This window comes from Otolemur garnettii, unplaced genomic scaffold (assembly GCF_000181295.1).
Source record: "Otolemur garnettii isolate 467f Iridium unplaced genomic scaffold, OtoGar3 scaffold00006, whole genome shotgun sequence".
Lineage (NCBI taxonomy): Eukaryota > Metazoa > Chordata > Mammalia > Primates > Galagidae > Otolemur > Otolemur garnettii.
In genome coordinates, this window is record NW_003852401.1 from 15,334,976 (window position 1) to 15,407,064 (window position 72,089).

The following is a 72,089-nucleotide window of genomic DNA, read 5'->3' on the forward strand; positions in this document are numbered from 1 at the left end:
AGAAACGCATTCTCCTTCTTTTCAGTTAAAATCTTTCTTTCTCTCTACATTCAAACTAGAATTTTTCATTGCCACTAAGATCATAGCTGTCTATTTTGTCTTTCATAGATTACTTCATGGCAGAATTCACTCAGAGAAAATCTCATTATGGAAAAATAATGTTTATAATTTTCCTCTAATTTGCTGATCATATTTGCTTAAAAGATCACACTTGTCTACTGTTATTAATAAGAACCAAGCTTTAATAGTCATAGATCAGATTGCTTGTAATTATATTACTTGGAAATCTTGCCAAGTCTGTGTGAAAAGATGGTTTTCATATCTAGCTAATCACATACATTTTACTTTAGCCAAAGGTTACAAGTCCTATTAATTCCATCCAATATGCCAGGAATTCTCTAAAGACTATACATAAGCTGCTACAATTTATTTTTTGCAGATAAGTATATATCTGTTATAGGTATATAGCAGATTTTAGTATGTAAATGAGCTATTACATATTTAATTCACTAATAAACATAACTTAAATTTGTATTAAAAGCAATGGGTTTATATGCTGAGTTTATATTATAGAAAATTGCAAATATCATACTAATCTCTTATTGGTTAATATGTAATTGTCAACCTTGTACTGTCAATTAGATTAGCCATGAAAATAGTCAAATACCTATATATTTAAGATCTAAAGTAGTGAACTAATTTAAAAGAAATGATGGGCAATATTAAGGACAATGACCAGTGTACCTGGAAGAAATGTACCGTATTATCTCACATAAATGTACTGCTTCATTTGGCTTTTTTGGTCTAAAAATACTTTTTGGATGTAATTATAGAAAATGGTAGAAAGAAGTACCACTCTTCACTGAGAAACGTCTCTACTATTTTTCTTATGAATAATCTAGTTTTTAAAGTCATAATTAAAGTCATGGGAGTACGATCGAGCATCTTAAAAATTATCATTTCACTGAAACATTTAAGTGTGATGTATTACTGCAGGCACATGTGGGAGTACTTAAGGGAAGAGTCATATCTGGATGTGCTTGCATTGTTGGCAATAATGATTTAATAAGCTTAAAACCAGTATCCAATTATTAGTTGTAAATAGGCTAGGAATTGCATTAAGAAAACAATTGCAGATGATGGGCAAAAGGAAACAGAAACAGGAGAGAAATGGATCAGAGGAACCCTGAGCCTGGTGCAAATGCAGTGTGGAAGACCTTGCCCCTTTAGAACTTAAGAAACTGTCTTGCTCAAACTTATTCCTCCTCCAGCAGCGAGACTCCACTGCAGAGGTCACTGAGAAGGCAATGCTCACAAGGGTGGGGCTGCCCTTTTAGGGAAAATGAGTCTTTTGGGGAGTTAGGGAACACAGACTTTTTTTTTTTTTTTTTTTTTTTTGAGACAGTCTCAAGCTTTCACCCTGGGTAGAATGCTGTGGTGTTGTAGCTCACGGTAACCTCCAACTCAAGCTCAAGCAATCCTCCTGCCTCAGTTTTTCTATTTTAGTAGAGACAGGGTCTCTCTTTTTGCTGAGGCTGGTCTTGAACTTGTAAGCTCAAATCCTCCCACCTCCGCCTCCCAGAGCAGTAGGATTATAGGCATAAACCACCGCACCTGGCCAGAATGCAGAATGTTTAAACATCATTAAAGACAGCAAGAGTTGCTCTCGACTAGATAAGGAAAACCTTTCCTTTCTTCTATCACCTTGATATGTCAGGAGCAGCAGTCGGTCTGAGCACAAGGCCTTTTGAGTGTTAAGTATCACCCCTATGATTTGTGTGCGTAGCCTACTGGGGTCTTCTCTCACATCCTGGTCCTGAACCGGTTTCTTGTCCCATGTTCTGTTTGTATTAAGATTATAAATACTTCAGAGCAATAAAAGTAAAAAGTAAACCAATTTAATTAATGTAACTAGCTTAAAACATAGTTTAATTGGGAAATGCAAGCATAGCAAGAACTGTGACATAAAATTTTGGCCTTCTCCCACTACATGTATGAAATAAACACACAGAGCCCAGACTCTTGGTCTTTGCTGAAGCCTCACAATAAGGAGCAAAGATACCTCAGCCCGCGGGATTCTTAAAACTTCAAATCTGTGTCTGGCTTTTCAGTTTCCTTCATTCTCCCTTCTCCGTCAAGCACTGGGAAGGACCTCATGGCATAGTTTGGGGCTGGTTCCCCAACATATTATGTCCTATACTCAAGAGACAGATTATACTATCATTTTCCTGTTTTAAATTTTTCTTTTAAAAAGAAAATGAAGTGTTCACAAATGATATATATGTATATATGTATACATTTTAATATTTATACACACTTTCATAAAGGTATTTGATAGAAATACTGAAGATAATCAGGGAAACAAAATATGGAATAAAATTCTGCTGCCATTGATCTATCTATGTCGCCACCTTTGGTACTTTGTACTCTGTTGGGGTTTCCAGGCACTTTTGGCTCAAGTTCTCAGCCACAGCTCAGATAAATGGGTGTTTGTTGTACACCTACATATCTTTCATTTTTCTTCTGCTGATGAATCTATGAAAGCAATTTTGACTATCAAGCAAGATTTATTCCTTTTATTCTCACCTAATTCTTTTTTTAATTGAGTCATAACAGAGGAAATACAGCAAGGGCTGCTGTGAGAACAGAAGTCTCAGAGGATCATCCGTACCCTGGTCACAGTAGGAAAATATTACCATAGATGATTTGAAGCATGAAGTTCAAATGGGAAGGATAGAAATTTCTCTTGAGTGACAGCAGAGAAACCAGCAAAGATCCAGAAATATCCCTGGGGGTTTCTTTTCTGAGTAGAAAGTGGTGAATAACACAGAAGAGGTTATCAAGGATGGTCAAAAAGGAAAGAAATATGACTGGGAGTGACATGTATGTAAATTAATAACCCTTGAAGTGGAGTACAGTACATGTTTCAACAATGGCCACAGCTGCTTAGATCGGATGCTATAGGCTGAGTACTTGCTGTTTTCCTTGAATATATTAGTAATCTGAGTGATTTTTTCTTCAAGTTTACGTAAGTGGGAGATAGGAAATCGTTAAGATACATAAAGAAATAGATCAATCCCATAATGTTCTGGGGTACCAATGATAATAAATAGTATACTCTGAAGTGGGGAATATGACTAATTCAACCAAAACTCAGGTTTTTGAATTTTACCTCATTTTTCTTAAAAGTTTGCTTTTTGTCTCATTTGTGGTCATGTTCCTCAATCACATATGAAATATTGAAACATTTCAAGGTACCGTTCTAGGCCTTCTCTTCTTCCCAATTTATATTCTCTTTCAAAGACACCTCATGCAGAGCTTCAATTATTATCCATGTGAAATTCTTAATACACTCCAGGCTTATTTTTGCATTACAGAAATTTGTTCTGAAGCATAGACCCATCTGTCCACTTCTCTATTTTAAAAGGGAAGATGTTTGAAAAATGTGTGATAGTTAAATATACCTGTAAATGTACTAAATTGTGAAAGTGTACACTTATAAAAGGGAGAGTTATAAGGTATGTGGATTATATTCAATAAAACTATTTATAAAATAGTAGCTCCCCATAATTTTTTTTACAATACTATTCTTACAGAGAAATATCAAATACATATTTTGTTGGGCTTTTTTGATCAGATTTTGTTAAACTTTTTATCTCTATGTTTTATTGGTCTATTAAGTTTATAAAAGTTTTGATCAAATATTTCTGCCACACTCCTTTTTACCCTGAGATTCCAGCTGTGCACTTTAAACAATTTAATGTTGTGACCGTGTTCACTGAGACTTTGCTAACTTTTTATTTAAAAAGTTAAATATATACATACATATTTAGATAGCTTATTTGGTGGTTGCTATCTCTATTTAGTATGCTCACTGATACTTCCTTTTGAAGTGTCCACATTTCTATTAGGCCTGGCTAGTTACATTTTAAAATCAGATATTTGGGGTTTTAATTTATTTTTTTTTCCTTTTATTAAGTCATATACATATAAAATCATGAATACATTTATGCATTCATGGGGTGCAATGTGTTTTTTTTTATACAATCAAGAACGGTTACATCAAACTAATTAATATAGCTTTTACCTCATTTACTTAATTACTGTGTTAAGACATTTATGTTCTATACTTGGTAGGTTTGACTTGTACCCTTACAATATGCTCCATAGGTTTGGGCCCATTGTTTACCCTCCCTCTATGCAACCTGTACCCTCCCCTCTCTTCCCCCTCTACTTCTCTCCTTCATTGTGGGCTATAGTCATGATTTATCTTTCATAAGAAAGTGTGAGTGATTATAAATTGGTTTCATAAAAGTATTGAGTACATTGGAAACTTTTTCTTCCATTCTTGAGATACTTTACTAAGAAGAATATTTTCTAGCTCCATCCATGTAAACATAAAAGATATAAAGTCTCTATCTTTTTTTAGGGATGCATAGTATTCTATGACATACATTTACCACAATTTATTAATCCATTCATGGGTTGATGGGCACTTGGGCTTCTTTCATGACTTAGTGATTATGAATTGAGCTACAATGAACAATCTGGTGCAGATATCTTTCTTGCAAAGTGATTTTTGGTCTTTTGGATATATACCTAGTAGATGTATTGCATGATCAAATGGCAGGTCTACTTTTAGATCTCTGAGTGTTCTCCAAACTTCTTTCCAAAAGGAATGTATTAGCTTGCATTCCCACCAGCAGTGCAGAAGTGTTTCCTTTTCACTACATCCACACCAACATCTGTAGTTTGGGGATTTTGTGATGTGGGCCACTCTTACTGGAGTTAGATCATATCGCAAAGTGGTTTTGATTTGCATTTCTCTGATGATTAAAGATGATGAGCATTTTTTCATGTGTCTGTAGATCGTGGGCCATGCACAGAGATTGAAGGGGGTGTGTGTTTGAAGCAGATAGTGAATGCACACATATCCACCTCATCACATTAACCCCTCCCGTCAGCAGTGATTTTGTGCCACACTGATATTATTTTCACATCATGGTCTGAGAACCCTTTCATCAGCCTCTACCCAAAGGAGAAGGAAATGGTTTTGCATAGGAAGTGGAGGAGAAATGATACAGCAAAACTTAAACCATATCATGTAATTCATCCTTACTCTGCCAGTTCTGGTTGTCCAGCATGCCATTCCACAGCCAACTTCCTCACTTTCACCTGCATTTCATGACTAACACATCCAAGTAATTTCTTGTCACCTTTAAGTTTCTACTTGTCCTTTGTGTAGGTTATTAAATTTGTTTGTGGATGTTGCCGTGTATTTCTTTGCTCTATGATTCCTGATCAATTCTGAAATTTCTACAAGGTGAACTTCAAGGAGTATGTTTTACTAGTAACCTTTTCAACCAGAACATGAAGCTATTTTTTCATTCTTTTTTAGAAACAAATTGTTTAGGTAGGAGTCATTGGAAATTAATAATTTCATTTTTCTTGGCTAATTATGATTGATTTAAAAGCAACAGGAATTAGGGGCCAATTGAAACAGTTTTCAGGTAAGTTTTAATGATAATTCATATTTAATACAGTTGTTTTCTGGTATGTAAAATATTTTTGTCTATAAATTTGAAAAGCAATTTGTTTTTCCAGTAGGGGCTCTTTTGGAGAGTCAAAACCAAAAATGTGGCCCACAGACTGAAGATGGCAATGTATGCAGCAATCCTGGTGTAAGAGCTAGAAAATAGCACCACATAATCTGAACTCTAGGAAATACAGAGTTTTATGTGCATATTTTAGTTTAATAATTAATATTATTATTTTAGGACTGAGTCTCACTTTGTCACCCTTGGAAGAGTAATATGGCATCATAGATCACAGCAGCCTCACACTCCTAGGCTTAAGTAATTCTCTTGCCTCAGCTTCCCAAATAGCTGGGACTACAGGCACCCACCACAATGCCTGGCTATTTTTAGAAACACGGTCTCACTCTGACTTGGAACTTGTGAACTCAGGCAATCTATCCACCTTGGCCTTCCAAGTGCTGGGATTATAGGCGTGAGCCACCACACCTGGCCAACATGCATATTTTATAAGCAGCTATAAGACACTTAGAAATTTGCATCTGCCTGCATTTTAGAATAATAAGATAAAATACACCACAAATAAAATATTTAAAGAATCAAATATATATTTACATAAATTATCAGAGTCTTGGTCAGGAGACATATTGAAAACTATTCAATGATAAATCCAATCATAACAACATTCTTTTTACATAATTACTCTTATTTGGTGGGAAGTTCTGATGTATTAAATATTTCAGAAGCAATAGACATTTACTTCAGAAATAATTACCACATGAGGTCTATATTCAAAATAATTTTTGTGATACAAAATTAATACATGATTATTGCAAGAAATTTGACAATCAATTTATTTTAAAAGAAGCTGACCATTTCCCTCTCCCTCTGTAATCCATATCCTCCATCTGTGAAGTAATGGATGTGAACATTAAGGGAGTATTTTTTCTCCTTTCTTTATGCATACACAATCGACAGGTATTGATGAGCAAATTATAGAGTGGGAAGTTCGGCTTTTTATTTTTACATAATCATGTTATTTACTATTATATAAATGATTCACATTTCATTTAAATTAAACATGTTCCTAGTCTAAAGCCAGAGAACTATCTATTTTTACTTGATACACACCCACAAACATATTTGCATAAATGAGATTATCTCACGCATCACATATTGGGGTATTTTTAAGACTAATACTCTTTCTCCTCTTTCATTCCTTTCTTACCCTCTTTTCTCTCCTTCTCTGAATCTTTATCATATCAATTCTTTTTTCCCCTTTTACAATAATCCTACAACTTAGGAAACCCAATTATTCTCTCTACAACTTACTTTTTTCACTTAGAAATACCTAACAGAATTCCTCTAATTCAACTAGTATAACCTTATATACTATAAAGTATTTCATGGGGGTGATAGAACATCAATCAGTGGAAAGTCACTGTATCCAGGCTTTCATAATTTTAAACATTGTCTTGAATATATATTCTTAATTACTGGTATTTTTTTTCTATGAAATAATCTATTTCTATGAAGTAGTGCCTCAGGTGTAGGATTGCTTGATCAAGAAGTAAAAATGGTTTAATTTTGATAGGTATTCCAAAATAAAATTCCAAAAGACTGTAAGTACTTATGTTTTTACTTATGTTTTCATAAACAATACAGTGATAATATTCTGTTTCAATTTTGAAAATCTGATAGATTTAAAATAATACTTTGTTATTATTAATTAACATTTCCCTATCTACTAGTTAGATAATTTCCTCTACATTTAGGGCCATTTGTATTTTCTTGTCTATAAATTTTTTTTATTTTTTACACAGGTAATTTACTTAATACATATTATGAAGAATATAAATGAAAAATGGTTGGCTTGGCGCCTGTGGCTCAAGCAGCTAAGGCACCAGCCATATACACCTTAGCTGTCAGATTTGAATCCAGCCTGGACCTGCCAAACAACGATGATGGCTGCAACCAAAAAATAGCCGGGCATTGTTGTGGGTGCCTGTGGTCCCAGCTACTTGGGAGGCAGAAGCAGGAGACTTGCTTGAGCCCAGGAGATGGAGGTTGCTGTGAGCTATGATGCCACAGCACTCTACCCAGGGTGACAGCTTGAGGCTCTGTCTCAAAAAAAAAAAAAAAAAGAAAGAAAGAAAGAAAATAAAAATGGTGATTGTGTTATTCAAAATTATTCTGTATCTCATATCTCAGTTGCATTGCCTAATCCACTAATAGGACAATTTTCAATTTCAAAGCAAAAAATATGTGAAATTTCTTGCTAAAAATACAACATACCTTTAGTCTTCAAAGATTCTAACATTTAATCAATCTGGGGTAAGGTTATTCTTTAAAGATTCTAACTTTGAATCAATCTGGGGTAAGGACATCATACGATTCCAAAGAAGGTATGCTATAGAACACACTTATAAGAAGTGACATAATTTTTAAAATGTTCTAATTAGACATTTTATCTCCAAAGTATTTTACTATTGATTCTGGAGAGGTACATACTTGCTCTGTTGTGACCAAATAGAATAACAGTCCTGCTTTAATATAGCCACAAAGTTCTACTTCATCAATTAGTTGTCATAGAAAAAATATTTGTTAAACTTTGAAATATTTTCAGATGATTTTGTAATTCTCAAACTATATACTTAGTAAAATATTTTTGCTAAAATTATTTATTATAATTTTAAAATATGTAATTTGAGAATTATTGAATCCCTTATATTTTTTGCTTGTAGTCAGTTCTAATAAAGTGTATCCAAATGTATCCAGTTTTGCATGTCCAGTTTTGCATAATTAAGCTCAAATTCCAAGAGATGTTGCCTATCTTTATTCTTGAAGTTAAATATTTAAAAATATACTTTCTACTGTTTAATAAATGTAATGGCAAAGCAATGATTTTGAACCATGGATTTACATAAACTTATAGAATTTATTTGTCTTTATATAGGTAAATAAAACTTTGAATTGAAGGCACTCTGCTTTACTTAATCCTCTGTATTCTTATGACTTTCATTAATAATATTTGACTTTTGGAGAGGACTTTCCAATATTATCATAAATATGATTTAAGTTTATTGTTAAAACTGTCCTGAGAAAAAACCATTTTAAATTGATAGCTAGAGCACTGCTTTGCTCAAATCCAGAGAGCAAAGCTAGGTGATAGAGCTAAGGCTCAAATTCAGGCTTTCTGATAATATATGTAGTACCTTTTATACCAAAATGCTAGAAGTAACATTTTAAAACTTGAATACAAGCAAGGGTAGGTTCTGGAGCTAATAAGAGGAATTACATAAACAAACAACATATAAAAGGAGAGGAGTATTAATGACCAGTGAATTTATAATTTGAGGGTTTAAATTTATATTTCACTGATTTCTTTGAAGAACAATTTTCTAGCATCTTGAAAAAATATTATAAATGAAAAAAACATATGTATACAGAATTCAATAAACTTGTTTGACCAGAGGCCCTGACATCTTATTAACATTACAGGATATACAGGTTCCATGGTACTCAGTTTTTTAAATAATGGTTTAGTGAAAAAACTTATACTCCTCAAGCATGAAATATGTGTATTTGCACAAGATCATCAATATACAAATCCAATAGTCCAAGTTAATTTCCTGCTGTATATTGTGCTGACCTTTTTTCTCTATAAAATAATCAACATGAGGAGTTAAGGACTCCTATAAATCTCAAAAAAGGGCAAACACAAATGTATGATACAGATATTGAAAGAGGTATTCAAAAGAGGGATAGTAAGTTTTCTTAACCAGAAAAACCTAGCTTGTGCCCACTAGGCTGATGAAGAACTTTTTGAAGTTTATAGTAGTCCTCATTTTTATATGGAGTCCCTGGCTTTCTATTAACAGCTAAAACCTAGGGAACAAAAGGGAATCTTGATGAAACAATTCCATTTCCTATACAATTCAACTGAATTCCAATTCCAATTCAACCGATAGGGATGTCAGTTTGTTTTACTTAATTTATTGATGATTCCATTCATAACATTTGCTCATAATTATTCATATATTAACAAATGTTAATTGCATTATTCTTTCCGGTTAGTGTGCTCCAAGTTGATGAAAGCTCACTCATGTGCCATGTTTCCCAAGATGAAGGGATGAACTGAACCACCTTTTTACATGAGTGATCACCTTTATTATACAAAGAATAATTAATAATTTTACTCATAAAGGAAGAGAAAAGAACTTCATTCAAGGCCACAAGCCAGGGGTCCGAGTTCTACGTGTGATGTGCAAGGGCAATGTATAAACCTTTCTATGCTTCACTGGTTTCCTCATTGGTGAAATAATGAAAATAATGTCTGACCTGAAACACCAAAAGTTTGTTTTGTGAAGTAAGTACATGTACAAGATACAGTACAAAGAACTATAACTTCCAGAATGCCATCAAATATGCTTTTAATTTAAATTTTTTTTCCTAATATCATAATTGAAAAGTCTTGAGCTGTTACCTCGAGTAAATAAAACATGCTCCTACTCTGTTATATGACTTGCCTTCACTCCTATAAGTTATATAACATTAAAGTTCATAAAAAGGAAAATAAAACTTGAATAGACTATACCTTTTGAAATAGTTGTAATATATTATCTACTAATTCTTTAGCATAAACATGGATTGCTTTGTTTTAGTATTTCATTTTCTTTTATTCTGCCAAATAGTATTTGAATCATTTGAAAAATCTGATAGCAAAGCTTTGGCTTTCTTGACAGAACAACTATTCATCTAAAAAAATATTTTTTTACTGTCATATAATCCTGAATCACACAGCAGTAAGCTCTAAGTCATAAACATCTCATGTAGAGTAAGTCTTTTTCTAGGTATTAGGATTTTCTTTCAAAATATCATGTTCATGATAAATTCAAAATACAATATACAGGACAAACATCCACTTCCAACAAAGCAAGGCATTTGTATATCCATGCATTATTTTTACACTGAGTTAGAAATAATAACTTTTTCTTTTTTGAGTCAGAGCCTCAAGCTGTCACCCTGGGTAGAGTGCCATGGCTTCACTGCTCACAGCAACCTCCAACTCCTGGGCTCAAGCGAGTCTCCTGCCTCAGCCTCCCAAGTAGATGGGACCACAGGCGCCTGCCACAATGCCCTGCTATTTTTTTTTTTTTTTGGTTGCAGCCATTATTGTTGTTTGACAGGTCCGGGCTGGATTTGAACCCACCACCTTAGGTGTATGTGGCTGGTGCCTTAGCCGCTTGAGGCACAGGCACCGAGCCTAGAAATAATAACTTGCAGTATCATCCCTTCAATCAACATTTCCTTAGCTAAGTAACGTGTATGTGAAAATACATTGACTTTTCCTATTAGGTAGGTGTGTGTATGTGTGTGTGTGTGTGAGTGTGTGTGTAAAATCAAAAAGTGGCATTTCATATGTATGTTGATATTTAATATAAAGATAAACAGGAGGGAATCAAGCATAACACTACAAAAAAATTATCAAATCACAAAGGACGACAGCAAGAGAGGAAGAAGGAAACACAGGATTACCAAACATCTAGCAGAAGTCAAGAACATGGCAATACAAAGTCCCTCCTTATCAATAATTACTCTGATGGATAAGGATATGCCTTCCAATCCAAAGGCATAATGTGGCAGAATGGATTTTTTAAAAAGATGAAAAAAGAATGAAACAAATAGCAACTACATGCTGCCTATGAGACACTCACTTCAGGTTAAAGAACACACACAGGCTAAAAGTAAAGGGATGGAAAAAAGATAATACATTCAAATGTTAACCAAAGGAGAGTACTAGAAGCTATACATATATCAGACAAAATAGACATGAAGTCCAAAACCGTCACTAGAGATAAAGAACCTCATTATATAATGAAAAAGGAGGAAATTCACCAAGAAGGCATAACAATTGAGATATATATATATATATGCTCTAATTTTGCATTTACATATATATATATAGAGAGAGAGAGAGAGAGAGAGAGAGATTCAAAATTAGAGCACCATAAAACGTTAATATTAACAGATCTGAAGGGAGAAATTGTCAACAATACAAAAATAGCAGAGGACTTCAATAGCAGCAGAATGTACATTGTTCTCCAGGGTACAGGAAAGATGTGCAAGATAGACCATATGATATGGCAAAATTTATTTTTACAAATTCAAGAAGATTGAAAGAACATCAAGCATCTTTCTGACCACAGAGTGTAAAACTAGATATCACTAACAGCCAGAAAACTTTAAAATTTACATATATGTGGCAATTCAGCACTATATTTCTGAACAACTGTAGATCGAAGAAGAATCTAAAAAGAACAAAAACACAGAAAACTTAAGAGAAGTAAAAATGAAAGCAAAACGTATCAAATTTTATGGGATTCAGCAGAAGCACCTCTAAGAGAGAAGTTCACTGTAATAAATATCTACATGAAAAAAGAAAAATGTTACAGTGTGAACCTAACTCTATATGTCAGGAAATTAGAAAAAAGATCATATTAAGCCCAAACTTATAAGTGGAAAAAAAAATCAAATATCACAGCAGAAATAAGCAAAATATTGTTTTTCAAAATAGAAATTATCAATGAAACTAAGGGCTATTTTGTGAAAAGTTAAAACCAAATTGACGAGCTTTAGTTAGACTACAATAAAAGCAGAGAAGACCCCAATAAAAAAAATCAGAAATGAAAAAGATCTTAAAACTGATTCTACAGAAATACAAAGGACCCTAATAGACTATCATGAATATTACATGTCAAAATGTGCATAAAGAGTAAACCAGTGAATTCCTAAACACATATCACCTACCAACTAAAACATGAGGAAATCAAAACTTTGAATTTACCAGAGATTGATCAGTAACCAAAAATCCTTCAAGGAAAAGCCAGTGGCTTCACTGGTGAGTTCTACAACACATTTAAAGAAGAACTGATATCAGTCTTTCTCAAACTTCCAAGAGTTGAAGAAGAGTGAACCTCTTCCAACTCATTTTATAAAGTTGCCATTATCCTGATGCCAAAGCCAGATGAGGACATTACTAGAAAGGAAAATTATCGGCCTATAAACCTGATGAACACAGATGCAAACTTCTCAAAAAAAAATTAGTAAACTCCTTTCAACCGCATATTCAAAGGATTATGTTTTGATTCAGTGGGATATATCACTGGTATAGCAGGATGGTCTAACCTACACAAATCAATCAATGCACTATGCCACATAACAGAACGAAGACAAAATGTCCGATTATCTGATCATCTCTTTTTAATGAGACCTCAGAGAGCGAGGCTGACTCCCTCCCTCCTTCCCGTGCCATGATGCAGGGAGGAGTGGCCGTTTTATGAACTGGGAAGTGAGCCCACAGGAGAACTGAATCTGCTCATGCCTTGGACTGGACTTTCCAGTCTCCAGAACTGTGAGAAATAAATCTCTATTGTTTAAAATCTACTTGATTTATGGTATTTTGGTCTAACAGCCCAAATGGACAAAGGGATTGATGTTGTCTTGCATATCATTTTGCATTTTTCTAAAATTTAAAGAGTTTGTAAAAGTTTTATAAAGACTATCTATAGACCAATTTGTAAATATACTAAATTTACTTAATTGCTAATTTAGCAAATACATTTGACCTTTAATTTTAGTACTAGTATATATGTGTTCATATAAAAGTATCTCCTTTTAGCTCATAAGATGGTATACACATGCATTATGGAATTTATATTTTCATATAGATTCTTTTTTGAAAAACAGATTTTGAAATCAACAATGTATTATATACAATTTTTGTTATTACAGCAATAACAAAAGGAAAACACAACTCTGATTGTGTGAAGAAGAAATGTCTTCAAAGACACGAGAGGGGCTTGGTTAATTTTCCATAATGCCTGACCTCTGCTGGAGGCCTCCTAAGTATAAATAGAATAAAGTCAGCATGATTTCCTGCAAAGCAGCAAGAGTAAGGATTTAGGCAAAAATGTAGCTTTTCCAATGTAGCTTCCAATAAATTACTTCCCTTCGATGACTAATACAGAGAAAAATAAAACCTGAGTACCAACCGGGAGGAATGACTTATGAAATCATGACATTTGGGGAGTCAGGAGAGAGAGTGAACCTCCATTTAACCTCTTTCCTGGCTCTCACGTGTCTTTAAAAAAAATTGTCAAGGCAGTTTCATTTAACCAGCTGATTTAAAATTGCTCCTTGGGGCTGATTTTGTAAAACTTCTTTGATATTTTACGGTTCTACAGTTTTATGAGCACCATAAATGCCACAAACCTTAGATATGGCGTAGCATTTCAACAGGAACATCTTTTCTTAGAATCAGGGTGAAGCTAAGTTACTGACTTCTGAAATCCATCAACAGTTATCACTCCAGCTTAAACTTCGCCAGGCTGCCTAACATGACCATCAGTTTAGTGTAACGCTATCCTGAGTGCTTTTATTATAGATATTCATTACTTAAATGTTCCTTTTTCTTCCTGAGCAAATAATCTATGACCTATATAGAATACAGCACTCTCAGATGTCTGTCTGCTAAATTAAAAACTTAGCAATACATCTCAGAGCCCAGTGAAGTTACTTTAGAAGGGACTAATCAGACAAACCTTGAGGATTGATCCTCTGGGGAGATAACATTTATTATTTTTGCAGCAGAATATCGAGCAATTAAAAAAATGTACAATCTGTTAACAGTGCTGTAAACACTGAATGAATGAATGAATGACCAGTTACACATTCTAGTACATTTAATAAGTTCCACACGTAAAACCCTTAGAATAGAATATTAAAAAGGGATTTTTTCATTTTTATTTTTGAAAAAATAATGACTGGGATGCTGTTGTTTTCTATGTTTTTTAAAAAAAATTTTTTTTATATCAGTTCCTCTTTCTACATCCTGTATTTTTTGAAGGAATTGTAGCAAGGCAAGTGATATCCATAATAGATGCAATTTCCTTCATTATCAGTGAATTCCCTCCTGCTGAGAGCTTAAGGACTCTTCAGCACTTTTGGTTTCAACGAGAGAGCAATAATTGATTATGGGACGAGGAGACAGTCTCCAGATACTCCTGCAATGCTTTTGCCAAGCTTTGCTTTTTAAAAGATGATATGGATTTCACAAATGTATTATTGCAGTTTGTGTTGAGAAGTGGAAAGCTCACACAAAAGGCTGAAAAGAAAATCATTCTAACCTCAAGCAGAAGGCTATTATTATATCTATCCAGGATTCCAATTAAAGAATATCCAAGAGAAAACATTAGTGGAGATAGTAATGAACATTTCAGACTAGCTTTCAAGAGCTGCATATTTAAAGAGTAAAAGTAATGAAGGAGAGGCATGGCCTATGAATTCCATAAATTATTTCCGCCATTAGTCAATATATATTAAGACGAGCTATGAGAAGGGGTGCCCTTAATCTGATAACACCAAATTATTTTGTCTTCAAATACACTGAAGCAATGTATAGCTTTCCATTTTATATTAGTGAAACAGCGGCTGGGAGAGGAGTAACACACAAGGCAGTTAAAATTGTCTAGCCCTATCCCCTTGCCTAGAAACACATGACTGATGTGACATGCTTAGCTAATTGTCAAACATTAGGTACGTATTTCTCAAAAGCTAGGACCAATAAGAAGTGTTTGTGGGTGGGTAATAACATATCAGCAAGACAATAACAATGATGTCTATAACTACTGAAAGGAAAGTGTGTGTTAAGTATTAGTCACTTCATTTATTCACCTCGATAACCCTGCAAGGAAATATTATTAATCATATTGTATAGATAAAATCAACATGTTTAATAATTGTAGCACATTTATTATTCATCTATGAGTCAGATTAGATTCTGAGACAGTCTTATTACAATTTCTTAAATCTTAGTATAGCCCACTGACTTTTAAAAAATTTTAGTGTTTGCATCAAAGTACACAATGTATTTTCAAAATTCATTTTACATGTACATTCAAGGTGAGGTGAGCAATCATTATTATTCTGATTTCAGAGCTAATGCAAAGAAGATTTAGCAAGTTGAAGCTACAAAACTGCTGATAGCTAAGACAGGATTTATATGCAAGACGTCTGATTCCAAATGCAATGTTGTTTCAAATATTCTACCACCAGGACTCTTTAGAACAATGGTTGTCAACTTTTTTCCCTATACCTATTTTTCTTTCCAAAAAACTAGGGCCTACTGTGACAAAAACAAAAGATACATTTTTTTACTCTAAGAATAGACTTTATATGCTTGCTGACATTTTGAAAATCTATTTAATATTTATGAGAGAATTTTAGGATATAAAAATCGCAATAACGTTAGTAATATATCTTATTGCTATGATGTTAAAGTATATTGCTCTAGATTTGCTTAAATGTGTAATAATAATATTGAGTATGCATTGTATACATAAACAACATTGTATTATAAACAACCAAAAAGGATAGTGGAAATCATGGTTGTATTCATTATAGTAAGTAATATAGATTGTTCCCAACAACTGGATGCATGTACACCTTAGTACAGTACAATTTAGTTATGTTTCTTTATTTAGTATTGTTTGATTCTTAGCATGTTTGACGTTGATAACTCCATTTTCACAAGAGGAAAATGTTGGTAAGTAAACTGTTACTCAGTATCAGAGAATAAGAGACAAAGCCAATTTAAAGTTATGCTCTTACCTGGATTGTCAAGGAAGAAATATATATAAAATATATGTATATATTTATAAAAAGTTACACTTCAGTGGGATAAACTTGGAAATATTAATGATTGAAATAAAGGATGTCAGTTTCAAAGGAATAGTGAGTAGATATCATTTAAGGGTAACACTTTTAGCATTGCAGAATAGAGATAAGCAGAAGATGCAGTACGGGTTTCTGCCACACGAGACTCCGTTTATTAAATCTGTTGATGTACAATCCAGTCTATCCTTATGACTCATAGTGTGTAGACTATGACTCTTGGTAATAGGCCTCCAACCCCTGTCCACTGACTCTTCATTCAGGCTTGTCCATCAATCTCCCTTTTTCCCTAGGATTATATTTTCCTGACATCAGCTAAATACAGCATGAGTATGTGATATTTCCTAGCATAATATATTCAGCCACTATTTTTATGAAAATAATCATTTTCTTCCATAGGAATTTGGGCCTAGAGAAATATTTTCCTTAGTATAGTGATGCCAAGAGAACCAAAGGTAAAATATAATTAAATTAATCAAAATTAGCTTTGTAATTCATGTTCCCATAAAGTCACTATTTAAAAAAACTTGAAACATTGAAATTCTCAAAATTATCATACATATTAAATATAATATGAATATACATTTTAGGTAATATAAATGTTTATACATATAAGAAATGAAACCTGGGGAAATTATTGATGACACAATTTTACCAGAAGTTAAATTTAAGTGAAAACAGATACTATGCTTGATTTTATTTTTAAAAAAACTCTTTTTCATTAGGTTAATAGATAGGTTTAATGAGTTTTCTCCTATATTTTCAGCAAATCAATGGGGAGGAACTGGTAGAGTGGAAGAAATTGCAAAATTCACTTCTCCTTTTCCCTAAAAAATAAGAATCAAGATTATCCAGATACATTTTTCACAGTGATTAGTCATTGAAATGTAGTATGGCACTACGGTAAGTGCATTGCTAATGTGTTACATATACAAATAACATCAAACGGATCAGGATTGGCCACTTAGAAACAATCCTTTCCAATGACAATACTAGTGTTTAAAATTAATAGAGAAAAGAAATATAATCTTTAATAGAAGCTATTGAGAAATATGGCAGAAATTTGGGAGAAATTAGAAAATATTTTTCATACCCTATGTTGAAACCCCTTTTACAAATTGATGAATGGGTACAAACAAAAACTAGAGTGAAGACCTCGAAACTCTGTGGTAGAACAGATTTAGCTAAAATAGTAAACTCTATAAAAGAATAGGCTTAGCTAAAATAATAATAAAATCTGTAAAGGAATAGACTTAGCTAAAATAGTAATAATCAGTCACTGTCTTCTCCTTTGCTTGACAATAGTCAATCACTGACCCTCTGATTTTTTAACTTTTTATGGTATATGTATACCACAATTTATTAATCCATTCTCTCTAGATAACATCACCTTTTGGAATCCTAAGGTAGTTTGGAAGATACCTTCCACGTGTAGCATTGCAGTGGATACCCTAGCCCATCCAGACCAGCCACTCATACAAAGAAACTGACTTGACCCCAGGAACTGCTGCAAAACAAGATGATTTCCAGAGCCCTGTCATTTTTCCCAAAACTTAGCCAATTAGCAAGCCTAATTACCTAATTTAAAGACTGTCAGTAAAGCAATCTTTAAAAACTCTATCTCCACAATTCTCAGGAGGCAGATTTTAGACATTCTCCTCTCCCCACTTAGTGGTATGTGGCATAAACTATTTCTTTGATGTAAACTCCACTTTCTCCGGATATTGGCTTCCTCTTGGGCAGCAGGCAGATGAACCTGGTTGTCTGGTACCAGACTTTATGTAACAGTATCTTCCACAAGATTGAATATGCAAATGTGAAACAAATGGCATGAAGCAAATATTCTTGAACATTTAACTATTCATGTGGTGCTGATGTTTTCAGCTAGATTAAAAAAAAAAAGCATGGGAATGGACAACATGAAAGTTGATAACTACTAAAATTTATAAACTCCTTTATGTTGAAATGTCAAAACAAAATGAAATGCCTATTATAAAAATATAAAAATCCCTCCCAAATAACCTATCTGTGGACCACACCATTTTTATCAGGAAAATAAGATTAACATGTACTGTAGGTAATATTATAATATCCACGATATAATAAATGTTAATAAATAACACTTTATTTACATACTACAATTTAGAACAAGGTCAATGTTCAACAATGTTATTAATAGCATAAACTCACCACTATTACATATTAATAATAGAGTGGCTTGCTATTATTTTATGACATAATCGTGAACAATTATTCTAACTATATTAAAATAATTACATATTTATATAAAATGATAGGAAGGAGAACTTTCATTATAAAATAAAATCATATGTTCCTTTATAATGTTATGCAGATTTTATTATTTTCAACTTGTTACCATGTATTTATGGTAGCAAAACAACAAAAAATGGTGCATTTTAATTTTCACAAAGTGAAATAAATAGGCTTTGAAATGAGAAAGACTTTCGTTTGACTTATGCTGTTGAAGAATTTCTCAAAATTCAACTGATAAAATGTGGATTAATTGGAGAAAGGACACACCAAATTTTAAGGTTTAATAATCTAATTATTTATAGAAGTTTACATATGTTTTTCTGTAGGGCAAGAAAGAGATGAGGAATATAGATGATTGTTTTGAGGGATAATAAATTAATAGGAGGGATTAATGGACCAGGAAACAGAAATGAACTGTGAATGATTTTTTGTGGTAATTGAATGAGTCCAAGATACAGTGATTGTCTTGTGAAAAGATCTGCCCAGATGTGATTACATTCTTCAGTCTGTGTGGGTATATGTAGGAGTATTTAAGGGAAGAGTCATATCTTGATGTAATTACATTGTTGGTGATGATTTAATAAGTTTAAAACCAATATTTAAGTATTAGTTATAAATAAGTTAGAAATTAAATTTAAAAAATGATTGCAGAGCAGTGGTTCTCAACCTTCCTAAAGCTATGACCCTTTAATACAGTTCCTTATGTAGTGGTGACCCTAAGCAACAAAAATAATTTTATGTTTGGGGGCCACCACAACACGAGGAACTGTATTAAATGGTGGTGGCATTAGGAAGGTTGAGAACAACTGTTGTAGAGAATGGGCAAAGAAAAACAGAAACAGGAGAGAAGTAGATGTTGGAAAACCCTGAACCCAGTGCAGAATGTGCTGCCCGAGTTCTGACATCTTTATAACTCTAGAAATATCTTGTTACAATTTCAGCCCTCCCCCAGTGGGACTCTGCTGGAGAGAGGTCTCTAAACAGGTGAGACTCCCCAGGACTGGCAGGGCTATTCACTCTGAGAGAGGGAGTACTTTTGGAAAGTTAAAGTATACAAAATGTTTACAATTTGTTACAGATGACAAGATTTGCTCTGGACCAGATAAGGAGATAAAATATTTCGTTTCTTCTGTCACCTTAATATGACCAAAAGCATCTGTCTGTCTGAACACAAGCTTCCTAAATATTAATCGTCACTTCTATACTTTGTGTGCTGGCCTAACTGGGGTCTTCTCTGATGTCCTACTTTCAGACTGTTTTCAGGATTCCATGTTCTGTTTGTGTTAAAGATCATAAACACCTTGGAACAATAAGTAAAAAGTAAATCCATCCAATTAACGTAGTTAGTTAAAAAAAATAGTTTAGTTAGAAAAATAGAAATGTAACAAGAACTCTATCATAATTGTTTGCCTTTTTCTCATGAGATTTATGATTAAAACAATAGCGTATGAAATAAAATGGGAGCTAGTCTGGAACACGACGTTGCATGTGTGTTGAGCCTCACGACAAAGAACGTACAAACTCCTGGCCCAGTTAACTCTTAAACTTTCTCTTTGTCTCTATATTTTCATTTTTCTTCATCCTCTCATTTCAAGCAAGCCACTGAGAGGAAACCTGTAACCTTATTGGGGCTGGTACCTGACAAGTCTGCTCTTCTGTGATACAAAATGAGATTTCAGGTAGGGGATGGGAAGCAATTGGTCTCCTTGGTAAGGGCCTGCATTCAAGATACGCTATATCCCAAAGTGTCATATTTGGGGATAAAACATTCTGAACTCCTTCACTTTTATTGTTTATTAACTATTGCTTCTTGATTAATATTTTTAATACTTCTAAAATTCATCTTACTTTTCTGAATTTTTCTTTCACTATCTTCCTTGCAAGGGGTAGCTTAGAATTAAATGAGACAGTATATGTACAGTCAATGCAGATGGCCTAGCACATTGTCCCCTAATATTAATTATCTCTGGTTTATTCATTCTTAGTTTCCTTTTTTTTTTGAGACAGAGCCTCAAGCTGTGCCCCTGGGTAGAGTGCTGTGGCATCACAGCTCACAGCAATCTCCAACTCCTGGGCTCAAGCAAGTCTCCTGCCTCTGCCTCCCAAGTAGCTGGGACCACAGGCGCCCGCCACAATGCCTGGCTATTTTTTGGTTGCAGCCATCATTGTTGTTTGGCAGGTTCGGGCTGGATTCGAACCCACCACCTTCGGTGTATGTGGCTGGCGCCTTAGCCACTTGAGCCACAGGTGCCAAGCCCATTCTTAGTTTCATTCAATGTGTGAGAGGTAATACAGATTATATTAATAATCTATAACTTTTAAATACATCACTCAATGTAATCTCTAATGGTGATATTTGTTTAAAATTCTTTGGACAGTTTGGACAGTTGTCAGCTAAGGTAGTGCTTCTTCCATCCTCTACCTGGGGTCAGCAGAGAACACTCATAAAGTTGACAGACTGGGTGATGGCTGACTTCCTATCACCTCCTTCACTAGCCTGAGAGTTGTGTTGTGCTGTCAGCCAGGGCACCTATTGATTCTTCTCAAAGCCCACTCATTTGCATAAACCTGACTATCTTACATGGCAGATGGGTACCAAGCGGGTCAAAGAAGAATCTCTAGTCTCTGAGTTGCCTTAGAAACATCACTCCCTCCACGTAGTATTGTGCAAAGCAATCCACAAAAAACAGCCTAGATACAAGGAGTAATGAAAACTGTACTTTTTCATTAAAAAAACAGAAAAACATATTGTAAAATAATGTGCTTATACAAAGTATTAGCTATTGGAGACTATATCTACAACAATCTACTCAAGTAGATTGAACATTTTGGCAGTTCTAAAGGAGATACAGAACTTGGAAAAACTTGTGAAACTGCTTTGACGGAGAAAAGGAAAGAGAATGACAAAGGAAAGTAAATGAAGTGTTTGACCAAGATGATTATCAGTGGATACATATGTGTAAATTAGAGATTTCATGTCATCATACTGACAAGATTTGCGCATATTGGAGATTTTTGATCTAATTTCTCTGTCTTCAAGTCAAAACTCTAAGAACCACTGATCATTTGGGAAGAGAGAATCTTAGAAGCACTGATATTAGGCAGAGCTCCCCCTACCAAGCCTAAAACATAACTTGCAGGACTTCCAGGTTTTTGAACAACACAGAGGGGGAGAACTAAAGTAAAATACTTTAAAAATTCCCACCATCCTTCAATGTTGCTATTCAACACGATGGGGAGCGCAGAAGTAAATAAGCATTTTGTGTTGGTAAATATATGACGAAGTTAAGAAAAAAGAGAGTATTTCTTATTCACCACGACAAAGATGTCTGATAGTAGATATACAGAGTGAAATAATAAAACTGAAGAGATTTCATTTGGAGAACATCTTGCATCATGCCCAGATATCCAGGCAAATGAGGTCTAGAAAAGTGCTTATTATAACACTATTATAAAATATTAATTTTAAAATGACATAACACTGAATTATCAGTATGCAGATCTCTATTCTCCGTATCAGATTTTTCTAGGAAACCTAGATTATAACTCTTTGATACATATATTGATTATTAGTTATTGGGTTTTTTGAAAATTTTATGTTTTACATTAATTACTTAATACTCCAAAATATTATATAAATTCAATTAAGTAACTCAACATCTTCATTTTTTATCATTTCACTACAAAAGAAAACACGTGCACATTTATAAACATACATGGGTGTGAACATAATACACACAGGGTAAAGAACATAATGGAAGTCGGCTAGGCGCCTGTAGCACAGTGGTTACAGCACCATCACATATACCAAGCCTGGTGGGTTCAAATCCAGCCCGGGCCAGCTAAAAGATAATGACAACTGCAACTAAAAAATAGCCAGGAGTTGTGGGTGCCTGTAGCCTGAGCTCCTTGGAAGGCTGAGACAAGACAATCACTTAAGCCCAAGAGTTTGAGGTTGCTGTGAGCTGTGATGTCACAGCACTCTACCGAGGGTGACAAAGTGAGACTCTGTCTCAAAAACAAATACACAAACAAACAAAAAAATAATGGAAATTATGGAAGGCATTAGTAGACAATACCCTGCTTTTTTCAATATCATCAAAGTCATTAATGATGTCAAAATATAAATAAACTCATAGTTATCAGAGAGAGTTCAAAAAGTTTGAGGAAATACTGTGACATTATATTATAAAACTCCTGTATATTTCCCAAGAGTACAGTGTCTTAAAGAAAAAGAAAGGGGTACAGGGGAATGTGACATGTTCTGATGTGATAAGTAGGTACAGTTACATGTTTATTTAGTGCAGATATAAAGATTTTGATCTGACCTCTTCAGATAGACACTAAAGTTCAGGCTCGTTGCAATGAACTCTCTATTGCTGCCCAACCAAGTTCACTCACCCACTGCCCAAGAGGAAGTAGATGTGCTGAGATGGCAAAGTTTACAGCTGAAGAAAAGAGTTTTTAATTCTGAATTTCACTAAGAGGGGAGACAGGAAGAATTCCTCAAATAGATCTCCCTAAGAATTTGGGAAAGGTTTTTAAATACACTTTGATAGACAGAAGATTAGGCAGTCAGGGTGTACTATTTGGCTGAGTTTGGGGAGGGACCATCAGTCCATCCATATGAGTTGCTGGCCTGGGCAGGTTCCTGGGTGGCAGATCACAAGACCAGTGGACGCAGTTTCCTGGTATGAACCACCTGTCCAGGCAGGTCAGTCAATCCCCTGGAATACAGGACCTGAAAGATAACTCAGAAAATGTCTCTAGTTTTCAAAAAGTGGATGTTATCTATGGAGAAAGCTAAGAATCTTGTAACTACAAAATACGTGACTCCAGAGTGTCAGACATGAGGACAGTTGCTATTTACCATAATTTATTTTAACTGGTCCTATGTCTTTTACCTAGGTCCTTACCACAATTCTTGCCTTGCACTCCATTATTAATTTGTAAGGGTGGTTTCAACTGCTCAATCTAGAGAGTAATGTCCATAGAGTAATTGCACAAAAGTGACAGTGAGGTGACAGTGCGATGACTTTGTATCTGTAAAGTGTCAGTCTGTATGAAAACAACATTCAGTTGCCAATACCTTAGTAATTTATCTTCCTTAATGCAAAATCAATATTTCAATGTTAACTAATTATACTGGGCATTAACTAAGAAAAACATCCTGTCTTTGCAAGTGACTTGGAGATAAATGGATATTCAAAAACAACTCAGCTATGAGTAAATGCTAATTGACCTAATGGTAATTTATTAAGTTATTACATAAAACAGGTGATTTATTTGATGAGAAAATTTTAATATTTTGCCAAATTTATAGGAACATAGTTACATTCATCTGTGGTAACTGGTGAGGAGAGACTACTAGAGGCTCATTTTTTTTTTTAATATTGGGTGAAATAAAGATCCACATTCTTCCTTAAGACAGAAGAATGTATCCACCATAGGTGATGGAATTTTCTTGATTCAAGTGGAAAAGGCCAAATGAAAAGAAAGACAATGGGTTGTTTTTTCCTAAATTCTTTCATTCTGAGGATCTCCCATTGTCTTCCCACCCGAGCCCCATGCACACAGTTGGACATATTGACAGGCTGTAGACTTTTATCAACTTTGAAAATCTTCCAAATCGCAGAAAATCCACTGAAATCTCAACACATGCTAACATTTGTGCAGAATTAAATATTCAAACAAAAATATGCAATTTTCTGATTCCACCTTGGACCTGGGAAATGACCTCTGTTAGTTGCCTATTTTTGCTATTACAACTTGCCAAAAATTTAGTGTCTTAAAGCACAAATTTGTTGTTTCATGAATCTTTGGGTCAGAATTCCAAAATAAGTCTTCTCTGACAAAGATGTCCAAAGATTCTCTAGAGGAGAATCCATTTCCTTATCTTTTTCTGGCCTTCAGAGTGGTGGTTCCTGAATCCCTTTTGCTATCTTCAAGGCCTGCAAGACCACGTCCTCTCACTCCTCACCTGCAGTCAAATCTCCCCCTGACCTTCTGCTTTAATGGTGGTGTGAGCAGATTGGGTCCACTTCTACAATCTAGGACCATCTCCAATCTCAATTTACTTAATCCTAAGTGCATCTGCAGAGTCTCCTTTTTGCCATAGAAGATAATATATTCACAGGTTCAGGGATTAGGGTGTTGAGAGTTAATTTAATATTTTTCGAATACAGCCAATGTTCTGCCTACAAAATCTAAATTTCTTGAAGAAAGATTTTGCTTCTTATAAATCAGAAACATTCAGAAAACTTCTGCATACTGCATTTATTATCTTTCACTCTGAAGTGGGTACATGAAAAAGGGACAAGGCTATGCAAAACCTGTCTTTGAAAAACTGCTTCTCTGCCTTTACTGCTGTTGGAGAAGATAAAAATGGTTCCGTAACATCTCAAGTTATTGGTTCTCAAGGACACAACATAAATTACATATGAACTCTAGATGAATATGGTTCCATACAATGTAGTTCCAAAGCTTCCAAACCTTGTTAAAAAAAAAAAAAAGAAAATAATAGAGAAAAGTTCTTGCTGCTGCAAGAAAGCATATACCTAACATTAAATCACTAATGTGGGGTATAAGTCAAGTTTCAAAATATGAAAGTTTTATAAATCAAATTTATTTCAATTTTGCTCACAATAAAAAATGTTTCATGTGCCTTGGTTTTTTAAAATCAATTTATATTTCTGGGCATGTGTGTGCACTTGCCAGTTCATTTGGAATAGCTCCTGTTTATGAACCTTTATTTTTGAGAATTATACTTGGCAGAGATATTGTAGCATAAACAATGCTAGGAGTTCATCAAGACATTTCATTTTCCTAGGTATAGGGCTGTTACCAACCTTATAGTTCTTGATCCCCAATTGACTCAAAAAAGAATTTACCCAGGCAAGGCTTATGGAGGGTTCCTTTTGCTCTAACAAAAGGGAGATGGTAGGCAGTGCTGTAGCTCAAAGGAGTAGGGCACCGGCCCCATATGCTGGAAGTGGTGGGTTCAAACCCAGCCCTGGCCAAAAAGTGCAAAAAAAAAAAAAAAAAAACGGAATTGGTGCTGGTTGAGGAGCAACCAAACTGGTTCTCCAGAAAGGGGCTGAGTATCTTCTAAAGAGGAAAGAAAGTTTGATCTCAGCATTGAAATTGTAGCCTGCAGAGGTAGGGTTTTGTGGGTAGCTGCCCATCCTGAGATATGCTTCTTCATACATCTCCTGTCTCGTTAGCATGTTCAATCTCTGCCTGTGGTTGTTAATTTTAGCATTAAAGTGAGACAAAAAGTGCATGAGTGGTCAACTCTGGGTTTTATCTTTGTAGGAACCAGTTTATACTGGTTTTAACAGGGGCTGGTAGACCACTGCTCCAGTGGTGACCACACCCTATTAAAGAAAGCAGAACTACCTTCTACTATAGCTGGGTATTAATCATTTTCCAAGCTTTTGTTCAGTGTTGGAAGCAGACCTAAGCTTTGGCTCAAGTCTCAGGCACATTGCCAAAGTCCACCTCCAGTATTATTTTACAACAAGGCTATATTTATGAACCACCTCGCATATCACTCATGTCTTTAATTCTCCATCTTGGAAGGCAGAAACAATATATTACTCCTTGTCTGAATCTCATTTAGTAAATGAAAGTGACTTCACATTTTTTTTCACCTTCTATCATAAGTTACAAACTCATTTGTTGAAAATAGAACAGTTTCAAAAGGGAGAAGGACTGCTTCAGCCACATATGACTTTAAATTGAGGGACATGAAAGCTTATATTGCTAGGTCTCAAAGACTTGAGGAATTTATTTGATACCACAATATAGCTTACTTTCTCCTGATTATTGTAGAAATATTACCTGATTAAGGTAATAGTACAGGATAATATTGAGTGATAATAGCAAATATATCTAAAACTTATTTCACATGCTTCCTACTCTTTTCTTTTTATTTTCTATTTAGTAAAAGGCGTTGTGCAAAGCATAGATGTACCATGTAACAAACTGACCTCTATTAGCAATCATGCATTTTTGTAAGTACCTAATAAAATTTTGCCCTGTCACTGTGGTGTGATATCATTCAACCATTTCATTAGCTAAGACACTTACCATGTGACCCTCTAATAGGAAAAGGTTTACTAATTCCATTGTTCTGACTGTGAAGACGGCACAATCAGAATATTCGTTCATGGAGAGTTCTTCAGAAGCACGGAGAGATTGTAAGTCTAGCCCAACAATGATAACAGAAGAGAATCAAAGTTTCCCTTTTCTGATCTTCACATGCTTTCTATTTGTCCACTTGTATTAGATGGGCTTTCTCTGGTACACATTTGACATCAGGGAAATGAGAGAAAACATCTCTCCAGGGAACCAAATGCCACTGATAAACTTGGCAGAATTTTGATGGTCATTTCCCCAATTTGAAAAACTTTTCCTTCCTGACCATAAAATGAAGTAGTTATAAACAAACAAAAAAATCTAAAAGAATGTTTCTGCAAAGTGATAAATTGTTTTATATTGAAAAATAAGAAGAATCACAAGAAATATAAGATCATCACAATTACTTAGAATAAGGAGATTTCCTTTTCTCCTTCTTTCTCTTTGTCTCTCTCTCAATTTTTTTTTTTTTATAAACCAATGTAAGTTGTCTCTAAAGGTATAATTAACTGATATGGAAAAGGGAACACTGAACCAAACTAAAAGTAGGTCAGCTCATTTGAGGTTCTTGGCTCTGACAAGCTCTGTACGAGCTCTGACAGCTGGCTGGATATTTCTCTCTATATATATAAATATAGAAGATATACAGGTTCTAGTGATTTATCGGTTTTTCTTTTCCTTATTCCTATTGTATAAAACATAGCAGAGACAACCTATAGTTTTCCTTCTTGCTTAGAAAAAAATCCACATTGGGGATTTGAGTGTAATTATAAAATGGAGTTCGCTGTTCCCAAGTGCATAAAACACATTGCTAATTACTTTCAAACACAGAGGAACTATGATTGATGAAAGAAAGCTTGGGTACATTCTGGCCTATAGATAGTTTATGTAAATTTTACTGTGTATTCAGCTATCAATTAATCTTTAATATTTTAAAAGTTAAGATTATTTTTCCTCCTTGCTACACACTTACTGGTGTTCAGAGAAATATTTGCATCTTCCCTTTCTAAAATAGCCTTTTAAATTTGCAAGTAATAAAATTCTAGAAAAGTCAATGTGACCCTCTTTCAGACATAAGCAAACCCCACCATGCTTGATTCATGGAACTCATTTGTGCTGTTTCAAGGACATCTACCATGATTCATCACATGCCCTCTTTAAGTAGCCCGTTATGTGCAATACTGCCTGTTGGGGAAAGCATGCTTAATTTTTTCTTCCATTTTGGCAAGCTAAACTTTGTACTCTAAGTAATTTGGAAATCTTCTTGTCTCTGAATCTTGGCTTATAAGTTTTGAGTATTTTGTACTATACCTGCTATCTGGTCCTCAAGTTTCTCTTCCTCTAAGAAACTATCCAGTGCTAAATCCAGTGAAAAATGTAACCAATACATTACTTAAACTTGATCAGTGGTGAAACTACTGTACTTTTTCTCATCCATTTCTCTTTCTCCTTGTATGGTTTCCAATAAATTAAATTTTGGTCTATTCTTCTGTACCTTTTTTCGGAGCTCTTATCTCCAACCAATTTATCTACAGAAGATGAGCATAATCATTTCTTCATTATTTCCTTACTCATCATGAAATACGTAAAATTTATCGGCTGCTGCTTATTAAATGTATTATTTAAGTATAGCCACTATGTATTCATATGCACACACATTTTTGTTAGTGCTTAATCATCTCTGTTTCAGACATCTCTCAAACCCAATACGATTAAAATTGAGTTCCTATTTGAAAAGCACTTATAAGATAGCTTATAGCAAACAAATATTTGTTAAAAAAAAACTTAAATTTTGCATAATAAAGTGTTTAAGAGTAGCAAGTTTATAGTCAGTCACACCAGATTTAAATTCTAGGCTTGCCACTAGTGAGTATAATCCCATAATCCTTGTTTTATACTGCTGTGATTTTTATAAAGTTTAAACAAGGTAATTTGCTTATCACACTGGGAAGCTAACAAAAAATGCTTAAATATGTTGTTGTTAATAGCACTTTTTAAAACAAACTCTATGTACTTTTAAATTTTCCCCTTGATATCTTTGAAAATCCCATTTTCCCCTTGATATCTTTGAAAATCCCATTTTAGCATTTTCACTAAGTTGCTTAGTCTAAGTGCTTAAATTTCTTGCTAATATTCCTAAAATGGTGTTTCAATAGGTACTATAATATTTCTAATTCAATTCTTTTTTTTTTTTTTTTTTTTTTTTGAGACAGAGTTTTACTATGTCACCTTGGGTAGAGTGCCCTGGTGTATTAACTCATAGCAACCTCAAACTCTTGGGTTCAGGCAATCCTCTTGCCTCAGCCTCCCAAGTAGCTGGGACTACATGTGCCTGCCACAATGCTGGGCTATTTCTTTTTGTTGTAGTTGTCACTGTTTTTGTTTAGCAGGTCTAGGCCAGGGTCAAACCCTTCAGCCTGGGTGTATGTGACCAGCACCCTAACCACTGAGCTACGGGCACCGAGCCGCTAATTCAATTCTTGTAAGTGCCATTAAAATATTCTTACAAAAACAAAGTTAGTCATAATATCCCTGAATTTAAAATCATTCATGGTTCTGCATATCTTAACTGAATATACTTTTGTACTTCTGAGTAAAGCAGTCAAGACTGTCTTCTACTTCTCCAGCCTCACGTCTCATCATCTCCACATCTTGCGTCCTGTGCTTCCACCACGTTTATACTCCTGGTGGGTCTTGCTCACTGTCGTGCTTGAACCCTCTGACAAGAAGTCCTTTCCATATTCCATCAAATCTTATCTGGTTTGCCTAACAAATTCTTGTTTTCAAAATCTAATCTAGGCAACTATTCAAGCTTTCTCTCATCCTTCCTGATTTTCTTGTCCACATCTTCTCTACTTCCACAGTATTCTGAGCATTTCTCCATGTTACTACATAATAATTCACCTCATCATAAGGCAGTGCAAGTTATGACAGTATGTAATTAATGTGATAAAGTTTCCCAAAATCATCAGTTTTAATCTAAAATCTTCAAAGATAAAATTTTATGTTAGACTTTCTTGTATTCTCTATGGCATAGAAATCAATAATACTTTGTTAATTTTTATATTTTTCTTAGTTATCTCAAAATCATTTATGATTTATTTAAGTGATTTAGAAAGTGGGAATGGTGGTATGAACCTAATACATGCTTAGGAGGTGGATTCAGGGAACACAAGGTTGTTCTCTCTCAGAATGTTTAACATTTCTTTCCGGTGTTTGTCTTATTACTGATTCTCCCAACTACAAACACTACCACATTACACAGAATCAACAAAAAGTTACAGAAAAGAATAATTGTTCACTTGGTGACCTAAAGAAATAGGATAGTAAGAAAATCCGTAAATTAAATCCTATATTAATTTTATTAAGTACTTTAAAAAACTCATTGTAGTACCTAATGTAATTGACACAAGTCAGGTTTTAATTCTGGCTCTAAAAGGATGTAACTGGTATTTAAGAAAATATCCAAAGCATTCCAATAAATTGCAATAAATTTCACAAGTAGATTTACCTTTAATAAATCACTTGTCAGAGACCTCCTAGATCTCATCTCTATCTCACACAGTTGAAATAGAGGAAATGAGTGAAAAAAGCAGAAATGGAAGTTTTTAGCAGTTGTATCCAAAGGGTCTGTCTGAAGAAATAAGAAATTGCTGCAAAACTAATTTAAAATTGGCAAGTGCCTTTGTTTCTTAAAGGAATCAATCACTTATAATTCTCCGAAGGTCCCAAATATTGCAGTAATATGGTCCCAAATATAATACTTTTTCTTGCTCTCACTACAGAAAATAAAATAAAATTATTTTGAAGGACATTCTAAGGAAACATGTCAATAAGATCATTTCTACTTCCAAAAGATTTAAGATCTAAAGAGACCATGAAAGTCATTCCTCTCACTATAGATATATAAAATATCTTTAACTCAATGGTGGCAGACCTTGACCCATAGGACCCAATATGGTCTATCACTTGTTTCTGTAAATAAACTCCATTGGATCAGAACCAGGACCACTTTTTGTATGCCTAGGGCTGCATTTGTACTATGATGAAAGATTTGAGTTGTTGCTACAGATACCATGTGACCGTCAAAGCCTGAAATATCTGGCACTTAGAAGAAGGTTTACTGACTCTTACTGAAATTCTTATAATTCATGTCAGATTAAGTCATTAAAAAGTTTTTCCCAATTCACAACATCCACGTAATATTCTGACATGACTGTATGTACATGCATGTATATGTAGTATTTTTAAATTATGACAACAGTCAATAATCTTAAAATGAAATAACAAACTTTCAGTGTCCTTTGACAATATTGAAAAAGCCACAAGACATTTTCAGGGACTTGTCTGCTTTTGGAGAGGCAACGTGACAAGGCCGCCTTAACTCAATTAAGAATCTCATATTTGTATAGGTGGTGCAAGAAAAATATTAATTTTTCTCAAGAGTATTTTTAACAAATAAATAGGTGGTAGGTGGTCAATTTAGGAAGCTAGGAAATGGAAAATTAAATAAGGGAGTAACAGAACCTGAACCTGAAGAGAAACAACTTTTAGCCTGAGAAAACCTTAAAAACTGGATAAAGTTTAAGGAATAATAGATCTTAATGAACCGCATATCAGATAGGAAAGGAAAGTGACACAATCCTTGGGAGGTAAAAACAAAGGACGTAAGGCTAATTTTATTTTTTTTTATATTATTGCAGAGAATATTTTTATTATATATAATATAACATATTATATATATATATTTTTATATTATTGCAGAGAATATTTTTATATATATGCAGAGAATTTTCTGATTGTCACACAGTAAGGGGACACGCAAGATCAGCAAGTTCCATGGATCCTGTACTGGGGAGGCTAAGGCAGCTAGAGTTACAGGCTGAGTGTCGGAGAAATGGGAGCTACACCAGAAAGACTTCTGGAGAACTTCAGAGGTCCTCCTTCAAGTATGCAGTATAAGGTAACAACCCAAGATTGAGGAAAAGAACTATCCAAGAGAATCAGAAGGGCAAATTCTTCAGCAGCCAAGGCAAGATTGATAACTTTTCTTACTCGTCAGAACAGATACCCTCAAAATTATTTTACATTGAGTAAAATATTCAGAAGGGTTTAGCTTAGTAGTAGGGACAATTTAGAACAAGACAAAAGCTGCTCTGTACCCACCTAACAATGCTTAAAACAAAATTCTAAAAAAGGGGATGTGGTGGTGGTGGGGATTGAGGATATTTAAAATGTACTCAGTCATGCTCCAGAATAAAGCTCAAACATATTAAATACAATAATGCTCAAGCTCCAGCAAAGTAAAATGTATAATGTCTAATATCTAAAAACAGTTACCAGACATCACAGAAGTAGGAATATAAAGCTGTGGAAGAAAACAACATTATTTGAAAATGACCAGGAAAGAAACCTGATAGAATTAGTAGATATGGACATTAAGCAATCATTGAAACACTGTCAAAATTTAGAAGAAGGATGGCACATATTTGAAGGTGAAAGATTGAAGCTATTTCCCCGTGATCAGGTACCAAAGATGTCTACATTCTTTACTTCTCCTCAACATTGGCTTGGAGGCTCTACTCATGGCAATGGAGCAAGTGTAAGGAATACAAATGAGTCTACATAAGAAAAAAAGAAGCTTCTGTCCTGCTTAAGATGGTAGCGCCATGGGTCCCCTGGAGCAGCTGTACAGGGTGTCACTGTCCTAGGTGACACTGGAAACAACCACCCCCAGCAGCATCATCACCACCACTTAGCAAAGAACCCCAGGCCCCACCTGAGCAGGCATTGATTCTTCCAATTCATCCATTATTTCTCCATTAGCTCCGCCAGCCCTAGTGCTGTTGAGGTCCTCTATCTGAAGGATAACATAATTTTCCATATACTAAAAACAACTGGAAGTTGAAATATATATGAGTATCATTTAAAATAGCATCAAAAGAGAAATACTCAAGGTTAAATGACAGAATGTAGACAAGACTTATGTATTGAAAATTTTGAAACATTACTAAGAGAGATTAAACATTTCTTTTTTTGAGATAGAGCCTCAAGCTGTCCCCCTGGGTAGAGTGCTGTTGCATCACAGCTCACAGCAACCTCCAACTCCTGGGCTCAAGCGAGTCTCCTGCCTCAGCCTCCCAAGTAGCTGGGACCACAGGCGCCCGCCACAACGCCCGGCCATTTTTTGGTTGCAGCCGTCATTGTTGTTTGGCAGGCGCAGGCTGGGGATTCGAACCTGCCACTTTAGGTGTATGTGGCTGGCGCCTTAGCCGGTTGAGCCACAGGCGCCAAGCCTAAACATGTTTTTGAGTCAGAAAATCCAGTATTGTTAGCATGTCAGTTCTCTCCAGATTTATCTATAAAGTCAATGCAATTCCAACCTCAGTCCTTTCAGGCTTGCTTTATATAATTTGACCAGATGATTATTCAATTCACAAATATTTGTTTGAATGTGTGTGTGTGTGCACATGAGTGTGTGAAAGGAGCTAGAAAACACAAATCAAGCTTAAAACAAAGTTAGGGGACTTACCTTTGTTGACTTTATGTTATTTTATAAAGTTAGCATAATCAAAATAGTTTGGTATTGATATCAACATAGGCAAATATATCAATATAAATAAATACAAATTCCAGAAGTAGAGCCACTCATCCACTTTTGTTAATTAATTTTTGACAGGTATAAAAACAATTCACTGGAGAAAAGAAATGTTTTTATTTTTCCCAAAAAAGACCTAGAAAAATTGCATATTCATAAATAAATAATAAATATAAATAAAAATTGAGCCAAATGAAAAATGTAAGTCAAAATATATAATGCACACCTAAATGTAAAAAGTAAAGTTTAAATATTCTGGAAAAAATAGTAGAACATGATTGTCACTTGGATTAGGCAGAGTTTCTTAGTTACAGCATTAAAGTATCATACATAAAGAAAGTAAAACCGATAAATCTTTCTTTTCCTATATTGCATTTTTGGTATTTAAAAAAGGCAAAGTTAAGAGAATGGAAATAATTTAGTGTAGACTCAGAGAAAATGTCTGTAAATCACATATATGATTAAAGACTTGTATCTAGACTGTGAAAGGTACTCTCTAAACACGACAATATGAAATAAAACCAACCAAATAAATTGGGAAATAAAAATGAACAAATCACTGAAATACATACTTCATTGATGAGGACATATAGATATCGAGTAAACACATGAAAAGATGTTAAGCATCATTACCCAGTAGTAAAATGCAAATTAGAGGCACAATTAAATACCACTAATTATCTATTGGAATGACCAAAATGAAAAATAATGATAGTATTGGCTCCCAGGAAGGATATGGAGCAACTACATTTCTCACGTATTTCTGATGGAGATGTATAATAATATTGTACAGCCACACTAAAAATAAGTTGGATCTTCTCTTGTACAGAATATAATATGTAACCTAGGAATCGTTCACTTGAATATTTTCCCTGGAAAAAAAATGAAATATATTAGAATAGTGGGAGAAAACTATATAAATATGTTCATGCAGGTTTATTTCAATAGCCAAAAACTGGAAAAAAAATCAAATGGATACACAATGACACATATAAAATAGAATATTATTGAGCAAAGAAAAAAAGAAAGAAAGAAAGAAAGAAAGAAAGAAAGAAATGAAGCTATTGATATGAACAAGAACTTGAATGAATTTTAACAGCATTAGGCTAAGTGAAAATAATCACGAATGTTTACATATTTGATTGTTTCATTTATAGAACATTCTTAAGATGACAAAATTATAGTGATGAGAAAAGATTGGGATTTGTCAAGGGTTGTGGCTAGGAAGAGAGAGGATAACTATAAAGGGATAAATAACTTGAGCAAGTTTCTTCATATTGCATGTTGATTTTGTTGGTGAATATCTATGATATAATTTCCTAGTACTAGAAGCTGATTTTAAAAAAAATGGGAGTGCATTTTAAAACTGGTGAAGTCTAAATAAAGTATGCAATGTTTAAAATAGCATTTTACCAATGTCTATTTTTTGGTTTCAATACATTTATTATGGTCATATAAGTTGTTATCATTAGGGAAAATTTGGTAAGGATACTCTCTGTACTATTTATCAGCTTCCTGTGAGTGTAACATTATTTTAAAAAAGAAGTTTAAAAAAATCAGTCTCCCAAATCTTCTATGAATAGAACTGTATATCTATACTTAACATTTCTTCTACTACAGAGTTCTATTTATTTATAATAGAGCATAAATATATATTTTGTATTAATGTATCTATTGGGGAGATACATGTAAAAATTTAATACATTCATATTATTTATAAAGATCAAGTCCAGATAACTGGGAGATTCATCACCTTAAATCTTTGTCTTTTTTTAATGCTAGGAACATTCAAATTATTCTCTTCTAGATGTCCTGAAATACACAGTAGATGATATTACTGTCTTTAGCAGTATTTTCAAGTCATGTAGTCTGATGTCTCCAGCTTTGTTCTTATTGCTCAGGATTACTTTAGCTATTTATTTTCTTATCTTGCTTTATTTGAAAAGATATCCTATTCTGACATATAGTTATTTGCTTACTGTGTATATTCCTCACTAAAATGTAATTTCCTATAGATAGGGGCATTTTTGTTCACTGCTGGAGAAGAGCGTCTGGTACACAGGAGTTGCTCAATCACATACTAAATGAATGAATGAATGGGCAGAAATGAGACCAGAGTAGCTGGACCCTTGTGAAGGGTAAATATGTCATTTAAATCAGAAACTCTACTGCTGAACTTTTAAATATTTTTCCAAGTATATAAGAACAAAACAACAATCACCCAAAAACACACATGCGCAAACTCCCCCAGCAAAAAAGTCTTGTTTTCATATATTGCATGATTTGTATTTCTTCCAAACAAGTAGTTTTACATTGCCATGAATTGTTACCACAATTTCATCATTCATGGTTAAATTTGAACATTGCTGACATTTCCACTCTTTTAAAGTCGTATCGATTTAAACTCTGAGACACAAAACTATTAGATTATATAACATCTTTAGACTTTAATTCTTATCATTTTTTACTTATATTGACTCACTATAATTCAGTAGATTCCCTTGCAGAAGTGTGTGTGTGGGGGGTCTAATCTTTTGCAGTAATTGATTCTGGAATCAAACGCCACATATTTATTGATTATTACCATAATGCCATTCATGATCATTGTGACTCCAAAACATGATGGCTAATTCCGTACGGCATAACATGCCTACTTAGAATAATGAGAAGTGATGGTGTGTTTTGTTCAAAGTGATTGTTTTATGGCCTATTAAAGTAAAAAATAATAGTTTTCATCACAGTAGCAAATTATGTAATATTGCAGAACGAAGGAGTTTGGATTAGATTATAGCTATAGGTCAAGTTAGAAATTGCTGAAGAATGGTACATCATATATTATGCCTGATTAAATTAATATGTAGATAAATTACAATTTAGTAAATAACTGCTTATCATTAATTTCAGTGAAATCTCAGACATTGATATCTTTTGAATGTCATGTTATGATTGTATCAAATATAAAGTGATAAATACCTGTTCATCTCAGGTGTAAAAAGCTGTAAGAGAAGACTTCTATTGTAGTAAGAACAAGACAGTTAACATAAAAATAATAAATTTTGACATTAGAGAATACTTAGAGAATATTAATGGCTTCCTGTGCCATTAGAAAATACTTCCTGAATTCCAAGGGTAGATGAAGCCCTCCGTCAGTGACTGGACACAAAAACTATTTCATCTTTGTCAAAGTAGGGAAAGAAGACAGATTCACTATAAAAGATGGTAAGAAAGAAACAGCCAATTTGTTCCTTTTAATCCTAAAGTGACAAAGCCTTACATTTTAGAATCCATAGAAGCCCAGAATACAAATACAATTTCTTCTAGGTGTCCAGAAGTACTCATGAGAAATAGTCTATGTAGGGCTGAAGACCTTGCCCCCAACCCATAGCACAAGTGATGTAGTGTGTCTCCCAATGCAGAGAGAAAGTCCCCCTGAACTCTGCAAGTATGTTTTTGGCTTAGCATGGAAATGAATTTGAGAGCTAGCCAACTAGCTACAGGAAATTTTTATTGAGATATGTTTTTGAGATCCCATCCACAGATAGAGTAGGGGTCTTTTCCTGAGCAGCAGGGAGATCCCTTAAGGGGCAATAATAACATTTATATGTGTTCAAAAATCCCTTTAAGAAACAACCAACCTACTTGGGACACTGAGGCAAGAGAATCACTTAAGCCCAAAAGTTTGAGGTTGCTGTGAGCTGTGATGCCATGGCACTCTACCGAGGGCAACATAGTGAGACTCTTAAAAAAAAAAAAAAAAAGAAGCAAAGAACCATCTGTTAGCAGCAGTATCTTGAGGTCAGGCCATAAAGGTTAATCATAAACTGCTGTCACAGAGAGGAAAGCAGTCTGTAAAGCATTCAGCTTGGTAATTCTGGGTGGTCGTGGGTAGTGACTTACTGAGATTTCCTGGTCCAGGGTGGTCCATGTCTGGTGTTAGTCAAAAGTACTGGGTAGACTGTCCTGACCTTCATTTTCTGCCTTATCCCTACGTGACAAATATGCAGGGCCTGCCCAGGTAGGAAAGAGAATAGTACCAGAAAATCCTTCCTCAATCTAGACCCTCCATAATTTCGAGGCACTGTCCTGGAACCAGGCAGAAATTTACCAGTTCACTGGCCTATTTTCTAATATAAAGCAAAGGACAGATTCTGGGGGAACACAGGTGGACAATAAGCCTGCAGTTCTGAACCGTCTTTAATAGTAGGCTGACACACTGGGAGAATAAGAAATCTGCCAGCCCTAGCCTTGGCAATGCACAGGGGAGCAGAGATTATTTGATATTTTGGGAAAGGCGATGATGAGGAATTCCTATCCCTGAGATACAAGTGCACAAACGTGTATCTAAGATACAGGCATCTAAGATACAGAAGGCTGGGAATTTTGATTTTCCTGCTTCCACTGTGAGACTTGAGGGAGGTGACATGCAATCTAAGGGAAAGACAGGATGTACAGTGAGTCACCACCGTGAGTCAGATGTGCTGAAATCTGAGAAGCAGAAATACTGAAATAAACTATCTGGAACACCAGGCCTACACCAAGCACAAAAGATTGCCTGCTCTTCACCATAGCTATGTGAAGTCTGTTCTGTACTGAAGGTGACTACAATGAGAATCAACTACAGTCTAGACTGACTCAAACCTCACAGTCAAGGCCTAACAAAAATTGAGGTAGGTCAACATATGAGTATACATATTATTCATGCCATATTCCGTTCTTTTACACACAATCACTGGATGACTGGTATTGAATAATAACAATATGATAGACTCTGGTTTCAGCTTTAACATATGGAGTTTAGAAGTTGTCACTTCTGTCCACGTTAAAAAACAGACAGACTGAATATAATAGACTCTCCTTTCACCCATCAGAAAACATTGTATACAGCAAAACACTGACTCAGAATTGGAAGAGAAAGATGAACACAGAGTAAGCAAGATTTGCTTACTTGGAGCAGAAGCTGCTGGAGCAAGTAACTGGCAGAAATGCTAAAGTAGTCATTTTGACAAATTGTTATAGGCTGAGAATGAAATAGCACTAGATAAAAATTATTAGTAGTTTTTGCCATGAGGGCATATGTACATTTTCATGATATTATCCATAAAGCCTCAATGAGTTCTCATAGTGAAGAGCCAGGAAAGAGAGCCTTATGTCTCTGGCATAGGAAGAGATGGTTAACACTTGTGAAACATCCTGAGAGACTTCTTGAAACAAAGAATTACTCTTCAGGATAGAAGACTGCCTCAGCCTTATCCCACCTGGGGAAGGATCACATTTTCCATTGTAGGGCATTCTAAACTTCCTGTCTCACCTATATGGGTGGGAAGCTAAAAAGCACTTGTGAAGCAGTCTTGGTTCTTCACAGTGGTCCATATTTTATCCAATGATTACAGAATGCTTCCCTGGTCACATACCTTACCCCCATACCAATATGACTCCATTGTAACATTCAGTTATCTACTAAACACATTAAAAAAATGAAGCCATTGTGCTTTTTTAGAAAATGGCAGAGATAATAATTCCATTTCTTACATATTTTATGAGACCAAAAATCTCCAACAAAAAAATAAATTTAAACCCAACAGTGTGGCTTGGTGTCTGTAGCACAGTGGTTATGGCACCAACCACATACACCGAGGCTGGTGGGCTCAAACCCATCCCAGGCCAGCTAAGCAATAATGACAACTGCAGTGGAAAAATGGTGGAGTATTGCGACGGACGCCTATAGTCCCAGCTACTTGGGAGGCTGAGGCAAGATTATTGTTTGGGCCCAAGAGTTTGAAGTTTCTGAGAGTTATGATGCCATGGGTCGACAGCTTGAGACTCTGTCTCAAAATACATAAATAAATAAATAAACAAACAAATAAATAAAAACCCAACAATGTTCAAAAGAATTACTCACATCAATGAATTTGAATTTATCCCAGGTATATAAGGCTGGTTCAATATTTAAAACCAATATAATTCACCACATTACCAGACTATGGAAGAAATATCATGTGATTATAATAATTAGAAATTTGACAGTGATCAAACTAGTAAGTAAAGAGAAACTTACCTTGATAAATAGTATCACCAAAAAGCTACAGCTATTATACTTAATAGTGAGAAACTGGAAACTTCTGTGAAGGTCAGAATGAGTGCAAGAATGTTATCTTTTATAATTCTTATTCAACATCATAAGAAGTCTGTGCTACTGTGGCAAAATAGGAAAAGAAAAGATGATATATAGATTGAAAAAAAATAAATAAAACAATTGCTTTACAAGTGACATATTTTTCCATGTGGAAAATCACAAGGATCTTCTGATATAAAAAGGCACTCAAATTTATGGGACAGAAGTGAGAGGATGGCAGAATACCCACACAATTATAGTCAACTGATTTTGACAAAGAAACAAATAATCCAACCGAGAGAGAATATATTTCAATCAATGTTGCTGGAACAATTATATATCTCTAACAAAAGAAAGTAAGAAAGACAAAAACAAACAAACAAACTGAAGGAAAAAAGTGACCTAGACACGAATGTTACAGCTTTCACAAAAATGAAGTGAAAATTAATCATACTTATTTTTAAAACTCAAAACAAAATTTCTAGAAGAAAATATAAGAAAAAAGTACCTGTGACCATGACCTAAATTAAGAATTTAGGCACAATCCAAAAGCATAATACAAAAAAGAAGAAAATGATAATTTAGCCTTGAATAAAATAAAAAGCCACTCTACAAGAGAAAGTATTTATTTCCTCGAAAGATAAGCTATTAACTGGAAGAAAATATTTATGAAACATGAAGGACCCCAAATAGTCAAAATAACCCTGAGAAAGAAGAAAATTTCTGGAGGCCAGCCCTAAAAAAAGAAGGAAATCCTGCCATATAGTATAACACAGATAAACGCTGAGGACCTGCTAAATGGAATTTGTCCATCATAGGAGGACAAATACTACATTATTCTACTCTTATTTAGTATATACAATGGTAAAACCCATAGAAACAGAAAGTATAATCAAATGGCGGTTTTCAGAGGGCATCTAGGGAACAAGGAAACAATGGAGATTTGCTGTCCTTTGGGTATAAAGACTCAGCCATGCACGATGCCAATTTTTAGAGTTCTGCAATACACCATTGTCCTTGTAGTTAACATTACTGTGTGTGCACTTCAAAATTTGTTAGGAGAGTAGATCTCATGCTATATGTCTTTTTAAAAATAAACTAAAAGATTGGATTAAAAATGATATAATATCCCTTTTTTATTTGTATGAAGTAAGACATCTGGTAAGATCACATTAATTACAGGCAAATTAAAATCCCAAAGAAGAAATAATGATAAAATTATGAATACATTAGGAATACTTAATAATCCTAAATGTAAATGTATTTAATTAACAGTACTTCAAAATATTTCTAATCAATTTCCCTACCCAGAAGTAACCACTCTCTAGCCTCGATGTCCTTAGTTATGACTGATATTAGAAATGATATAAATAGCATCACAAAGTTATCCTATAATTAAACGTTGTTTCAATATTAACTAATAAATACAATTTCCATGTTAATATAATTAAATTATTCTGATTGAGACATAATTTACATATCCACTCACCAATAATAAGTCTATAAATGGATGAATTTTTATACATCCACACAACCTACATGATTATCACAATAAATGTGACTCTAAACATACAACCCAATGATCACTGTTCAGAAACTGTCATATCCATGCAAAATTTTGCAATTATCTATGCATGTTTATAATTAACACATTTATAATTCCTATTTTAATAATTATGCATGTAATTTGATAGTATTGCATACGATAAAATGCAAGTGCTCCTTTATTCCATTGCCTGTTTTGCTCTGCAGAGTTATTGCTAGAAAAGTCCTGGGATGACTCAAGCAGACACATTATCTTTTTAAGGTAAATGGTATTGTATATATTGTGATTAAATATTTTATTGTTATTTTATAGACAGATGTTATATATATACACATATTTATAAGTTCATAAGTATAGATGATAGATGATTGATAGATTTGTTTGGCTCTATTGCATTGAATGTGTGTATTTTCCTTAATAACTAGCCTAGATTTCTCATTCATGGCTTGTTTTAATGATCCCGTTGCCTAGGAACTTATTTACTCCTAATTTTGAGGTATAAAACTAATTCTTATTTGTTTCCGATTTTATTTCTATGTTCTAAGGAAGTGCACTGTGCTTCCTTAGAATGTATATAGCATTTAGTCAGATTTTTGTCGCTTTATTTTCTATGTTACTTTTCCATAATTTTTTATTCTGAGACTATTTTATTATGCTTTATATTCCCCAAACCTAGAACTGTTGTCAAAATAAACACTATTTAACTGAATGTTAACGAACATATAGAAGTTGAGCTGTTTTCCCTTAAGAAATAATTTTGGCTTTATACTGGAGAACTCCTAAAATCATGGTAGATTTGCCTTGCTTTGTTTTCTAAAATAATCTTAAAAAATAATTCATACACTAATTTTACGAACACATTTTCGAGCACACCTAAGGTTTTAAAACTTGAACAGTATTAGAGAAGACAGGCAGTCCCACAAAAGGGGTAATTTTTAGTGGTGGTGAAGAAATATGTCATAAAGTAAGTTGACACATTCTAGAAAAGTCAATAGAAGTGAAGAAAAGACTATTGAAGGTTTTTAGGAAGGACTTTAGAACTGAGAAAGAATGAGTGGAAGAAAGTTGGGAGGGGAAGAAGTATGATGAGGTGGGTTAAAATGATGTTCAAAGCTGCACACGAGACAGAGGAGAAGTTTGTAAAGGCAGCAATGGTGGGTATTATGTGGCACCAAAAATAATAGTCTCTATCAGTAATTTTGGAAATAATGACATAATAAGAAATATATAGCATGGAGAGAGATTAAAAGGGTGTTCTTGGAACTAACTCTAAGGAATTTTGACATGATGTTTGAGGAAGCTTTTTTATATTTTTGAAAATGAAGTGATTTCACCAAAATGAAACAATAAAAAAATTGCTAAGATATAATGAAAATGATTAACTTTTGCATTATTTTAACATATTGTACAAAAATTCACTTGTGCTACAATTATTCTTTGTTTCTAGGGAAGGTTCATGGCAAGTAAAGATTCACAAGGTTTAACCCTGTGTACTGAAGCCTAAGTAAGGGATAAAATTTGTTAAAATGGATTGAGGAAGCTCATTAGTATTCTGTTAGTTGCAATTAGATGGAAAAGACCCATTTGTAGTGAGAAAAGCAAGAATTAAACCTGTGAACAAACTACACAGAGTTAAGTACCAAATGGACAGGAAAATATTTAATCTTTTTAATGCTTTTTCTCTCCTTTGGCTACAGAAATTTAGAATAAGTTTACAGTACATGCTCTAGTTATACCAATAGAAATAAGGAACGAAACAAGAAGATAAATTGGATACAGGCAAATCTGTAGAAAGTGCAGCTTTCCTTCCACCTTGCAGTTCTACAGTCCATTAAGTTTGAACGCTGAACAAATTCCAGATTTAACTATAAACATCACTTCAGCATAGTCTTTTAAAATTATATCATACATCACATTTAAAATGCTTTCAATTTGACTATAATTGGTTTACTTAAACACAGCTGAGCATGTAAGTCTGTAAGTTCTTTCCCAATTAGTTCATGAAGCTTCTGTTCCCATTTTCATGCATTATACAGTTGGATTGCAACTGGACTTAAATTCTTAAACTTACATGTACAGGGCATAATTAAAACATGAACAAGAGAAATTTTGTTCTAATCATACCAATTTAATCAGATGCTTAGGTTGTCTTGCAATTTATTATTAAGAATATCGAGAAGTAAAGATGTTCATTTTTGTTGCAAAATATAATAAGTCTATAAAATATAAAGTGAATACAGCTTTTCTTGGACTCCATATCTAAATAAATTTTAAATGGGAATTTCTTATTTAAAATGATATTGAGTAGGTGTTCAAGGATATGAAAGGAAATATTCAGAAACAGAGCGTTTGTGTTTTATTTCAAATTGTCCTTTTTCCTAAAAGTGACAGTAACCCACATTGTAAACTAAATCTCAATTAAGAAGCATGTAAGAACATGAGTAGTTGATGCCTTTGAGATATTTACCTCTGATAGAAGATCCAGCAAAAATATTATTAAAAACTTTGTTGTTCCTAAAACATATTCCATATTATAAAAATAAGAAATTATGTATATGGCTGGCAAAATTTGGTGAAGAGAAATAAAATGATGATACTTGAAATTATTCATTTTACGTGAATGTAAAAGGAAAATTAAATTCTAAAAAGGTTTTGTTCTTCATTACCAACTCAAAACTTAAACTTTATTTCTAGGGTACCTGCATTGCTTTTTCTGCATTTGAAAATTGTTTTGTTATTTTATTAATATTTCAAGTAAAAGTCTACTAATCCTATTTGCAGAAAATTACTTACAAATATAAACATTCAGTTAAACAAATGAAGAGATTTATGTTCCTATGGATACTTGGAAATTTGAAACAAAATTCTAACAATGCTTACCTGTAACTCTAACAGTGTTTACCTATACTTCCTGGACCTACTTCTTTAACATGTCAAATTTCATTCCACTTATATTGACATGAATTTTATCATTCTTGTTCCAGTTCATTTACTTCAACAATGAGCATGACTACATCACATTTTTCTCCATAATATTAAACTATTTAATAGTGAATCAAACTATGTTTTGATGGGGCTTTATTTTTTTTTTCCTTTTTGGTAATTTTACCCTTGTTGCAAAAAAGAGAACATTCTTAAAAGGTTGCCTTAGAGTAATAAGCTAAAACAATTATGAATTCATTTCATCCAAATTATAATTCTATCAATGAATTTGCTGATTATCCCGCTTCTATCTGGATCACTGACACCTCAAATTCTTTGCTAAATAATTCCACCCATAGTAATACCCATTATTTTGCTCTCCAAAATATCAGCCTATTACATTTCACCAATTCTCATATGTTTTGCATATGTATTTAAATGTACAATGCTGGTTTGTCTGCTGGGATAAATGTCCAGCATTGTATGACAAATTAAAATTTAATGGTAAAATGTGTATCCATAGCGAACCACTGTCAAAACCTCTTGAACATTTCTACTTCAGTACCGGAAGGCCAAGACCTTAGATGAAAAAGTGAAGAGTCTGTCAAAAATGATGCCCATTTTGCTTTATCTTTGTCTAATGAAATCCACATATTGACATGTGTTCTTGAAACACAGAGTGAGACATCGCAAACATGTATACTTGTAAACCATTGAAGTCCTTAATTGTAAAACTTTGAGTTCCACACTTCTATACATGTGCAGTGTACCATGTCTGATCCGCTTCCTGCATCCTTAGATTATAATCCTGAAACACTGCTGATTCTATTATGAAATAACGTAAGGCTCAAAAAGTGAAATGCAATATAATTTTTTTCTTTGGTTGGTTTCCTTATCTTGAAAGTACATGATTGAAGTTTGAAGCTACTCACAGTAGCCTTGTTTTACTCATATAACCTGGTTTTGCAGCAACTGGTACAATAATTACTGTGCATCCATACAATAATATGGTAAAGTTTGTATTTAAAAAGTATAAATTAAATATAAATATATTGATATGAAAAATAATAATAATTTTTTTATTTCCGAATAATATGAGGATACAAATAATGAGACTACATTGTTTGAATTTCTTAGGTAAAGTTCAAGTTGGAATTGAGCCCTTCCTTCACCCAGGGGGTGTGCTGTAAGCCCTTACCTTGTTCCCCATGTGAGATTTTGCCAATCCCCCTCCCCGTTCCCCTCGTCCCCTTTCTCCTTTCTATCTCCCCCACTTGGATTTAATTGTGTTTTTCTACCTTGCAGATGTGTAGCTGTTTATCTATTGATGTCAATGTACTGCATACATTAGATACTTGCTTTGCACAATCATCAGAGAAATGCAAATAAAAACCACCCCGAGAGGTCACCTAACCCCAGTGAGAAAAGCCCACATCACAAACTCCCAAAGCTGCAGGTGCTGGAATGGACGTGGAGAGAAAGGAACATGTTTACACCGTTGGGATTGTAAATTCATACAATGCTAGCGAGAGAAGTACAGAGAATGCTCAAAGAGCTAAAAGTAAATCTTCCATTTGATCACACAGTCCCATTACTAGGTATCTACCCAGAACAAAAAAATGATTTTGCCAGAAGGACACTTGCACCAGAATATTCATTGCAGCTCAGTTCATAATGGGAAATATTATTAAGTATTGACAGTGTTGATAGAAGCATAAGAAATTTTTAGATGATGAATATAAAAGATACTTAGATTTACCCTTGTGGAAAAGCCCTTGGGATTGGGGAGGAAAGAATTGTTTTCTCTTTTTTTCATGCATGGCTATTTTGCTTTGAATTAAAAAGATGTACATACATTCCTCTGTTTACTAAGAAATTCAGTGGATTTTATCTGAACACTGTGTTCATAGGAGTGCTTATTTCTATATTTAAAATGTCTAAATTTTAAAATAAGTACTGATTTTATTAAAGACACTTATTTTAAACAAGAAAAATACTAAAAGGAACATATTTAAAATTTAAACAACTAATTTCTTTAAAAAATAATTTTAGAGACATAATAATTTTACATATTTATGAGATACAGTATGAATAAAAAAAGAATGAAATCCAGTCATTTGAAGCACCATGGAGAAGCTTGGAGGACATTATAGTAAGTGAAATAAGTCAGACCAGAAAGGTAAATACCACATATGCTTCATCATATGTGGAAAGTAAAAAAACAAACAAAACAAATTATCTTATAGAAGTAGAGAGTAGAATAGTGGTTACTAGGGGCTGCGAGGGAGAGGGAGAATATTGAGAAATGTTGTTTAACAGAGCCAAAATTGCAACTGGATAGAAGGAATAAATTCTATGGTTGTATGTATATAGCACGGTAGAGTTAGTTAACGATAATTGTGTATATTTTCAAATAGCTAGAGAAGAGGATTTTGAATGTTCCCTCCCCCCAAAAGATAAATATTTGAAATGAGAGATTTGCTAATTATCCTGATTTGATCATCATACATTGTACCAATGTATTAAAATGTCACATTGTACTCCCATTAACAAGAATTTTTGATGGTGGAGTTTTGCATAGTGTGACAAATAATATGCTCAAAATCCATCACATCAGAGTCAGCAGACCTGTGCTCCTGTGAGACTGTTCTGCATCCCCTGTTGCAACTTTACAGTGAATTTTCCTCAGTGTCATGATTTAATTTCAATACAGTGTGTTTTTCTTCTACTCACTCTATAAATCAAAATATTCTGTTTAAAACACATTTTATTTTCTATCCAGAGCAAAATAAACTTTTAGAATACATCCAAGCACAACTTCTAATGACTAAATATTGTTTTGAGATGGTCATGGTTATTTCATAGCTATGTTGATTTATTTTACTACTGAACAGGCATACCTGTTGTAATAAACTCAATTCAGTTAAAAATTATTATCAAGATAAGCATGGAATGAACACTTACTATCAGCATATTTTCTATAAATTGTTGCCTTATAGATTAATCCAATCCAATTTTCCTGATACCTGCATACTCCTCAGGTCTTATTTATTTAGGTTGGGAAAAGAAAGTTGGTGGCTTACTTATAATTATCGTACAATTTTTAAACAAAAAATAAATATAAACCTATTGTAATGAATTTATTTTCTATTTTAGGTTACCCAAAATAATTAAAATGCTTTTGTTTATCTTTGTTCATAACTGTTTGAGTGTGATACTTCTCAAGGCAATCTCCAGGATGGAGTCCAGCCTTCCTCTTTCATGTCTCATAGTAGGAGATGGATTCTCTCCTCCCACCTTTCTAATTTCTTCTACTTCAAACCGCACAATCCTTTATTTCCATTTCCATTAGAAAATTCTTCTTCCCATATAGCCTTTCCACAGTGTCAGAGGACAATGGTCTTCCTTCTCTTTCGTGAATTTCTGTTCCTTACATTGCTCACAAGCTGAGTGACGAGATTTCTTCTGTAAGAAGGCTTTGTCGGCACTTTTTCTCCACTCTCTTTCTTATCTAACACGTAAAGAATGTAGTTGCTCACAACTGTAATTTCCATCAGTCACAAGAATGTTTTTTTTTTTCCCTCCCATTTGTAGGACCTCCTTGTAAATCTGTAACATTCACAGTACCCATCTGTTCTGTCGACTCCACCCATATGCTCTGTATGTTCTAAAATAACTGTTTTTCAAACTGAAGAGGCTCTTTCTCCTTGTGACCATAGATCAACTGTGTTTGAGGGCCAAAGAATGTACTTAGCATTGTCACTAACCTTTTGCCATAGAATGAGTGGTACATCATTTTCCTATCACATTAACAGGCTCATAATTCACATTCTTGAAGTTTCTTCTTCTTTGGATACTCCCTAGAATCCATAACTGTTCTTGTTACTTATATGTTCATTTTATGTTTCCAGAGGAATTTCGGGCTTGTGTACAACCTGTCAGTGTAGATGTGGTAGCCACGCATATGTTATTGCAAAACTTGTGTGAAATGAATCACTAGTTGAGATGTAAATGGGAAATCATGACAAATAAGACTTTCTGTTATTATACTGCCAGAATGGTATTTTATTTATTATTATTGCTTGGTAATCATTGGGGGTACAAAGAATTAGGTTACACTGATGTAGTTGTTTGGTAAAGTCCCTCTTGTAAATGGGCCCCCCCAAGAGGTGTGCCACACACCATGGCCACCCTGTGTCCCTCCCTCCTGCCTTTCCCCTACCCCCAACTTTGTATTAGCTCATCTACTGCCTTCATATTAGAATTGAGTACATTGGATTTTTGCTTCTCCATTCTTTTGATGCTAATGTGTTCCACCTCCATCCAGGTTCATACAAAAGATATAAAGTCTTTTTTAATGGCTGAATAGTTTTCCATAGTATACATGTACCACAGCTTGTTAATCCATTTATGGGTTGGTAGGCATTTAGGCTGTTTCCACATTTTGGCAATTGTAAATTGAGCTGCAAAAACAGTCTAGTGCAAATGTCATAATAGGGAATTTGAGAAAATACATAAGCAGTTTTTGAATTGCACAGGACAAAATGTTGTAGGCCTCACTTTGGAAGAAAATACAAAAAAAGAAAAGCCTGCATCTTACATCTTCTAACATCGGAGTAGAATGAGAAAATCATTATGTTGATGTGGCCCAATTTAGAATTGGAAAGGACTGTTGACGAACATGAGGAAACCTCTATATGCAATTTGCTTTGCTTATACTCTAAAAGTGCCATATGAAATTCTCCATATCAGTTTACTATGATAAATTGTTTTAGAATTAATATCTCCAGAGTTTAAGAATTTCTTAAAGAAAATTTTGACTTTAATAACAGTGAAAGATAAAAAGCAGTATGTATTAATTATATGAACTTTAAAATCAAATAATATTAGTGATTATAAACCAGTGAGAGAGCAGAGACAAAGTAATATTTTACCTCTTCCTATAAACTAACTTTATTTTCTAAGTGAAAAAAAAAATTCAGTATGCCACTGCTACTACAGAGTGGCATTTAGGAATAAACAATCCAATTACGTTGTTTTTATGCTTATGAAATCCTTGAGAAGAATCAATGAAGAGCAGGTTTACGTCTGATTATAACATCAATGAAAAGAAAATTGAGCTGCGGAATCTGTGGCACTCAATCTGCTAGCTAAAATGTTACACTCTTAAGACTTGGTAGCAGTCAAATGGTAATCATAGAAGAAGCACATCATCTCTAATTTCATTTAACTCAAGAGAGAATATCTGTGTATTGAGTACTGAACTTCCAATGTGGTTGGGACGATTAAGAGTGTGTTGTAACATTGCTTACCTTTTTATGCAATGCACCAAAAATAATGTGTTATTTTTAGTAAATGTCTTAGTCTGTTATGCATTACTGCAAAAAAAAAAAAAGTCCCTAGGACTGGATAATTTATAAAGAAAAGGTTTACTTGGCTGACAGTTTTGTAGGCTGTACAAGCATGACATCAGCTATTGTTGCTGGAGAGCGCTTCTGGGAGCCTCCACTCAAGGTGGAAGGTGAAGGGGGAGCAAAGGTGTCACATGGTGAAAGGAGGAGATGCCAGCCTCTTAAACTACCAGCTCAGGTGTGGATAATATGTAGAGTGAGAAGTCATTACCACACGGAGGGCACTAAGCCATTCATGAGGGATTCACCCCCCTGCTCCAGACACCTCCCATCAGGCTGAACCTCTAACATTGAAGATGATACGAGCTATGGAGAGGATCAACATCCTGATTGTATCAGTAAGATTCTCATGTTAACTACTCAGGCTGATGGACCATATTGTTGTGTTAGGTAAAATGTGTGCATTAATTTTCCCTGATATTTTCATGACTCATTGACTATAAATTGAGGAAATGAAAAGAAAATATTATTGCCTTTAATTTAATAACAATAACAGCAATAATAATAACATATAATACTAAGTGGTTCAAGCAATATTAAATCCAGTATTCAATCTTAGAGTCAGTTCAGAATCTTTGTGTATTGAGCATAGACTAATCCATTTAGCCTTCAGAAGCTCAATGTGATTCTAAGAACATGTTAATTACTCTTCTTTTAGACCATAGGTTTTTTTAATGTGTATTAAAATGCTTTTAATAAAATAAACTAAGCCCTAATTGGTCAGAATGCTTTCAAGGTAATAGCTATAAGTTGTAATTATAATTTTAATAAAAGCAATATGTTGACAAAATCCATGTCCTTAACCAAACTCCTTTCTAAAAATATGACCAATGTAAGTGATGGAGCTTTTGCAAAAAAAGAATGAAACCTAACTTAAATATGGCCTATTTTATTCCTCCTTGATTCTGTTTTTCTACTTTTTACATGATTCAAATTTTATAAACTCTTTATTGTTGGCTTACAATGAAGTGTATATAAAATTTATTATTTTATAAAATGGACATAATCTATTTTAAATTAAGGTCATACAGAATTGTCATTTCTGTTATTTCTTCTAGAGTTAAAGCTGCAGTTCTAATTCCTACTTCGTTAGATTGGCATTTAAGAAATTTCCTTTAGCTTTGGTTTCAGAGATGGTTTGCATGGGACAAGATTGGGGAAGGGGAAAAGCTAACAAGGCTGCTGTGGTAAACAGAAGGAAATGATAAGGACAGGCACCAGGCTCCCTGCCAGGGATAGCACAAGAGAGACTTCTGTAAAGGATGGCTCTTAAAGATGACTTAGATGACTCAACTTTGGTATCATTCATTTAGTCACATCACAGCGAGAAAAAGGCAGGTAATGAGGCTGCCAGTAGCTGATGAAAAGTGTTTTATGTATTTGCATGGGCCACGTGAGAACCGGTGACCTCCCTAGAGACATATGCAAGGGTGGAGGCTCAGAAAGGAGCTAACGGTAGACTTAGGAATCATAAAAAAAAAAAAATGAGTGACAAGTGAAACTATAGAGGTGGATTTTTTTTGGCAAGATGATAGACTTGACTGTTGACAAAGAGAGGTTAAGATAGAAAAATGAGTGACAGCCGTGTTTAAAGAGTAGAGGGAGGGAGAGATTCAAAATACAGATAAAACACAAAAAGAAGGTAAAATAATAAAACAGCTTATCTAAATCTAAGGTCTTTCTTTTTCCAAAATGGGATTGGTAAACAGTAGCAAATGCTGATAAGAATTTGTAGGGCACAGTGTGAAGTATTCATACATGAGTACAATGGGTAATATACACATTTATCATTCCTGTGTGATGGGAACATTGAAAATACAATCGTCTAACTATTTAACAATATATAATGACTTGTTAAGTTTAGTCACCCTATAGGACTAGAGGACACTAGAATTAATTCTTCCAATCTCGCTCTACTTTTGTAGCCACTAACAAAAATCTGACCATCTTTGTTCCTTGACTTGCTTGCCCACCTCTGATAACTGCTATTCTACTCTCTACTTTTATGAGAATAACTTTTACTTTCTGCATGTGAGTGAGAACATGTAGTATTCACTTTTCTGTGCTTGGCTTATTGCACTTAACATAATGTCCTCCAAATTCACCCATGTTGTTGCAAATGACCAGATTTCATTTGTTTTTATGGCTAAGTGGTATTCAATTATGTATATAACCCATAATTCCTATATTCATTCAATTCCTGATGAATATTTAGGATGATTCAGTATCTTACCTATTGTAAATAGTGGTGCAATAAACATGGGAGTATATACGTCTCTTTGACATTCTAAGTTCAATTCTGTTGGATGTACACCCAGTAGTGGGATTGCTGGATCATTTCAGTACTATTTTCAGTTTTTTGGGAATCTCCTCTTCATTTTGCATAATGGCTGTACTAATTTACATTTCTGCCAAAAGTGTGTAAAGGTCACCCTTTCTGCACATCCTCACAAGCATTCCTTGTGACTTTAACACTTCTTTGCATATACTGTTTGGTGTATGTATATCTTCTTTTGAGAATTGTCTATTTAGCCATTTTACAATTCAATTACTTGTGATCTTTTTTTGTGTGTGTCAAGTTGTTTTACTTTCCCTTACATTCTGTATATCAATCCCTTGTAGTTTTTCTCTTCACTTTTTTGACTGTTTCCTCTTTTATTCAGAAGCTTTTTGTTTGAGTTAGTCCCATAGTTGCATTGCTCTACTTTTACTTTTGTTGCCCATGCTTTGGAGGTGTTCTTAGTAAAATCTCTCCCTAGATTTTTGTATTTTCCCTACATTTTCTTCTGGCATTTATATAGCTTCAAGCTTCATATTTAAATCTTTAATCTATTTTGGATGAGATGGGTGTGTTCAGAATGGTATGCTGTAGACATCTTTAATCTATTTTAAATTGATTATTATATACAGTAACATATCCTGGACTAATTTTATTTTCTTAATAGGGATATCCAGTTTTTCCAGCATCATTTGCTGTCAAGTCTGTTTTTCTACAATAAATGTTTTTTCAGCCATTTTCAAGAATAAGAGACCTTGCTCAGTGCTGGTAGCACAGTGGTTACTGCCAGCAACACTGCCACCAAGGACAACTGCAACAAAAAATAGCCACAGTTATGGCAGGTGCTGGCAATCCCAGCTACTTGGGAGGCTGAGCCAAGAGAATCGTTTACGCCCAAGAGTTGGAGGTTGCTGTGAGTGCCATGGCACTCTACCAAGAGTAACAAGTGAGACTTTGTTTCAATAAATAAATAAATAAAATAAAATAAAATAAGAGGTCTTTAAGTAAGGTGAATTTATTTTTGGGTTCTCTATTTTATTCCTCTAATAGATGCATCTATTTTTATGCTTGTATGTGTTTATCAAAAATATTGAACTTTAGTTCTTTTTTTTATGTGTATGTGTGTGTGTGGTTTTCGTAATAGGGTAACGCAGGATTTATAGGTTGAATTTGTAAGAATTCCTTCTTCTTCAATTTTCTAAAAGAATTTGAGAGGAATTATTAGTTCTGAAAATCACTGGCAGTTCATTAGTATGCTGCGGCTTTTTTTTTAATAGGAGATATTTTATTACAGATGAAGTTGTATAATTGATCTGTTCTTTTTTTCTATTTCTTCTTGGTTCAATCTCAGTAGGTTGTGTGTGTCCATGAATGTATACATTCTTGTTAGGTTTTCTAACTTGCTGGCATATATTTGTTCATAACAACATCTAATCATCCCTTGTACATCTTTGGAATCACTTGTATTGTCTTTTTTGTCTCTGATTTTATTTATTTGGGTTTCTCTCCTTCTCTTGGTTAATACAGGTAGTTGTCAATTTTGTTTCTCTTTTCAAAAATTAACTTCTGTTGATCCATTACATATTTTTGTTTCAATTTCGTATACTGCTACTGTAATCTTTATTACTTCTTTCTTTCTTGTAATTATGAGTCAAGGCTTTTCCCCTTGCTTTTCTAGTTCCTTTAGATGCATTGTCAGATTGTTTATTAAAAGCTATTTTTAATTATATGTTTATTACTGTAAACATTATTATCATCATTATTATTATTAAGATTGAGTCTCACTCTGATACCCCAGGCAGGAGTGCCAAGGCATCAGCCTTGCTCACAGCAACCCCAAACTCTTGGGCTCAAGTGATTCTCCTTCTTTAGCCTTCTGAATAGCTGGGAGTTTCCCCCCACAATACCTGGCTTGTTTTTCTATTTTTAATAGAGACAGGGTGTTGATCTTGCTCAGGCTGATCTTAAAGTCCTGAACTCAAGGGATGCTCTTGCCTTGGCCTCCCAAAGTACTAGAATTACAGGCATGAGCCACCATGCCCAGCCAAACTTATTCGTTAGTACTACTTTTGCTGTATCCCACAGTTTTCTACTATGTTATGTTTCTATTTCATTTTCTTCAAGAAATTTTTTTAATTTCCCAAGGCCTAGCGCAGTGGCTCACACCTGTAATCCTAGCACCCTGGGAGGCCAAGGCAGGTAGATTGCTTGTGCTCAGGAGTTCAAGACCAGACTGAGCCAGAGTGAGACCCCATCTCTAAAAATAGCTGGGTGTTGTGGCAGGTGCATGTAGTACTAACTACTTGGGAGGCTGAGGCAAGAAAATCATTTGAGTCCAAGAGTTTGAAGTTGCTGTGAGCTATGATGCCATTGCACTCTACCAAGGGTGACAAAGTGAGACCCTGTCTTCAAAAAGAAAAATAATGATAATTTCCTTCTTAGTTTCTTCACTTTGTCATTCAGGAGCATGCTGTTTAATTTCTATTTATTTGTGTTCCAGATGAATGTTGGATGAATGTATATTTATAATTGTTATATTAACTTATTAAATTAATCCCTTTATCATTTTCTAATGACCAACTTTGACACTTTTTGACTTCAGGTATTTTTTAATCAATGTACGTATAGAAACTCCTACTCACCACTTGTGTTTCTTATTATGGAGTATCTTTCTCCATCACTTCACGTTCAGTCCATGTGTCTTTATATGTGAACTGAGAATCTTGCAATCAGCGTATAGTTGGATCATGATTTTGTTGTAGTTGTTCTTTTTGGTTTTATTCATTTATTTAATCTATATTTTTTATGTGTTGAACTTAACCTTTTTGCATTCAAGGTTATTATCAAAAGAATGAATTTACTCTTGCGATTTTGTTGTTTTCTTTTGTCGCCTTTGTTATGTTCTTCTCTTATTTTATATTGTTGCCATTTGGTGGATTTCTGTAGTAATACATTTTGATTTTATTCTCTTTCTCTTGTATGTATCTGTCTTCCCAATAGGTTTTATACATTTATGTGTTTTAATGGAAGTGATTACCATTCATTTGTTTTCACATGTAGACTCCCTAGGTTATTTCTTATAAGGGTAGTTTACTGGTGATAAAGTCCCTTTTTTGCTTTCTGAAAAAGAGTTTACTTCTCACTCATTTCTGAAAGATATATTGCTGGTTATAATATTCTTCCTGGCAAGTTCTTCCTCTTGGCACTTTGAGTACATAATTTTTTTCTTTTCAGGTCTGCTCATTTTGATGGATAATCTTGCTGGGAGCCTAATGGAGATTTACTTATATGGGACTAGACACTATTATCTTGCTGTTTTTGTTGTTGTTGTTTGTTTGTTTTTCTGTTTTTTGCAGTTTTGGCTGGGGCTGGGTTTGAACCTGCCACCCCAGTTATATGGGGCTGGCACCGTACTCCTTGAGCCACAGGTGCCGCCCATATCTTGCTGCTTTTAGAATCTCACTTTGTCATTGATTTTTTGACAATTTGACAATAATATACCTTGTGGAGGGCAAATTTGGGTTTAATCTTTTGGTAATTTTGGCACCTGGATGTCCATACCCTTCTCAAGACAGGAATTTTTTAAACTATGATTTTCTTAAATGTTTTATATATCTTATCCTTTCTCTTCTCTTTCTATACACATTTATTTATTTAACTGTGCCCTATAAGTCTTGTGGGTTTTCATATTACATTATATTTTCATTTTTATTTCTTACCCTTCCTGGGTTATTTCAAATAATAACATCTTCAAATTCAGGGATTCTTCTGCTTAATCAAGCCTTCTTTTAGTTTATTGAATACTTCAGCTTTAAGATTCCTGAATGGCTTCTGTGTTTTCTTATAGCTGTCTAAGATTCCTTAAGATCAGTTTTTAAAATTTCTTTTCTGGCAATTTATTGATTTTCTTTTTGTTGGGTCCTCATACTAGAAAGTTATATTTTGGAATGATGTCATATTTCCTTCCTTTTTGTTGTATTTGGTGTTAATTTATGTGAATCTGGTAGAGAAATTAATTACTTCTTCCAAACTTCTTAGATTGGCTTTTATAGAGATAGACTTTCACTTGTTGCTGGATTTTTGTGTTTTGATTAGGAATAATGTGATTACTGTTTCCATATAAGTGTAGTGGAATGTTCTTTGTTCTACTTCTTCGTATGTGTTTAATGTCAACAATAACTGTAGCTATCACATTGGACTGGCTCTAGAAATTTGCAGAGCCCATAGTGGGGGGATTTTAGATTGTTACTATCCTCAGTGTTAATGAATGGGTGATATTCCTAGTCTCATTTTCCCTTCAATGAAGAAACTTAGCCAAGGGGATCCCTCTTTGTGTCAGGTCTGACACCACTTGCAAATAGCTGCAGCAGTTCTAGGTTCCAGGTCCAGTCAGCCAACCTCTGCCTCTTAGAGGACAATTTCAGAAATGCACATTAATTGAGAGTATTGATAAACCTGGTAGTATTTTGGGTGTCAAGTTTTTCAAAAGTTCAGTGGACATTTTTAATCCTTTCACCACTGTGGAAATTGGGATTTGATCAAAAGTTTCTGAGTGAGTTTAATTTGGTGATGAAGGATTGTGCTGATTATTTTGGAGGATGGGTCTGAGAATATCCTGGAGAGCTAGTTGAGTTATGGCAAATTTCTTCAACATGTGAATATCATTAAAGTATTTAATTTTTCCATTATAAATGAAACTCAGCTTTACTAGACATAGGATCCTTGAATGTTGTTTTGTTTTAGGAGGTTAAAGGTCAATGACCACTCTCTTCTGGTTTGAAAAGTTTCTGAGGAAAGATCTGTAGTAATTCTGATAGTCTTCCCCTTGTGGTTATGGTTTTCTTATGTCTGGTTGCTTACAGTATTGTCTCCTTTATGTTAACTTTGGTGAAGTTAATTATAATGTGTCTGGGAGACACTTTATATAGATTAAGTTGGGCTGGGGTTCTGAAACTGCTGTCTGAATTTCAGAATCTCTTGCCATGTTTGGGAAATACTCCTTGATTATCTCTTAGAGTAGAGCATCTGGGCTTTCGAAGCAACCAGGTCACATTCAAGAATCCTATAAGGAGAATATCAGTTTTTTGGGAATTATCCTATAGCTGTCTGAGAGTATGATCCATTTTTGAATCATTTTGGATCTCCATTTTGGATCACTTTAGGATCTCCACTTCTCTTCCTCTTTGAGCATTTGGGAGCGTTCAAAATCTTTGTCTTCAATATCAGAAATCCTTTCTTCTGCTTGCTCCATTCTGTTACTGGGGAATACTACTGTATTACTCACATCTTGGAGGGCTGCATATTCTTTTCTAATTGTGCCAAAATCCTTGATGATTTTGTCTTTGAATTCTTGGGATAACTTTTAAATTATTCCTAGAATTTCTAATTCCAACTTTACTTCCATTCTATTAATCTTATTTGCCATCCAAATTCTAAACTTGATTTCTGACATCTCAGCCATTTGTTTATGAATGGAATCTTCTGGTGTGTCTGCCTTGTTGTTCTTTGTGGGAGTTGATCTACTCTAATTATTCATGTTGCCAGAGTTTTTCTGCTGATTATGCCCCATAATTATTTTTTACCATTTGGCTAGATGAGCAGGTTTGGTAAAATTTGATTTGGGGATCCTGGAGTAGTGATTAACAAGCACTTTGTCTAAGAGCTGGGACTGATGATTGCAAATTTCCCCTACCACTTTGCAAAGGACCTGTACAGTACTACAGCCTGAAACACTGGGGTCCTGCTTGGTGTGGGGATTAGGTGGCCCTGTCTTATATTCAGCTGGTCTCTGCCCAATCCTCAGTAACTCTGGGTTGAAGTCTCAGCTGTGGAGAAATAAAAGCAACTATGACACCCCACCCCCCACAGGCAACAACTAGAAAAGGAAAATCAAACCTTTCCACAACAACACATTCAGGATACCACCTTGAATGGTCCTCAGGTGACTGGCCCAGGTCAAGAGTTCCTAATCAATTGTGCCAGTCAGCACCCATTCTCAAGTGGGAGAGTTCAATAGGTGTCCAGCAACTAGATAGCAGGGGTCTGCTAGTAGCTCAAGTGTGGCTTGCATGTATTCTAGTCTTCATCTCTGTTGGGCCCCATCTGGGCAGGTACCACCTCTGGCATACCCTTTGTTCACAGGGCTTGTGTTTCTGTGGCTGCCATCAGATTAGAGGTCCAGTTCCCTCTGGTTGCTAATAGAGACACGAAGTATTTCTCCAAAATATCACCAGGGGTGTGAGCTCTATTGTTCCCACTGCCACCGGCACCATTTCTCCCTCTCCCGTTTGCCTCCCTCGCACCACAGTCCACAATTTATACCCTTGCTGCTGATTCAGCATAGACTTGGAAGAGCCCAGTAACTTGTCCATGCCTCTTGAGAAAATGCCCAAGGGTTGGACTCTGTGGGGTCAGGCTTAGAGACCTCAGTGTTGGAGTGGAGGGGAACTGGGATTTCAGAATTGCAGGTAGAGTATATGTTCAGTTTTATGCCTGGCGGGAGTGTGCCATGGCATACTAGTGGGTCCTCTCTGTGGAAGGAGATCTGGTTTTTAGCAGCTCTCTCCTAGATATAAAAAGAAGAGATATAACTCTGCTGGCTTGCTTGTAGAAAGTACACTGCAAGCTGTTCTCATAGGGGAGGGGACTCCCGTCTGCTTCAAATGTGTTTCGTACCTATTGTTTGTTTCCTTGGGGTTACAGCTTGCCTCAGCAGGGATGATGTGTGCTCTTCAATCTTCTCTCTTGGCTCAGCTCCAAAGCATCAGCTTACTTGATAAACTTCTGTCCTTTAATTCTCCTTCTGGATGGGACCCTCTGTGGAAAGCTGGGTCCATTCAATCATCTTGCCTCCTCCCCCATATTCAACTTTTCTAGTGTCAGGCATTTCTAGTCTTACTGACATCACTAAGTATTATGCATATAAAGCAATGAACCTATTTTTGATCTCACAAGCAATGTTATTTTTTGTTTTAGCATTATAAATACAATATACTTGCTATTCTTCCATTGTCAGTTAAAGTATTTCCATATAAGTACAAAAGAGGGCACCACTGTAGACAACAAAATTGCATATTCAGCAAAATTCTCATAGTTAAATCTATGCGTGTTTCATAGAAAGTAGGATTAAAAATGTCTCCAGATTATGGTTAAAAATTGTCTTGACCATATGATTATATGAACTATACAGAGAAAGTCTGATTTTATAACAATACACATGCAGCAAATCATGATATTATATAATAGCTTATTCTTGTGCTTGCCATGTATATTTTGCTTAGTTATGTCTTGATGCTAAAATCTACTTTTCAAACATATTTTGATAGAGAAGGGGGAAATTCTTGATGATATTTCTATAGGTCAAGGAAAACCACTGGTAGTCCTTTTACCAAAGCATTAAACGAATCCAGTAGTTTAACAATTTGAATTTTTCTGCTTTCTCCTAAGTGCATAGCAAAGGTAAAACATATAGATAAATTATATAGATTGTTACATCATTATTTCTTTATGCTGGAGTATACAACTATAATATGTAAGGTCAAATATGAAGCAAAGTTTAAGTATGTGTATGTATACATACACATACACACATACTCGCACATAGAACTAGTGTTTTTTCTGTCATTCAGTATGGAATGAAATAGCACAGTCATAGCTCACTGAAGCCTTGAACTCCTGGGATCAAGTGATTCTTGTACCTGAGCCTACCAAGTAACTAGGACTATAGACATGCATGACCATGCCTGACTATACATTTTTGAGAGACAGAGATTCACTATATTGCCCAGGTTTGTTTCAAATTCCTGGCCTCAAACAATTCTCATGTCTCATCCTGTCAAACTGCTTGGATTACAGACATAAGCCACTGTGCCCAGCTAATTTTAAAATGTTTACTAATGAGTCCAATATAAATAATTTATCTACTAACAATAATTTATCTGTATGAATTCATTGCAGTAAATATAAAGGAACATAATGTTTTAGGTGTCAATTACCTATATTTGGGACTAAACAATTTGCAAAATTCCCAAATCTACTCTGTAAAAGTGTTTGCAAAAGGTTTATTTAAGATGCTATGTATAATAGATTTGGGAAATGGAATAGAGTACTTTATTTAAAGTAAAAGTGTTATAAATTATTTAAACTTTATGTGTTAAATAGAAGTTCTGTGTTTTAAACTTTTTAGGCAAAAATAAATTTCAATATATGCAGATAAGTTGTTTAACATAAGTAAAGAATAAAAGAAAAGCAATTAAAGCAAGACTGAGAGAAATAATGAAAAGCTCTTTAATTTTAACATTCTTAAAATAATTTTTTCAACTTCAAGTAGTAGAATTCTCAGGCAAATTAGTTTTATGGAAACAAAATGGTGGGAAAAAGATTTTTATATCTTTATTTATCCAAGGTATTTCTATGCAGATTCTCAACTCGATTACTTTCAACTTGAATTTTAAATTTATCTAAATTACTTTCAACTTCAATTTTATTTATCTTTTGAATTCCCAAAGATTAAACCCTCTCAAATTCATTTTTCATAACCTAATTACTCTGATAGTGACTTTGATAGTGCAACAAATATGTACCTAGCATATTAAAAATTTAAGTCAATCCATTGATAACCTTACCTTGAACATCTCTACTTTCCCTTTTAGAATGGAAGAGAAAGATTTCAAGTCCTTCTATTTTTTCTATAATGCTTATATTATTTTTTTCTTTTCTTTTCTTTTCTTTTTCTTTTGTTTGCAGTTTTTGGTCGGGGCTGGGTTTGAACCCACCACCTCCAACATATGGGGATGGTGCCCTACTCCTTCGAGTGACAGGAGCCACATATATTCTTTATTTTTATTTTTAATTTACAAAACCTGTAATACCCATATATAACCACTGTAACCATATTGGATTTCGGTATACATACATACATGAGGCAGACATGGATTTGCAATGTTTTCCTTGCTAACATTTTCATTACTAAGAAGTGGGAGATAGCACCTTACATCCCATAGGTAGGGGGTAAATGGCTATAGTAGTCTTTGTAAGTATTCTGCCCACTCCCCATTCCATCCATGTCTGTGGGGCCAAATTTTAAACAATAGCATCTGCATCATTCTTTTCTTCGATGTCTTTCTGGCTCTCAAAATCCACTTTACTAGCTTGTAGGGGAACTTAAAGATCCTCATTCCCCAATGACTGATAATAGCTAAAGAATAAATATACTAGCTCCTGTGCTATTCTGGTGAGATAGCTATCAACCACACTTTTACACATTGCTCTGAATTCTTCAGTGTGTTTATACTCTAGTTTCCCATGAGCTAACTTTTTTTATTGGCTTGTTTTCTCCTTTGCTTTCTTATCTCCTGGCTCACAATTATTTCTTAAAATAACCACTGAGATAAATGGGAGACTCCCCATCTCAGAGCCTGTTTAGGGGAAACATGAAGGTAGAAATATTATCTTTAGACCAAGGTGGCATTTTTCTCATGGATAGAATGAGAAAAAATAAACTCACCCTTAAAGAAAAAAAATACAATTCAGGGCAAAATGTAGGTGTTCATTTAAATCATTGAGAAATGCCCTCAAAGTATCCTCTAAAAAGTATATTCTGGAAGCTTGATTGGTGAACAAGATATAAATATGAGGGAGTGGCTGCCGCTGGAAATGTTCTGCTTTTGATGGTCAGCTACCTCATAGCAGTGCAATGTTTAGGCTATTTCATGTACCTAGCTTCCTGTGAGAAAAACTTTCTCTATGTCTCTTCATTTTGATACCGAAATATTTTCTAAAAAACTTTGGAGATCATAACTTTACATTCAGTCACAACATGAACATGCAATAGAGTTAATGGCCCTGGGGATTCCTTCAATTAAATAGTGTCAGGTGTTAGTGGGAAAAAGCTTCAATCCCCTACTACTGCCTAGACAATTCCGGAGGGCTCTTCAGCAGGTTCTGAGAAGGAATGGGCTCCCTCTTGCCCACAGTGTTAGTTACCTATTAATCCTTTCTTCCATCTGAGTTTCTCATTTCCTTATTCATGCTTTGTGGGATACCCTCTCAAATAAACTTGAGCTCAAGTCCTTGTTCTGGCTCTGATTTTGAGAAAAAAAAATTACGACAATGGACCAAAAAAAAAAAAAATCTACTTACACAAAGTCATGCCAAAAAGTCTAATTAGAAAACAAATGGGCTAGAAAATACTGAAAATCAATAGTATGTGAGTTGGGAGTGGAGTAATGAAAGCTCACATTTTTAAGGTCCATGTCTTATTCAGAAATAAGATAATTTTAAAAATTAATTATAGTAACTCTATAAAGTAGTTTAGATTGGTAACAAATGAATTAGTAAAGTATGTAATTGTACTTGAATAACAATGTGAAACAAGGGAAAATAATTTTTAAAACTCAATAAGAAAAGATACACAAAACAAATTAAAGGGAAATATATTTTTATTTTATTATATATTTTAAAAATATATACAAAATAAATACAAGCTATAAAAAGGCCAAATATTTCAAAAATCATACAAAATATAATAAGACACAATATCTTGGTTAATAAGCTAGTTTACATTAGAATATTTCTAATCTGATGTTTATATTGTTAATAGGGAAATAGACTTTAAGGCAAAGAAACGCCCCCAAATGGTAATAAAAATGATTACTATGTCATGATAAAAGTTTCTTTTTAGGAAATGAGAAGATACAGTGATTCAAAATATCATGTCGTTAGTACAGTCTTAAATGTAATAAAAAATTTATAGAGCATTAGGGGGAATTGATAAATTGATATGAGTACAAATGCAGTAAGGAATAAAAATGATAAAGTAAATTAGAAAGAAATGTTATATAAATACGTATGGAGAAAGAATAAATAAATAAATACCTGTGGAGAAATTATAAATGTTAATTAAAAGATATTAAAGAAAAAAATGACCATCATGTTCTTGGATTAAAAGAACATCATGAGATGTGAGTTCTTTGCCAACTATCTATAGATCAATACACTTGCAATGCAAATCTTAAAAGGGTTTTTATTTTTGTTTTTATATTTATAGAACTTGAATAAGGTGGAACAACCTGCCTAGATTGAAAGGCATATTCAGAGCTATGGCAATTAAAATGCTCTGCCCTACACCTGTGGAACATGAAGAAGAATAAGCAAAACAGAATGAGGTGTGAATTTATGGAACATAACCAGTTAAAGAAACTTTTATGTAAAATCAGTTCTATAAAATTGTTAGAAGACAATGTATGGGATGATATTTGTGGCTCTGAGATAGACCTAATGCTTTAAAAAAGGATAGTAAATTTACTTAAATTCATTAAGAAAATCTATTGATGAAAAATGAAAAAGAAGCAAAAACATAAGTAAGATATTGGGATGATATGTCAACAATATAACTGGCAAAATATTAATGTACAAAATATATAGAGGATGCCAAAAAATGTGAACAGATTTTAAGAAACAAAAATACTGTATTAAAATTATAACACTATATAGTGATAACAAAAGGTGAATGCAAGCCACACTAGAGCACCTATTGTGATTGCAAAAGTCAAATGAGATGTCAGTATTATAATTTTAATATTGATTTTTCTTCCTTAGAATGTACACATTTTTTTGGACTCTCTGCATACTGAGCACCCAAAAATTATTAGAAAGACAAATATTCTATTAGGAAGAAAGGGCAAAATTCATGAAAGTATGTTTAATAAAATAAGAAATACGAATGTCCAACAAACATTTAAAAGTAGTCAGACTTTCTGGAGGTCAGAAATATGCATATTAATCACACAATGATAAAGATATCTTGTCCTATAAATGAGCAGAATTTTAATATATGCAGAGTTGGACTGTAGAATAATCAAAGCTCATGCAGTGTTGGTTGGAATGTTAATAGCAATGGCCCCTTTGAAAACTCAGTATTGATTATGAAAGTTTACCCCACTTATATCTTATACATTTGTTACATTCATTGGGACTATTTATAATAATCAGATATTGAGAAAAACTAAAACATTTATTATGGCTATTAAAGGATACATAATGGTGGTATGTGCATGGTAAGGAATGCTATACAGCTATCAACATTAAAATAAATGAAATAAATAACAGATCAGATACATCTAAATAACATAAGCAAAAGAGGAACTCAAAACTTATAGTTGCATCCCCTGTATGTAAAACTCAAAATGGTAAATATTAATACATTTTTTTTTCAATTTTTGGCCAGGGCTGGGTTTGAGCCCACCACCTCTAGCATATGGGGTCGGTGCCCTACTCCTCTGAGCCACAGGCACCGCCAGGCTGAATAACATGGTGGTAAAAATTCTAAACTCTATTTTATTTAAAATAATACAAATAAAACTCTTGAACACATCTGAAAATACACCCTGCCGGCATAGTATCCTTATTCAGTGATAATTGGGTTTGATATACAGGATTATTCTCAGTTTAACTCTTAGAAGTCACACTTTTTTTCTTTAAAAGTTTCTTGAGAGCCTATGGATACTTCCCATGTACTGGAGTATCAGTAATCACATAATGTGAGTGACAGTCAAATTTCTTTGACAGTGGGGAAATAAGGTAGATCATGCCATTAGATAATGGAGTGATATTTTAGGCATGCTAAGGAAAATAACTGTCATCTGGTCTATTATGAACAAACTATCACTTATGAGAAAGACACATTTTTATTTTCTATCACTGTGCTTATCAAATTTTAAAAATCTTTTGTTAGAAAATTGAATAGTCAAACACCCTAGGATCAACAAGAAACCTAGAGAGCCTGAAAATGACAGGCTTAGGCCAAGATTAAGTTTCAATAAATACATATACTTCTAAATTATAGCAACAATAAGTAAAACTGTAAAATAAAAATAAAACATATGTCATGCTTGAAAATACTACAAATGTATGTGTGTCTAAAAAAACACCAAATAATTTGTCTTACTGATGTCATGGATACATAAATTGCTGGTTCCTTACAGGGGCAGTAAAGGCCAAGACATAGGTTCTTAGAAGGCACAGGGGACTGTCAGTGCCTTATAAGAGGGAGAGATTATATTTCCTAACCTTTTCACCTGTGGCCTAACAAATCCAGGAAATAGAGTAACAGTTGCAGCCTTAAACAGGTAGAAACATACACATACCTCATAACAAGTAAGTCAGCCACATCTGTGGGTTCACAATTGATTTTTCCTTTCCCCCAAATGGCTCTAGAGCCATAAATCCAAATGGGCTTTGGGTGAGATTTAAATCTATAATAAAATTGAGGGCCTGGATGGAGACAAAACCAACAAAGAAGAGTAAAAACAGAGGGAGAAGGAGAGTGAGAGCATAGAGAGAAACACAGGGCGAGGGAGGAGATGGGATGGGAGAAGGGCGAGATGTCCGTGTAAAATGATTTCAAGTGAAATACTGAAATCTGAAATATCAAATAGTAAGAAAAATAATAATAATAAACTTTAACATCAATGTACACAAGCTAGAATCAAGTTTATAAAACACTTTGATAAGGACTTTTTAAAAAGTACACTTGGAGTGTTCAAATAGTTAGAAATAGTTAGCAGTTGGAAATTTTCTAAAATGTTGAAATGAAATACTTAACAGATGGAATGGACTTTAAATTGGATTCAGATGAAGAGAGAACATGAGTAATGATATATAAGACTAAAGAAAGAAGCTATAACATTGCAAAGAAAGACAAAATTATAAAAGAGCAGTGAAGGATATGGATGCAATATGGAGAAGTTGAGTATTCCAAAATGTATACCCCCCAAAAAAGAATGGTAAGTAAAACAGAAAGTGATACTGGAAAATATCACTTTGAAAACTTCCTTAAATTGGGGGGAAAATATTGGTTTGCAGGTAAAATATGAACTTCAAGTATCAAATAAGGTTAATACACACATGAAAACCAAAACATATTATAGTATAACTAAAAATCAAGAAAGCTAAAGAGAAAAAAAACGCCAAAGTGATAACTGCGAAAACTCTACAGTGGTGGGCATGGTACAGATTACCTTCAAAAGAACAGTTAGACAGTATAAATTCCCTACTATGCTCGAGTGGTACCATACATGTGTTGAAGGAAAATAACTGTCAAATAGAACAATATACAGCCAAACTATCATACATGAATGAAGACAAAGGAGTAAAGTTTTTACATGATACCGAAAGAGATTACCACTCACTACTCTTCTTTTAAAATTGTGTTCTATAACATTCTTCATTATGCAGTCAACTGAAAAAGACAAAAGCTTGGGAATAAAAAGAACAAAGTCACATATAAATGTATAAATCTATTATAAAATGTATTTAAAACATATTGTAATAGTATTCACATATTTTTTGTTAAATAGGTAAAATAGAAAAAAGAATAACAGTTTGAAGAGGAGTTCATTTTGGTTTATTCTGGTAGAAATCAGGGTATCAAAGCTCAGTAACTTTAGAGTTTCTTAGAAAATATGCTCTTACTTCAAAACATTAAAGAGAAATACTAAAACATCGATGTAGTAAATGTATTTAAAGCTTACATATAAAGAAAAGAAACCCAAAAGAATTAAATCTAATCTAATGAAAGGCAGAGAGGGATCAAGAAGGATCCTATATAAAGAAGGCAAAGAAACAGACAGAATGTAGGCCAAGTGTGGAAGCTAATGCCTATAATCCCAGCATTTTGGATTGTGGAGGATTGCTTGAGGCCAGGAGTTAGAGAACAGCCTTGGCAATGCAGGGACACCTTCCTCTCTATTAAAAAAAACAAAACAAACACACAAAAAAATCAACCCAGGCACTGTGACTCATACCTGTAATCCTAACACTATGGGAGGCTGAGGGGGATGGATTGCCTGACCTCAGGAGTTTGAGATCGGCCTTGACCAAGAGTGAGACCCCCATCTCTAAAACTAGCCAGGCATTGTGAAGTGTGCCTATAGTCTAGGCTACTTGGGAGGCTGAGGCAAGAGGATCACAAGAGCCCACGAGTTTGAAGTTGTTGTGAGCTACGATGCTACAGCACTCTATCAAGGATGATGAAGTGCAAGTCTGTCTAAAAAAAAGAAAAGAAAGAAAAATCCAGCTACAGGGAGGCTGATGCCAAAGGATCACTTGAGCCCAGGGGGTTGAGGCTGCAGTGAATGAGCTGAACTTGTGTCACTGTGCTTCCTCCAGCAAGGGGGAGAGAGGGAGACTTCCTCTCAAAAACTTGAAAGAAGGAAAGGGAAAAGATCAGGGAAAAGGAAAGGGAAGGGGAAAAGAGAGAAAGAATTTCAAAAGTAAACATGAATCAAAATTAATTTTAAAATGTACAAAGTGACATACTGCTTATTGATGACACACCAACATTAAAATCACATGAAAATATCTACATTGTGAATTCTAAATCGTTGTTAAGTAAAACTTAGAAAGATCCAAAAACTTGAAGAATGTTCAATATTCGTACACTGGAAAACCAAAGAAGGAAAATTGTGAATTATGCTCATAGTAATCCATGTGTATTTAATACAATTCCAATTGAAACCTTATACAGTGTGAAAGTGTATGTGTATAGGTGTTGGTAGAGGTCTGTGTGTTTATACATTTGTGAAGGCATGGAAGGGAATTTGAATACTCAGTCTAAAATTGACTTGGAATTCAAAGGGTAAAAATTGCTATAGAAATTTGAAAAAGCACAAAAGTGGAAAACACACTACAAGATGAGATTCACTATAAAATAAATTAATTAGGAGATGAAACGTTTGCGTAGAACTAGGATAGGCAAACTCAGTAGAACATTACAGAGGTTCCAAATATCAACCCATCCAAAAATTGTCATGTATTTGTATGAATGATAATACTACTTTGTAGAAGAAAAAGGAGTATAATTCCACAAGTTGTATTTGGTAATCTGAATATTCATTTGGAAAATGTATATCTTGATTAGTATTTATGATAAATAAAAATAAATATGAGAGAAAATTAAGATATAATTATAAAAGGTGGAATATTCAGTAAGGCTTCTTGGAGAAAAATATAGAAATATATATTAATACCTTGGCTTAGTGGTTCAAACCTGTAATCCCAGTGCTTTGAAAGGCTGATGGGGAGGATTCCTTAGGCCAGGACATAAGGCCAGAAGAGATTTCTTAAATATGACATAAGAGTTATTGATCATCAGTTTAATATTTGTTTATTCTATATTAAAACTAAAAATGTCTACTCCTTAAAAGAAACAAGAGTGGAAAAACCCAAATAGTGATAAAAGGTATATGCAATATAGAGCAAATATTATTACCCAGGATATGTAAGAAACTCAAAAGGAAAATGGGCAATAATTGAACAGGCACTTTACAAAGGTGTATTATATCTAAATAGTCATCAACAGTATAAAAAAGACTTCATTTATCATTTAGCAAATGCCTATTTTTATTATGAGATCACTAAATATCAACAAATGAGGATAAAATGAAACAGAGTTAATAGCAAGTTTAGTAAGAATGTGACCAAATAAAATCTGCTTTTGATTATCTACTAAAGCTAAATTGATACATTTCTCATGACCCAGCTTTCATTCCTGGGTATATAAACAACAAAATTGAGTACACTTACTCATCAATGCCTATGTGCAGGAATGTTCATAGAAGCATAATCCATAATTACTAAAACCAAAAGTACTGAAATGCCCATTAATATGGAAATAGGTAATTATGGCACATTCACACAAGAGAATAATCTATAGCAATAACAGTCCCCAAAACTGCACAGAAATGAAAAATTATCTTAGTTTGCTCAAGCTGCCATTGAAAAAAAAAGACTATGTTGATTCAACAGTCGTAATTTATTTTCTAAGGTTTCTGGAGGCTAGAATATCCAAGGTCAATGTTCCAGTTGGGTTCTGTTTCTACTACAGGCTCTCTTCCTGGTTTGCAGATGGCAGCCTTCCCATTGCATCCTCATATGCAGTTAGAGAGAACGAGAGCAGGCATCCTGTTGTCTCTTCTTTTAAGACATTAATCTTAGTGAATCAGGGCCCCATCTTTATGACCTTATTTAATCTTATTTGTTTCTTAAAGGCTTTATTTCCAATCAGTTACATTGTGAGTCAGAGTGCATGCTTATTAATTTGAGAGACATGTGTTCAGTCCATAACACGAACACAATCTCAAAAACATAACACAGAATTAAAAAAAAAAACACAAAAGAGTATGTACTTAATAATTCTATTCCAAAAAGTGCAAAATATGGCAAGAAATATTTTTCTATTTGAAGATACCAGGTACTATTGAGGAAGGAGCTGGTACTTACTGGAAAGGTATCTGAGCTATTTCTGCAGCTATTAATATCCAGCACAGTTTTTTTTTTAATAAAAATTAATCAAGGTCCAAATGATAATATATGCATTTTCTGACTATGTTTTTGCTAATAAAATGTTTATAAAAGTTATTTCAGCTGTTTGATGAGAAACACACATACACTTTAACTCATATAATTTTTGGTCAGTGTACAATAAAGACTGCTGTTAAACACAATATATTTAAAGTATTAAAACTGTAGAGATTTTGAGAGTAAATATTTTAAAAAGGTAAAGTAGACTGGGATTAGTGGTTCAAACCTGTAATCCCAGTGCTTTGGGAGGCTAATGGGGAGGATTGTTTGAGACCAGGAGTTTAAGACCAACTCAAGAAAAGTAGGGAGACCTCATCTCTACAAAAAGTTTAAACTTTAAAAAAAATAGCCAGGCATGGTGGCACGTGCCTATAGTCCCAGCTACTTGGGAGGCTGAGGCAGGAGACTCACTTGAGTCCAGGAGTTTGAGGTTTCAGTGGGCTATTATTGTTGCCACTGCACTATATCCTGAGTGACAGAATGAGACTCTGTCTAAAAAAAAAGAGAAAAGAATAGGTAAATAAAGTTGGTAAATATAAAAATAAACCTAATGAGACAATTTTAATATTGGACAAATAGAATTAAGTTTATGAGTACAAATAATTATGAATTATAGATAAAACAACAATAATCAAGCAAAGTATATAATAAAGTACCATTTTGTGTTTTCAAAGATGGGAAAGATAGTCTTCAAATATGACACAATTGGGAGGCGCCTGTGGCTCAGTGAGTAAGGCGCCGGCCCCATATACCGAGGGTGACGGGTTCAAACCCAGCCCCGGCCAAACTGCAACAAAAAATAGCCGGGCGTTGTGGCTGGCGCCTGTAGTCCCAGCTACTTGGGAGGCTGAGGCAGAAGAATCGCCTAAGCCCAGGAGTTGGAGGTTGCTGGAGCGACTCCGCTGCACTCTACCAAGGGCGAAAAAATGAGACTCTGTCTCTACAAAAAAAAAAAAAAAATATATGACACAACTAAGAAATATCAAAATCAGCTCTGCACCTATAGCTTAGTGTCTAGGGCGCCAGCCACATACACTGGAGCTGGCGGTTTCCAATCCAGCCCAGGCTTGCTAAACAACAATGACAACTGTAACCAAAAAGTAGTTGGGGTTTGAGGCGGTTCCTATAGTCCCAGCTACTTGGGAGGCTGAAGCAAGAGAATCGCTTATGCTCAACAGTTTGAGGTTGATCTGCGCTGTGCTGCCAGAGCATTCTACCCAGGGTGACAGCTTGAGATTCTGTATCCAAAAATATATATATATTTATTAATTTTAAAAAATAAAGACAAAGAAAAGAAAAGAAGTAGGAATATCACAAGAAACTAGCATATCCATGGGAATAGTGTTAATATGTTTATACCAAAACATAGCGAACATAATAACTACAAAATAAATAATGTCAACATGTTAAAGAGTTAAATAAGAAAATTATGTAGCCTTTTATAAAAAGCTCTGTAATAAAAAATATCTACAAATAACTTACCACAAGCAATGGAAAAAATCATTTTTCAAATGAATGAAGAATATTTTCAAAATCTGTCAGCTACTTTTTCTCAAAGAAAGTCACAAATATAAAGGGAAATATTATATAAATTATATTCTGTGAAAGACAGTAAAAGGGAGAAGAAAAAGTCATCTAAAAATAAAAAAGAAATAGAAAACAGAGTGTGAAAGGAACTAGTTCCATGAGAAGAGAATAATAAATTACATCCTGTGCTTTGAAATGATTGTTAATGTAGAAGGAAGGCATACAGACAAACAAACAAATAAAAAATAATGTCAACAGTTTTATTGGTGTGAATGCTATTACTTACCAAGAAACCTAATTATATTGCTTTAAGTCAAGTGTTTCTTCAAAAATGTGCAATTAAAACTTACTAAAAGGTATAGTTATAGTTTATGAAAATATCAAAGTTATTACTGAACCAACCGAATTAAAATAAGAAAATATAAGAGTCACCTAGTATGGTGTGGTCCTGGATCCTGCCAAGTACCAAAATCTAGGTATGCTCATATCTCTTATATAAAAAGTCATAGTATTTGGATGTAAGCTACTCACATCCTCCCACATACTCTAGATCCTCTAAAATAGCTCTAGATTAGTTATAAAAACCTAATACAATGTACATGTTCTGTAAATAGTTGTTACATGCCTTGTTTGCTTGTTTGAGACAGAGTCTTACTCTGTCTCCCTGGGTAGAGTGCTCATAGCTCAGAGCAACCTCAAACTCTTTTACTCACAGCAACCTCCAACTCCTTTACTCAAGTGATCCTCTTGTTTCAGCCTCCCAAATAACTGGGACTACAAGCACCTACTACAATACCCAGCTAACTTTTCTATTTTTAGCTAAATTGCACTCTCTTGCTCAGGTGGTCTGGGACTCTGGAGCTCAAGCAATCCACCGGGTTACAGGTGGGAGCTACTGTGCCCATCCTTGTTACACTGTTCTAATTATTATTTGGATTATTTTTATTGTTGCGTTGTTGTATTTATTTATTTAGGAATGTTTTTGATTCATGAGTGGTTGAATCCCAGCATGTAGAAGTCACAGATATGGGGAGCCTACTCTGCATAAACTATTATTTGAGATCATCATTTTTGTTACATCTTTTCTAGCTCTAAACAAAGAAGTGAGTTTGACATTTATCCTTATTGCACAGATGTTGCCTCCCTGGAAAGTGTAGATCACACATATGGGTAAGGAAATAGACGCTTGTGAAGTATCTTTTGAAAAGACACAAGTTCCAAATTAGGAGCTCCTCACTATTCAAATTATGACTCTCTGATCATCAAATAAAAATAAAAATCATGTTGAACCAAAACAAATTATATTTATAAATAGAAAATGCTAACTATATTTAAGTTTATTTGGCTTTAAACCATAAGAACTGTATTCAATATTCCTGTTCTAAAGGCATTAGTGATGTACTTCAGTGATTTTCAACTGGTGTGCCATAAAAGTTTTTAAAGATAACTGATTTAATTATTTTCAAAAGAAGTTCAGAACACACTAAGTATGTCCTTTTTTTCTTTACTCTTTTTTATTTTTATCAACATAAAGTGTACTGTGGAAGTTTAGCTACAGGTTCAAGTGTGTCATGAAATAAAAAACATTTTGACATAAAAATTCATTATTATATCTCATTTCTTTATATAAGATGTCATCTCATAAAGAACAAT